Source organism: Glycine max, chromosome 15, assembly GCF_000004515.6.
Source record: "Glycine max cultivar Williams 82 chromosome 15, Glycine_max_v4.0, whole genome shotgun sequence".
NCBI lineage: Eukaryota > Viridiplantae > Streptophyta > Magnoliopsida > Fabales > Fabaceae > Glycine > Glycine max.
In genome coordinates this window covers 18,890,319-18,962,407 of record NC_038251.2, presented here as the reverse complement: position 1 = coordinate 18,962,407, position 72,089 = coordinate 18,890,319, and the positions used below count along the sequence as shown (strand labels likewise).

Sequence of the window (72,089 nt, the reverse complement as noted above, 5' to 3'; positions counted from 1 at the left end):
CCCAAAGCTTACAAATCTGTTTTAAATCCAGGCCCATAAATAAATTAAATTCAAATCTAGATAAGATAAGATAAGATCTAGATTAAATAATATCTAGATGAGAAATTCAAATCTAGATAAGATAAGATCTAGATTAAATAATATCTAGATGAGATCAAATCTAAATAATATCTAGATAAGATAAAGATAAGATAAGATCTAATTTTGTAGAATAAAATAGTCTGCCCTCTTCAAGTCCAAGCTCAATTCTGGATTCAAGCCCAAGCCCAATTCTGGATTCAAACCCAATGCTTCATTAATTCCTGAAATTAGATTAAAAAACATCAAATTAGCTGAATGGGCCCAAATAATAAAACTGCCTAATAAATTTGACAATTAAGACTAATCAGTATTTAAAATGGGGCAAAAAGGGTTAAGAAATAGGAGAAAATGATGGCACATCAAAACCCCCCATACTTAGCCTTTTGCACTCCTGGGCAAAATGAAACAAAGAACAAAATCCAAGGATATCAGAGGGAGACAAACAAAAACATTCACATATTTCTCAATGAACATCAAGGAATAAAAGGAATGGGTAACATCTAACATAAGGAGATCCAAAAAGTCAAGACATTCATGAAAATCATCCAAGCAACCCAATCATGGCAAAATAGTTAATCAGCTCAAGAATGAAAAGTGATAAAGCCTCACAAGATATACACTCTATCTCTCAAGTGTCTAGGCTACTATTTACCCTCAAAGCACCCATGAAAGCAAACACCACATAAACTTGGCAAGATTCTAAAATTGACAATCAACTCATAAACACAAGCACATGAGGATCAAAAGGTCTTTTAAGGTTGTAATGGGGCCAAGGACAAGGTATGGAGAAATATGGAATAAGTGGCTAAATCCCAAAGGAATAGAGGAGCAAAGGGGAATAAGTGCATATTAAAAAAATAAGAAAATAAAAAGAAGTAAAGATAAAAATTAAACATGAAGAGTAGAACCAAGAGTTTCATCATTCTTGTGCCATTTAAGATCTTATTCACTCAACTTTATTGCTTTTTTTTTTTCGAATTTTTTTTTTTTTTTTCGAAATTTTTTTTTTTTTTTTTTGTTTAAACTAGCCTTTGAGAAACAACATTTCATTCAGCATGTCCAACATTTAACCAATATACAATGTACATCAAGTATGGCCCAAAATACATCATGAAGCATAGTCAACAAAACAAGTTGTCCAATGAAACAAAAACCCCCCACACTTATTCCCAAAACAATTCCAAAGCTCCAAAATTCCTTAAGGATATGGTAATATCATGGTTTTTCACTTAAGGCTTGTAGTGAGCTTCAAAACAAGGAAAGGGAAACAAGGCTCAAAAGGGCTATCAAAGGAATTAATTCAAGGTAAGTCCATTTGGCTAGAAGCTTATAAGAACAAAATTGCCTTAATCATTTCCAAATATGCATGTGAATTAGGACGCATCAACAAGAATCAAGCCAAGGCTATTGTGCAAGCAATCAATGGGGCAAAACACACCAAATGATTATAATGATGAATGGCTCAAATTCTCACAAAGGTAAAATCATCACTTTCAAATTGAGCTTTCAAAACTATCATGACATGTAGAGAAGAATCAAGGATTTCAAGTCACAAAATGTCAAGAACTTTTATTTTCAAAACAATTACCCATTTCTTGAACATATCCTATAATTCAAAGAAAAACATGCAAAGTCGTACGTGCACACAAAATTGACCCAAAATATTAAACTGAAAATCCGACGAAACTAACAACATTAACAAATTAACACAACTAACAAATTAACAAAACCAACAAAACTAGCAAAACCAAAGAACACTCCCCCCCCCCCATACTTAAACAACACATTGTCCTCAATGTAGCACAATTAAAAGATTAAAAACAATTAAATCATCAAAGAGAATCGGACAAGTGTAATAAAAGCAAAGAAGGAGATAGGAAAAGAAAAACTCCCTAAGTCATGGTGGAGGAAGAGTAGGGTGGAGTAAGGAAGTCTCTTCCACCACTACGTCCACTAAAGAAGGGTTCGTGAGGAATGGCTTAAGTCGATGTCCGTTGACCTTGAAGCTCTTGTTTGTGGAGTCGCTTTTGATCTCAACTGTACCATAAGGAAAAACATTAGTAACAACAAAAGGACCAATCCACTTAGACCTCAACTTACCACTCATGAGTCCAAGCCTAGAATTATACAATAACACTTTTTGCCCAACCACAAAGTCTTTTTTAACTATCATGCTATCATGGAACTTCTTGGTCTTTTCTTTGTAGAACTTGGCATTCTCGTAGGCGTCTAGGCGGATTTCATCTAACTCACTCAGTTGCAACTTCCTTTCCTCGCCAGCTTGATCCATAGAGAAGTTGCAAGTCTTCACTGCCCAGTATGCTTTGTGCTCAATTTCCACTGGAAGATGACATGCCTTTCCAAAGACAACCCGATAAGGAGACATTCCTATGGGTGCTTTGTAGGCAGTCCGATGTGCCCAGAGAGCATCATCAAGCCTGGTACTCCAATCTTTCCTGCTTGGCTGCACAATCTTCACAGCAAAACACCCAAGACTGAAACAGGGACTTTGTTTGTATTTAGATTAATGCAAACCCAATTTAAAAGCAAGAGATAAGAATTTAAAATAGAAGATAGAAGATAAGGTAAAGAAAAGATAAGATATTTAAAGATAAAATTAGAAGATAAAAGAAAAGATAAGATATTTAAAGATAAAATTCGAAGATAAAAGATTGAAAGATCAAAATAGAAGATAAAGATAATAGATAAGATAAGATAAAAAATTTAAAGATAAGATATGATAAAATATTTAAATTGCGATAAAGATAACTACTTCTAAGAAATTCAAATAAATAAGATCTAAATCTACTAAATCTAAATACTTACTCCTAAAACCCAACAGGAAAAAATAAGGAATAACTACTTCTAAGGAAGACCGACAATGAAAATAAGGACTAAAATCTATATATTAAAATCGCTAAAACCTGACAAGTCTACTTAGCCTAGATATATGGATTCTGGATTTGTCTGTTATCAATACCAGTGAACCAATCAACACTAACACAGATACTAACACAATACTAACAATTAAACATAAAACATGAAAGGATTAAACACACAACAATAGCTAGCTATTATGAACCTTTGGACACTGCTCCCCGGCAACGGCGCCAAATTTGATCGAGGCCGTACCCGAATCAAATAAACATTAAAATGTAGTAACTAGGAAGTGATCCTAGGTCGTTTCCCAACGAGCAGTGACAAGCCAAATGTTCATAATATACTTGCAGTAACAGTAACAGTAACGATGGGGGGGGGGTTGTTTGCTTTTGTAAATTAAACAGCAAATATATGTGAATTAGAAAATATCAGAATTAAAACACGTTGCTTCCCCTTGATTCACAAGCAAGTCTTTTATCCTAGGTTACGAGAGTTTATCCTTTATCAGTTTAACCACTTAATCCAACCCTAAATTAAATTACTAAGCGAAATTCAACATAAGGCATTCATTATGTGATTAAGCATCACATACACCAATTACTCATAAACGATCATTAAGCATGAACGTAAATTAAGCGCAGAGACAATTAATCAAGCACTAAGCATGCGTGAATTAAAAGCAACAAATTCAAAGTAATTAGTGAAGAGGAAAAACTAAACAGAATTTAATAGTAATAATAGAACCTCAAAGAGAACTGTGCTTGATCCTCAAGGGAAAACAACGCTGCGGACTTAGCCTTCCATTAATCAAATAGAGAATGAAATTTTATTGATAAAACTAAAAGTCTGAACTGGAATTGTAAAAAAAACGAAAATAAAAGAGAAAGAGAAGAGAGACTAAAACTAAAAATGAAAAATAGAAGAGAGAGAGGAGAGAGAGAGAGTCTCCCGCGAGGGAGAGAGGGAGCCCCGTAAACTAGAACCTTGGTGCTGTTATATAGTTTTTCAGTCCCAAAGCTTACAAATCTGTTTTAAATCCAGGCCCATAAATAAATTAAATTCAAATCTAGATAAGATAAGATAAGATCTAGATTAAATAATATCTAGATGAGAAATTCAAATCTAGATAAGATAAGATCTAGATTAAATAATATCTAGATGAGATCAAATCTAAATAATATCTAGATAAGATAAAGATAAGATAAGATCTAATTTTGTAGAATAAAATAGTCTGCTCTCTTCAAGTCCAAGCTCAATTCTGGATTCAAGCCCAAGCCCAATTATGGATTCAAACCCAATGCTTCATTAATTCCTGAAATTAGATTAAAAAACATCAAATTAGCTGAATGGGCCCAAATAATAAAACTGCCTAATAAATTTGACAATTAAGACTAATCAGTATTTAAAATGGGGCAAAAAGGGTTAAGAAATAGGAGAAAATGATGGCACATCAGTCCTAAAAAATAAAATGAACCAAAAATAAAAAGAAAAAGAAGCGTTGTGAATAAAAGTCATGTTCATAAAGAAAAGAAAAAGGTTTTTATCTATACATGTGTACAGAAGGATTCCTGTGTGTAAATGATGCGTGGAAAGGAATTCTTGTGCGTGTAAGCAACGAGTGTACTTTTGTGTATAAGTGTGTGTTGGGAAAAATGAAAAAAAATCTTTGAATGTAAATAGACGGTGTGACGTAAAAAGAAGAGTTCTAATGTGTGTACAAAAACAGTTTGTCATATAGATGTACAAAGGAAAGTTTTCCTCATAAAGAACCACAAGTGTATAGTTTTAGTGAACAATGTTTAAAGATAAAGCAAAAAAAAGGGGGTAAAAAGAAAGAAAGACCGCGAAGGTCGACATGTTATAATTGAGAAGTATAAATCATTCGTAAAGAGCAAACGCATCTTCTGGAAACAAGGGACTGATGCTGAGAGTTCATTTTCCGGAATGAACCGAGATAAGGATGGATGAATTCGTTGAACTAACGAAAGAACATAATTGGGAAACGTTGGGTCTGTCTGTGTAAATTCCCAACCGTAGTATCACAATGCCATAAACGGGATGCTTGAGTGCCCACCTGGCTGTAGCCATGACTGATTTTGCACGTTGTTTTCAAATCATCATTGTCACGCGTGCCTTGTGGAGTAATATGGAAGTTCGGCCCGAGACCGACACCTCGACACCCAAATTTGTCTCGCCCCAGATATCAAGATTGGGGTTCCCACGATAAAAGCTCCCATTGAGACACAACCTTAGACCTCTTTGAACCTTGACCTATCAAAAGAATCCTCCTCCTTTCCCCGAAGCAAAGGGCAGTGGAATCTCCTCAAGGGAGAGCAAATAGAATGCTAAAACCCGATTTCCCATAGAAAGGGATGGGGAAGAAAAAAGTGAAAAGAAAGAGAAGGAAGAAATGGAAAGAAAGAAAGAAAAAGAGAAGAATGAAGATCAAGAAAAGAACAAAAGAAAGGAAAGAAGGATTCCCGATCAAAGATCGAAAGGAAGTGAAAAAGGAAAAGAAGCAACTCTCGATCAACGAAAGGAAGAGAATAGAAAGTCTCCAAAGCCAGACTACCACTCAGAATCATGCTTGATTAGCAATATCCCACCCCACCTGAACAAAGAGGAAAAGACCGAAACACCCAGCTTCCTCTCCAAAAACTCTGACCTCGAGAAAATCCTATTGGTCCGTGGTCATACGTTTGATCTATGATTCGATAGGAAGTCGCGTGCAAAATAGAGTCATGGTGCAGTTATTGGTTGGGAATAGGTTAAGACACTTGCCTTGTGAGTTTTATACACCATGAGTGATTTATTTTCAGCTAAGCCCGGTGTTTCCCCTGCGTGTTCATTTGAAAGCTAGAAGTTGACGCCCTACTCTTCATTCTCGGTTACAAGGAAGATTACCCTTGGCACGAGTATATTGTTTCTCTAAGATGTGGTGCTCTCGCGAATGATTTATTTTTCTTTACAAAAAGCATGTTTGCCTTTCAATTGGAAGAACCCGGTAGACCGTTTGGTCCTGCCAGTCATCCTTTTCCGGAGCCACGTGAGTGAATTGCGTTGTCGTTCACGTGTCCTCCATTTTCGAGTCTGGAGCTGTATTCCATGATTGCCTAAGAGAGGACCCTCAAGGCAATCCTTCATTCTCGTCCTTTTCCGGAGCCACATGAATGTTATTGCTTAGGGATGTTCATACGTTCTCCATTTTTTAGTCTGGAGCTGTATTCCATGATTGCCTAAGAGAGGAACCTCAAGGCAATCCTCCATTCTCATCCTTTTCCGGAGCCACATGAATGTTATTGCTTAGGGCTGTTCATGCGTTCTCCATTTTTGAGTCTGGAGCTGTGTTCCATGATTGTCTAAGAGAGGACCCTCAAGGCAATCCTCCATTCTCATCCTTTTCCGGAGCCACGTGAGTGAATTGCGTTGTCGTTCACGTGTTCTCCATTTTTGAGTCTGGAGTTGTGTTCCATGATTGTCTAAGAGAGGACCCTCAAGGCAATCCTCCATTCTCATCCTTTTCCGGAGCCGCGTGAGTGAATTGCGTTGTCGTTCACGTGTCCTCCATTTTCGAGTCTGGAGTTGTATTCCATGATTGCCTAAGAGAGGAACCTCAAGGCAATCCTCCATTCTCGTCCTTTTCCGGAGCCACATGAATGTTATTGCTTAGGGCTGTTCATGCGTTCTCCACTTTCGAGTCTGGAGTTGTATTCCATGATTGCCTAAGAGAGGAACCTCAAGGAAATCCTCCATTCTCGTTCTTTTCCGGAGCCACATGAATGTTATTGCTTAGGGCTGTTCATGCGTTCTCCATTTTTGAGTCTGGAGCTGTGTTCCATGATTGTCTAAGAGAGGACCCTCAAGGCAATCCTCCATTCTCATCCTTTTCCGGAGCCGCGTGAGTGAATTGCGTTGTCGTTCACGTGTCCTCCATTTTCGAGTCTGGAGTTGTATTCCATGATTGCCTAAGAGAGGAACCTCAAGGCAATCCTCCATTCTCGTCCTTTTTCGGAGCCACATGAATGTTATTGCTTAGGGCTGTTCATGCGTTCTCCACTTTTGAGTCTGGAGCTGTGTTCCATGATTGTCTAAGAGAGGACCCTCAAGGCAATCCTCCATTCTCATCCTTTTCCGGAGCCGCGTGAGTGAATTGTGTTGTCGTTCAGGTGTCCTCCATTTTCGAGTTTGGAGTTGTATTCCATGATTGCCTAAGAGAGGACCCTCAAGGCAATCCTTCATTCTCGTCCTTTTTCGGAGCCACATGAATGTTATTGCTTAGTGTTGTTCATGCGTTCTCCACTTTTGAGTCTGGAGCTGTATTCCATGATTGCCTAAGAGAGGAACCTCAAGGCAATCCTCCATTCTCGTCCTTTTCCGGAGCCACATGAATGTTATTGCTTAGGGCTGTTCATGTGTTCTCCACTTTCGAGTTTGGAGCTAAGTTTCATGATTGCCTAAGTGCGGACCCTCAAGGCAATCCTCCATACTCCACCTTTGTTCGGAGCACCATGAATGTCATTGCCTAGCGCTGTTCATGTGGCTCCATTATCAAGGGCGAAGCTTCTGGTGACTGGGAAGCACGTTATTCTGTTGTTTTCCAGATCGGTTTCTTCGCCAAGTATGTGTATATGTGTGTATATCTGTATTATATTCGTTGTTCTGGTTGTTGTTTGTATTTTTGTTTTGTGCAGAAGAAAGAAGAAGAAGTAGAAATGAGAGTCGTCATCGCGAAAAGGGCAGGACGGACGAAATCAGTGTCCTATCTTTGCTTTCCTCTTATCTCCGATGAGAGGTAAGTAAAGAGGGGCAACTGTCATACCCTAATTTCGTCCGGGGATTATTACTTGAGGACATGCAATAAATGAAGTCTCGAGACGTCTCAGAAATCGAAAGGAAGCGGGCTTGCGCGTTCCGTGAGATTCCGTAATGTGGCGGAAATCAAAAAGAGGTGTTTTTGCGCAATCCGTAAGTTTCCGTGATTTCTTCAAAAAGTAAAAAAGGAGTAAATACATAGTCCGCAAGGATTCATAACCTTACGGAAGGGAAATAAGTATCGTTACGAAATTCGTAAAGTTTCGTAACGTTACGGAAAAAGAATTACAAAAAAATAGAAAAGGGGGGTGCATATAGTAAAAAGGGGGGTGTAAATAGCAATCTGGCCCACTTGGGCCTTCTAGAAGGTTCCTCCAGAAAGCCGTTGCTTCTGGAGGAAGCAACCTGGCTCGCCTGGGCGAGCTGAGCTCGCTTGGGCGAGCTGGGCGGCAAGCATCTCCCCTATTTTGCTATAAATAGGGGAGGAAGTGAGAAGGAAAAGGGTTCAGCCCCTTAGGCACTTCTCTTTCTTTCGAATTTGCTTGGAAAAATTGTTTCCGTGAAGAAAATCTAAGCCGAGGCACTTCCGAAATGTTTCCGTAATGTTTCTGTGAAGAATTTCGTAAAAGGTTTCAATCGTTCTTCGACGTTCTTCGTTCGTTCTTCATTGTTCTTCGATCTTCAACGGGTAAGTACCTCGAACCAAGCTTTTCAATTCATTCTATGAACCCATGGTGGTCCACATTTTGTTTCATGTATTTTTATTCTCATTTTCATTTACTTTTTATACCCCCTTTTGACGTGCTTAAGCCATTTATTTAAGTCATTTCTCGCTTAATGTAAAAGTAAAATAAATTTCCACCGATCATTTGAATTGTATCATCCGTTACTTTCGTTTGAAATGAATTCCGACCGTTCGGTCGTGCCGTAACCACGTTGGAAATCAAAAAAGAGGTAAAATAATAATATAATAATCAAAAAATATCTTTTAGTAAAATAAAAGCGTAAGATCAATCGGACGTTTTTCTCTTTGGGACTTCTCATTCTTAATTGAATTGACCAATAACTAAAGTGAAACTAAGGCTAAAATCAACTCGCCTAGTCAAGCTCGTCCACAAAAATAGGTTTTTTGAAAGTTTATCATATCAGTTTCTTACTAAGTAAAAAAGGATCATTTTAAGGTCCAACGCCTTAAAATGGTCACCCTTCAAAGTAAAAGAACCACTTGTTTCACGCATAAGGAAGAACTACGTAGGTCTGATTTCCTCTCCAAAGGAGGGTACGTAGGAGCAAAAGCCCCGCTTTTGTCGACCTCAAAAAATAAAAAGAAATAAAAAGTTAAGATAACACAATTCCACAATTCTAAAAAATAGGTTGTTGTCTTTCGAGACAAACGTAAGAGGTGCTAATACCTTCCTCAAGCGTAAATACAACTCCCGAACTTAGAATTTTCATTTTTAACCGGTTTCCTTCGGTTTTTCCGACGTTTTCCACAAATAAACGTTGGTGGCGACTCCGCACACCTTTCCTCCTTTGGGAAGCGCACCCGTGAGCCCCGCCCTCGCTCGCCCGCGAAGGGCACGTTGCGACACTGTCAAGTTAGATGAGCTGGAAAACGAGGCTGCCACTATATTGTGTCAGTTGGAGATGTATTTTCCTCATTCGCGTTTCGACATCATGGTTCACTTAATTATTCATCTAGTAAGGGAAATCAAATGTTGTGGTCCCATTTATTTGCGGTGGATGTACCCGGTTGAGCAATACATGAAGATCTTAAAAGGGTATACAAAGAATCTACAATGTCTTGAAGCACCTATTGTTGAAAGGTACATAGCAGAAGAAGTTACTGAATTTTGTTCATAGTATATTGAAAAGGAAAAACCTATTGGGCTTCTCGAGTGTCGGCATGACGAAAAGGTGGAAGGAAAGGGTTATAGAGGATTGCATTGTATCACTCCAAGTTTAGACGATTTGCAACAAGCTTATTTGTATATATTGAATAAAAGTAATGAAGTTTTGCCATACATAGTTCGTCACGATGGTTTAGTGAAGGAAAGTAATCCAAAAATGTCGAAGAATACGGTGTTGAAAGAGCATAACAAGACTTTCCTAAATTGGTTTAAAGATACAATATTTTGTGACCATGATGCTTCTGAAACGTTAAGGAAGTTAGCAGATGGACCTAAAGGAAATGTTATATTCTAGCAAGGATATGATATCAACAAGTATTCATTTTACACCAAATCACAAGACAAAAGTACAATTCAAAATAGTGGGCTTAGTCTAAGGGCTGACTCTCAGCACTAGTGTACATAATGACAATCCCCGCCTAGCTTCCATGTCTTACTTTGGAGTCATTGAAAAAATTTAGGAGCTTAATTATGTCAAATTCAATGTCTGTGTTTTCAAATCTAAGTGGGTTGATAGCAATATCGGTGTTCGAACCGATGATTTTAGATTTACGTTGGTAGATCTAAAGAAGTTCGCTTATCAGAATGAGTCTTTCATCATGGCAGAACAAGCTAAACAAGTATTTTATGTTCAAGATCCTTGTAATGAAAGGTTGTTGGTGGTTTTACACAGAATAACAATCGGTGTTAATGTTGAAGATGACGATTCAATCGTTGATACTTGTGTTAGTCCTTTTTCCACACAGGTAATAAGTTAGGCTAATGTCAACCAGTGTTAGTCCTTTATACTTCTGATTATTGTCAAAGGTAATAAGTTAGGCTAATGTGTAATTGTCATAAGAGGTTCGAAAGAAGGCGTAGACCATTCAGAAACAAAATATTGTCCCTCACGTGTTATTTCATGGGGGTTATGAATATCTCAAAGAAAAGTTCATTGAGAACAAGAAAAAGATATAATTGGAGGAAACAGCCCAATCAGGGAGCAGTGAGACAATCGTTGATCCTCCATCTCCCATTAGACGACACGTGAAGTGGAAGATGGCCCACACAAAAAAATTTGGTCAAATGACGTCTGAGGCAACAAAGGAAATTACAGATAGGATTGTAAGCCACTTTCATTTGTGATTGTTCATTTTTTATAATAATTGTTGGATGAATAAACCAAACTTTTTTCATCTATTGACTACTGGATTACTTGGAAGAGCAGGCCTCACGAGGAAGCTTTATCGCCCATGGACGTCAGGATGTACTGACTGCTGCCATTGGGTGACTAGAACACCCTGGTCATGTCCGTGTTGCTGGAGCAAGTGTCGCAATCAAACAATACTTTGGACCGGCTTCAAGGACCTCCTACACATCTTCGTCCATGGCTCCTGAAGACCTGGAGTAGCTGACACAAAAAATTAGGGACCAGCTGGAGGAGTTGATCACATAAAAAGTGACTCGACAACTAATGATATCCTTCAATCAGATGCAGTCCCAGTTTCAATCGTAGATGCAATCACAAGGACTTGCACTGTCTCCTGAAGTTGAGGTTGGTCCTTCTGCTGCTCATGTCAGCACAAAGAAAAGTTTTGTTGATCCCTCAAGGCATGAACCAGAAATGGGTGACTCAGATAAATGTGGGCTGTATGTCAATGAAAATACTTCCCGTCTGGTTGTCCTTGGAAGACTTTATGAAGGGTTGACACCCGTTCACAACATCACTTTGGGAAATGATCAAGTAAAGGTCAACATTGAGGAAACTCGAGATGTTGATGCTCACATTCTTGTACCCACTCAAGAGGTTCAGTTAGTGGCGCAAGCACTTAACACCTTCATTGCTTGGCTGACACATCTTGTAAAGCGTTTGTGAGACCATGCATTTCATTTTGTTGCTTTTAAGAATTATTAAAAAGGGATTTGTTACAATTAAAGTGTTCCATTGTCATTCACTTATGTTTATCAACTGTGCAGGATAAACAGAGCTGAGGGACCAGCGAAACCTGTAGATAGGCTGGATCTAGATGTTGATCCCCTATACCTGATGACATTGTCCATCCCGCAGCTTTTTCTCAAGCCATTGCAGGTGTCGTGGGATGCTACCATGTTTGGGGTGTATAATGATAACTTCCCTTTATACATAAAGCATGAAGATCTTTCTGAAATAACACACGGTGGTCAATGTCTCGACATCTCTGTTATACAATTGTGGATTCTGTAAATCACTTTACATTATTGTATATTAGCTAACAGATTGTTTTAAATTCATACATAATTTACTTTATTTTAACAACAATAGGCATATGACTGAGACAAGTATACGAGCGAGAAATGCCTCTGTGTATGGATTCCTTGAGCCACAGTCCATACAGAGATCTGGGCAATCACAATTTGAATCAAAAAATTATATTAAGAACTGGATGCTTAATTCACATAGGTATGTCTACCTAGGAGCTTACTTGAATGGGTAAGTTAAATCGAATAAATGAATGTAATTAATGTAATTACTATAATAACTTAATATTCTCCACTGTAGTGCACATTGGCAAATGGTCCTTATATGTCCTAAGGACAATGTTGCCATCTGATTTTGTTCCTTGCACAATAGGCCCGACAACTACTTGAAAGGAATTATTAACATATCAGTCGTATTTTCTAATACATTTACAATATCATTAGTTGGGAACATCAATATTTTAATTGTACAATACATATGAATGTTTCTCTTGAATAGTGCTTTGAAAGGATTCGACGATAGTCAACAAAGTAAATCCAAGCCTGTTGCTAGATGGATTCTAATTAAAGTAAGTGATTTAAACAATGTTTGTTGACTTAAAAATTAAATTTTATTACTTTGTACACTACTTTTTGGTTAACTTTGAATATCTAAATATCCTATTCAATCTAGTGTAATAAGAAAAAAGGAAGCACTGAGTGCGAGTACTACGTAATGCATTGGATGTCAACGATAGTCTTAGGAAATTTCAAGGATAATTGGAAAATGGTAATTTTTTACTTCAAAATTAATTCAATTTGTTATAATTATTATTATTTATACTTATTAGCTTATGTTTTAATATATCATGCAGTATTTTACGAATTCAAGACCATTGGAACAAGAGAGAATGAAGGCACTTCGCATTCAGTGAGTAAAATATTATCTAAAAGCTAAAAATGAAACACTAGGTGTTTAAGTAATTTAAGAATTGTAGAGTTTTCTTAATTTAGATTTGCTACAACTCATTTTATGCATTGACTTTAATTACTTGAAATATTATTTTAATTCATAGTAAATATTCAATTTTTATGGACTTTCTACTAAGAAATGTCTGAAAACTGTCTGGATTGGTTCTGATTTTCAATTTGCAGGTTAATTTGGGGCAATTAAAAAAACAAACAGCATATTAAAAAAAAATCCAAAAAACAACATCGGTTATCATAAAAACCAACAACATCAGTTTTTCTAAAAATCGATGTTGTTTTTCCTCAACAACAACATCAGCTTTTCCAAAAACCGATGTTGGTGAAAAAAAACAATATCAGTTTTTTTTTCGAAAAATCGATGTTATTTTGTTTATATTTGACATTTTTTTGTTATTTCTTACTATATGACATCAATTTTTTATAAAACCGATGTTGTGTGATTTATCTTAACATCGTTGTTAATGTTATTACTTTTAACATCGGTTATTAACTAATGTTGAAAGCCCTTAATAACTGATGTTAAAAGTCTATTTTCTAGTAGTGACAACATTTCTAAATGTATGGTTATGGTTAATAACTAATAACCGCATTTTACATTTATCTTTTTTATATATATAAGTGCAATTATTTAAATCCTTGTTTTTATCTTCTTTTAGTTCAAAAAGATTTAATTTTTAAGCATTTACTTTGTTGTCTAAATTTGAAATTTAGTCTCATGTTTTTAATCTTTTGACATTTAGAAATTAGAGTTGGACTTTGGAGCATCCCATAATTAAGACGTCAAAGTAGAATGTTATCATTGGCCCAACTGAACAAAGAATCTAGACACAAGTCAAAGGCAACATTTCATTGGAAGAAATTCTAGCCCAGCTAAGAGACTAATTTTAAGTAATGAAGTTTTGTAGGCCCAACTAGTCAAACAGTGCGCCTATCTATAATCCTTCCAATAATGACACTTTTTGGACAAAAAAAAACAAAGCATTAAAATGGGCTTTTGCAATTGAACATGACATTCTTCTCAAACCTAGGTTTTTGGCACAAGTAGGGTAGCTTGGAGCTCTCATTCCTCTATTTTCCACCTTCATCTCTTCTCCACAATTTTTGTTGTTCCTTTCACTCAAGAGTGGTTGAGCTCTCTTTGATTGGGGTTTGTTAGTCACCATTACACGTTTTTCTTCCTTAGCTTAATGCTTACTTTGGCTTGATCATCCTTTGTTTGATAGGAAATTGTATTTGAGCTATGAATCGGATAAGAGCACTTATTAGCCACCTTTGACTCTCTTTCTTAAGACAAGTAACTTGGCTATGCTATGCAAGGGATTGGTAGTTTAGTCATGAGACTTGGACTCTTCTTGTAAGGAATTAGGGATTGAGCATTTTTATGAGTTGGTGACAATAATGGAATGATAAAAATTGATTAATAGCTTATGTATGCATGTGGGAGTGGTTTAATGAAGTTGAACCCGAGCGTTCACTATCATTGTTTCTTGTCACTAATTTCCAAAATATAGATCTTTGAGAATCAAAAACACCTGTTAAAAATTTATTTTCAAGTTTCCATCTTTATTTTTGGTTCTTAATCATTGCTATTTCAAGTTCGCTTTATATTTTTTCTAGTAAATAAAAAGTATGTAAATTGCCAAAAATTGAACAATCCCTTGGGAAAATGATACTTGAACTTTCCATTTTATAGTACTTATATATATATATATATATATATATATATATATATATATATATATATATATATATATATATATATATATATATATGCACCGAAGATGCAGTAGTAGGAATTACAATTGAAAACAAAATCACTGCATGGCCTTATAACCCACCCTACTTTCTGAGAAATAACTCGATTATGCATAATCCCCATAGAGCCAACCAAAAACTTACCATCTAATAGCTTTGCCTAAACATTATCCACTTAGAGAAAAAACTAGGCTAAAGCTAGAGATCAAACTCTACAAATGAAGCATCATCAACTTTGGATGAAGGGACCAATCGTATAACGAGAAAGAAAAGTTTTGCAGTTTAGCTTTCCCCCACATCCACGATCTCAATTTCACCAACTCCAAAATATTATCTGAATTCATTGTAGTACCATTGAAAATAATGCCATTGTGTTGTAGCTAAATTGACCATATACCCACAAACCACACTCCCCACCAGCCAACCCTTGCTTTTTTTCCCAAACAACAATTCATCGTGTTGCCAAATGATCTACCACATAGCATGGTAGAATTGATTCCACACCGAACCAAGGATAAGTTAATTTCCAAACATTAGATGCAAAAGGACATGTAAAGAACAAATGAGAGGTTGTTTCTACACAATTCTGATAGAACACACAAAGAGTATTGTCATTAGAATTCAAGGCATTTATTTTCAATAGATTTTCCTTAGAAGGAATTATGTCTAAAGCTATTTTCCACACCAAGGCAGTGATCTTAGATGGAATGTGAAGATTCCATAAGAATTTTAAAAAGTCTGCATTAGTGGATTAATCACATACCAGTAGATACATGTATGTTTCCTTAACTGAAAAAACATTCGCCCCCCCCCCCCCCCTCATCCTCCCACCTCCTACTACCTGAAGCTCAGAGTTGAGCTGAACATTGCTTATTACCTCCACTAATCTCCCCTAACACATGCCGTTCCCATTCAAGCGTGTCTCTCATTCAAGAAAACTTCCATTGCCACCCCTTTTCATTAAAACTACCCATTTGGATAACGATAATATTTTGTTCAAGAGATATGAAAATAATCTATTATATTTATCCCTCAAAGCCACGTTTCCCATCCAATCATCCTCCCAAAAACTAAAATTCGTCGCCATTCCTCACTACTCTTTATGCTCAACTCTAAAACCAATCCTCCTCACCCTCACTCTTGCACATTGAACTTATTACCTTCCACCACCCCGAATACCTGGGATTGTGCAGCAAGTTCTCACTATCTTTTGCCCTTGCTTTGATAACTCTTACCCACAAAGCCTTCCTCTAGTTCATAAACGTCCACATCCACATAGACAAGAAAGCTTTGTTAAAAAACTCTAAGTTCTTGATCCCTAATCCTCCACTCTCCTTTACTGCACAAACCTTCTTCCACACCACCCAACAAACTCTCATTTCCTCTTATTTTGCCCCCCAAAGGAACCTTCTTTGGATGTTGTTGATTTTATCAATGACTCACAAAGGATCTTTAGAAACAGAAAAAAAAAAAAAAAGAGGTATAGAAGACAAAATAGATTTTATAAGGCATATCTGACCACCGAAGGAAAGGTGTTTATATTTCCAAGTGGCTAGTTTGCATTCTACTCTACCATCGGATTCCATATTGGCACCTTGCGAAGGTTTACACCAACAGACATCTCCAAATACACAAAAGGAATCTGCATAACCTTGTAGTTTAAGATTTCCTCCATCTACCTAAAGCAAAGATCAGAGATACCAATCCTTGCAACTTTACTCTTATGGAAATTTACTTTTAAACCAAATGCTAACTCGAAGCACCTTAAGACATCTTTGAGTACCACCATATTCCCTGCCTTTGGTTCACTGAAAAACACCACATTATCTGTGAATTAAAGAAGTGATATGCACAAGTCCTTACCACCCACTTTTGAGCCTACAAACAAGGTTTTGGCTACAACTATCCTCGTCAAGCCCACAAGACCTTCTGCAATGACAAGAAAGAGGAAAAATGCCATTGGATCTGCTTGCCTTAGGCTTTTCTGATTACAAAATTCCTCTATCGGGCTACCATTTACCAATACTGACATAGTAGATGATTCCATATAGCCCTTAATCCATGAAATCCATCCAGTGCAAAATCCTAACCTCCCAAGCATAGTGCATAGAAAAGACCACTTAACAAAATCGTAAGCTTTTTTGATATCCTCTTTGAAGATCACACAAGGCCTTTTTCTCAGTTTTGCATCTTGAATTACTACGTTCACAATCACCACAGAATCCAAAAGATTCCTCCCCACTAGAAATGCCAACTATGAGTCATCAATGATCTTATGAAGCACCCTTTTCATTCTTTGAGACAAAAGTTTTCCAATTACCTTGTACATGCACCCAGCCAAAGAGATAGGTCTATAGTCCCTCAGCTCCCGTGCTTTTTACTTTTTTTGGAATAAGTGCAATAAAAGCTGCATTTGAGCCCTTTGGAAGAAATCCATTCCTGTGAAAATTAGTCAGGACATGCACAATATCCCCCTTAAGAAATATCCTAGCAAGCTTTTATGAAATTGAAATTGTAGCCATCTGGCCCAAGGCTTTTATTACCATCACACTCACATTGCATTTTTAATCTCTTCTTTAGTGAATGCCTCCACTAGCATTGAATTATTAGCCTCACATATAGATTCAATTGAATTCCTTCCAAGTTAACCCATTGATCTCTTTCTTCCCAGAGCCTATTGCAAAAAAATTGCTTCCCTTCTCCTTCACTTTCTCTGGCTCCTTCACCCAACATCCATTTATGGGCAATCCTTTCGCAGTTTGTTCTTCTTCTCCAATTCACCACAACATGGAAAAAATGGTATTTGCATCACCATCAGGAATCCATTTAATACGACATTTTTTATATAACATGGATTTGTACCTCTTTGATATCCTTTAAAACTCTTTCACCGGATGGCTTCTCACTGCCACTTCCTGAATAGATAAATTTCCTTCTTCCTCCCTTTTATCCAGGTCACCTATTTGCTGGATTAGAAAACTCTTTTTTCCTTCTAAATCCCTATATTTTTCCATGCTCCATGCCTTAAGCTCCTTTTTCAAAAGCTTAAGTTTTTCTTTATAAACATAGGCTCCACCCTTGAATTCTGAACCTATTGTAAGAGTCTTGTACAAATTTGAGGAAAGATTTATGGGATATCCAATCATTGATCACCTTGAAAGGCTTAAGACCCCAGTCCTAATGAGAATGTTTCAGCAGCAAAGGGCAATGATTAGAGAATCTACAATTGAGAACATATTGGCTCGAATGGGGCCACTATTTTAACCACTCTAAATTCACCAAGAATCTGTCTAATCAATTGACCGCCAAGCCATTTGAACTAAACCATGTAAACTTCTTCCCTAGCAAGGGCACATGTAAGATTTGGTACACTTTCCAAAGATGTAACGATAATATGTATTAATATGGTTAATTGTATTTTGTAAGTGGTTAAGAGTAAAAGATAATTATGAGTGATTAATATTAATTAATTGTAAGGAAAAATAATAATATTTTACATTTCAATAAATAGAAAATATGAGATAAAGAGATGAACATGTTGTCTTTATATCATAGTTCACCCAACTATATATATTAGAACATGTTTATTTGACTCTCTAATAAGATTTTCCAATCGCAATATAATATCGTACAAAAAGAATATGTAAGGTTATCAAATTTAAGAGTTTACATAGATTTGTGGGAGTTCTATAGACTTAACTCATAGACTAATGAAATTTTACTTCATATAAAAAATAATAAAATACCTATAAATAATATACTAGCTAATTCAACATTTGGGGACCTTAATCTTTTACCACAATCCAACCAGACAAAAGAATGTGTTGGATCAAGTGGCCTCAGAATAATTAAGAAGGGGGGGTTGAATTAATTATTAATGTGTCTTGACTAATTAAAAATTTATCCTTCTTAATATTACTAGATTCAATTATGCTTTACTACTAAGTTATGAGAAAGTAAAGAACAGAAACAATAACTTAGACAAAAGTAAAGCATAAATTAAAAGTACATAGTGGAAAAGTAAAGAGTGTAGGGAAGAAGAAAGCAAACACAAGATTTATATTGGTTCGGCCACAACCCGTGCCTACGTCCAGTCCCCAAGCAACCACCGGTTCTTGAGATTTCCAATAACCTTGTAAAATCCTTTACAAGCAAAGATCCACAAGGGATGTACCCTCCCTTGTTCTCTTTGAACAACCAAGTGGATGTACGCTCCACTTGAACTGATCCACAAGAGATGTACTCTCTCTTGTTCTCAGTATTACAACTCAAGTAGATGTACGCTCTACTTGTACCACAAAGGATGTACGCTCCAATGTGTTAAGACCAAGAATTCTTAGGCGGTTAGTCCCTTGAATCTTTGTAAGGGGAAACAAAAGATATCTCAAGCGATTAGTCCTTTGAATCTTTTGGCAAGAGGAAGAAAGAAGAATCAAAAGAATTCTCGGACGGTTAGTTCTTTGAATTCTTTTGGCAAGAGGGAGAAGGAAAGAAGAAGAAGAGTAGCACAAGTTTTTGGCCAATGAACTTTTCTTTACAAAGAAAGTATTGAACAAAAACTCTTAGAAAGATGAATGAATGAATGAAATAAATCTTTTATGCATCCTTTGAAATTTGTGCCATGGTCACATATTTATAGCCATTTTATGGCTCTTGAAAAAAAATTGTGACTTTCGGCAATTTCTTCAAAACTAGTCACTTTAAGAGTTGTGACTCTTTTGAAAACTAGTCACTTAAAAGTTGTGACTCTTTTTGAAAACTAGTCACTTTAAAAGTTGTGACTTTTAAAAAATCTTCAGAAACTAGTCACTTTAAGAATTGTGACTTTTGGTAATTTATTTTTCAAAATAAGTCACTGGTAATCGATTACCATCATAGTGTAATCGATTACATATCAACAAATGTGACTCTTCATGTTTAAATTTAAAAATCAAAACGTTTAGAAACACTGGTAATCGATTACAAGTATTGTGTAATCGATTACACAAGTTTGAAATGATTTGAAAATGTTTTATCACAAGATGTGACTCTTGAAATTTGAAATCTAACATTTTAAAACATTGGTAATCGATTACATGATTATGGTAATCGATTACAGCTTTGTAAATCAGTTTGAAAAGAAATTTGGCTACTGGTAATCAATTACTACCTTTTGGTAATCGATTACCAAAGACTAAAACTCTTGGTAAAAGATTTTTCTTTGAAAAATTCTCTTGAACAAATTGTGCTATTCAATCTTTTCTTTTGAAAAAATATTTTTATACTTATCTTGATGTTTTTCTTGAAGTTCTTGTATATCTTCAGTCTTCTCTTTAATCTTGAATTTTAATTGAACGACTCTTTGATTCTTGATACTTGCTTGACTCTTGATTCTTGACTTGAGTCTTTGGCATCATCAAAATAAACTTGGAAAGCATTGCTACCACAAAATGTTGAATTAGTGAAAAGCAAAATGCTTAATTGCTGTAAAAATGACATTTGGGGAGCAACAACACATAACAATCATCAACATGTACAAACAAGACAACAAGGAAGAGAATGAATGGAATGAACTCACAAAGCTTACCTTCAACAAAGGAAGGTTTGAAACTTCTGATCATTTCTAATTTCTACGACCCAAAAATGACCCCTACAGGTGTTGTTTCGTTAAATTTTTTTTGGTCCAACTAAACTCGTTGACTCAATGATAAACTTGCAAATCTACCAAGTTTGCACTTAGTACTAAAATATGACTAGTAAACTTCTTTGAGTTAGCGAGTTAACTCGAGAGTTTGACAACCATGAAATGCATAGCCTTTTTCACCTTTTTTTTCTTTTATAAATAGATTTGATGCTTTTCTCCCTTTCTTTCCTTTTTCTTTTCACTCTCAATTTCTCTCCCTTTCAATTCCTTTCTCTGTTTCTCTCTCAACTTATTTCGATTCTCCCATATCTCCCGTGGAGATAAAGGTGCAAGATGATCTTGTGCTCTTTGCGTGTAAAAGAGAACTTGTTGGAGTGTCCATCATGGTTGGCCTTTTTGTCAAATTGACAAGGCTTACCAAGAAGTAAGTGACAAGCCTCCATAGGCACCACATCACATAAAACAACATCTTCATATTTCTCAATGGAAAACCTCACTTCAACTTGCTTTTTCACGGTCATGTAACCATCTTCATTAAGCCATTGAAGTTTGTAAGGCCTAGGGTGTGGTTTAGTCTCAAAATCCAGTTTTTAAACCAACCTTGCACTAGCTACATTAGTACAGCTCCCACCATCAATAATCAAAGAACATACCTTTCCTTGGATGACACACCTTGTGTGAAAAATATTTTCTCTTTGGCTTCATCCAAGTCCTTTGCTTGGCTACCTGACAACCTTCGCACCATGAACAAATCTCCTTCTACTCCTTTTCCCTCTTCATCACTAGATGGAACAAAATTTGAAGAAGAATCACTTATAATCTCTTCAACCTTCTTAAGTAACATAGTCATATTACTTGGACATAGAGAAGCAATGTGACCTTTCCACAAGTACTTGAAACATTTTATCTCACTACTCCTTGTCTTTTGAGTGGACTCATTGGATTAAAACTGAGTCCTTTGAGGTGCAGGATTGTAATTGCTTGAAGAAGTACCTCCTTTATTCTTATTTTTGTCATTCCAACTTGGAGAATTAAAGTTAGAAGAGCTTTTTCTCATGGTACCCTTTCTCTTGAGTTGTTGTTCTACCTTGGCAACTTGATGTACTAAGTCCTCAAACTCCACATAATTCTACAACCCCACAACATCTCTTATATCACTATTAAGCTCATGTAAGAAACATGTTGATGGATTGGCAAGTGCACCAATTTGTCCCAAGTAGTAAAGTTAAAACGAAAGTTCAAGTATCGCATCCACAGAGACTTTGTTTATACTTAGGTAGATAAATATTTAATTAAAAAAAGATTTGGAAAAGGTAGTAGAAAACAGTAAATTAAATTGCTAAAAATTAAATCAAACAAGAAAAATAATTAAACATGAATTTAAATTAATTAATTAAAGACAAAAAAGATGAGAAAATCCAATAATATTATAGAAGGAAATTCAGAAGATGAGAATGTTGGAAACTTAGCCTAACAGAAATACTTTTTTATGTAATGTTAATGATTTTTCTCTATTTATAATTATTCCAATTTACACTTGTATCTACTAGTGTATTCTAACTTTGGTCCCCGTACGAAAGAGTCTAATTTATCTATTTTCTCTCCCAAATCCTTTTGCAGAGCTAAAATAGTAAATTGCATTAAGAATAGAGATGTATAATAGGCTAAACAAATATCAACATATCCCTAATAATGACTTTATTTAGATACTCTTTCCCAATTCTATTAGAAAATAATGTTTCCCAGTGCTACCCCTAAAACTTACCATGCAAATGGGTGATCAAGCCACAAACAATAATATTAAGTACAAGAAAGGATAATGCAAAAGTAATATTCATAAATAGGTAGGAAGAGAAATTTCATCAAAAGTAGTTGGTTGCCAAGTTCCCAACAAAGGGGGTTTAGTCTCTCTTCTCCTTCTTCTAGCCTTTGTCTTCTATAAGGAATTATATTTTGTTAGAATTTATGTGTGTATTCTCCTTCTTCTCTCTTCTTCTTTTATAGGTGCAGATTAATGGACTTCTGAATTAGTTTGATTTCCTTAATTAGTCTTTTTTTTCCTTAATTATTTCATTTTCCTTAATTATTCCGTTTTCCTTCTTTCCTCAATTAGCTTGCTTTCCTTAATTATTCTTGTATTTTTTAGCTTTATTTTACTCACCAAGCTTCATAAATCCATCACTTTTAATATTCTCTACACTAAAACTTAAATAATATTAATTTAACAATTATTTGCTCAAAAGGGAAAAATTAAAAGAGAAAAATTACAAAATCATCTATAATTTAACCTCAAAATAGACTCATAATTAGCAGTTATCAAAACACACCATAGTAGCTTCTCAATCTTCACTAAGATTAGCTCTAATCAAGGAAACCTCCATCTCTTTGTAATATTCATCTACATTTTTGTTTCCTTGTGTGAGCCTTTGAAGCTTGTTGTGAAGGTCTCTATGATAATGAGAAGAAACAAACCTTCTTCTCATTAATCTTTTCATCTCCTCCCAACTATTCATCAAGGGTTCTCTAAATCTTGACCTCTCTTTTTATAGTTGGTCCCACCAAATAAGAGGATAGTTAGTGAACTCCATGGCTGCCACCTTCATCTTTTTATCTTTTATATAGTTGTGACAAGCAATCAGTTCCTCAATCTTCATCTCGCACTCCAAATAAGCTTTTGGATCACTTTTCCCCATGGAAAATGGGTATGTTCAACTTCACTCCTTCAATTTTGTCCTCTCTAGCATCACCACCATCATTATCTCTTCTCTTCCTCCTCCTCCTTCTACCCCCATCATCTTCACGATTCTCTTGATTTTCTAACTGTTCAATTCTCCCATATAACTCCTTTATATGCTCCCTCATCATCCTTTCCATTTGAGCTACAATTGCATCAATTAGTAAACTGTTGTCTCCCCCAAGTAGAGGGTACCATCACTAGCACCTACCATAATTCAAGCAAAAAGAAACAAAAGTGATAAGACCTCATCACTCTTCTCATGTGTTTACACTCTTAGAAATATATCACTAGTGTTTAATGCTTTCAATTAGGCTTTTGTGTAATGTGCTCACTTGTCTTTTACCACTCAATTTGCTCTCTTTGAGTTCTTAAAAGAAGTCATCCTCCAATCTTTGTAATAAACGAAACCAAGTGATTAGCAATCAACTTATTAGACTAAAGAAGAAAAAAGGACAACTCAAATAGAGATCTAAGACAATTTGAAGACTCAACAATAAGAGAGACCCAAAATAATAAGAGACAGTCAATTCAAGAGAGACAAAATGACAAACTGTATGATAATTAAAGAACTGAGCAAGGGGTGTAGAAGGACTTGTATTGGGAAGATTTTCCTTCTTTTTTTTAATGTATATATATTTTAATTTTCTTTTGGCCCAATATCTTTTTCGTTTTTTTATTTACTTTTCAGTCCTTTTCTATTGCTAATACTCAACCTTCAACATTTGCAAAACACTCAAATTTGCTTAAACAATTTTTCCAACGATCAAACACAAGGGTTTATCTAAAATCCCTCAAGAACAAACATGAACACTTATGAACATAAGTGTTGAAATTAAACACCACACAACCAAAGCTGGACAATAACACAGATCCCAAAGGAAATGCACAAAACTGGAAGCAAATAGGAATGCATAATTGACAAAAGCAAATGAGAATTGATGGAATTCAACTCAGAATTAGGTGCAGAGCATCACGCTATTAATTGACACACAAACAACTAACACAACACTATAAAGAGATGCACCTAGAAGCCAACATACTTCACGCAACAAATAAGCGCCAATCAGGACAAAAAGTGAGGTACCAATAGGAATAAATACCAGGTAATATGTATAAAAAAAGATGATGCAATTAGCATATGAGAAGCAATTTGGAATTGACGTGCCTGATCTGGGAAAAAAACTAAGATTTCAATATCCAAGATTCTGTCTTTCATTCATAAAATTTAAAATACATTTAGCTGGCCATAGGATACCAAAAGTCTCTAATCATAATATACTACTAATGGTGGTAATTATGTCAAGTTAGTGACTTTATTAATTAACATGTAATCCAGTCAAAAGACTCAACACAGCAACAACCCAAGCATCTAATTACATCTTTGTTTAATATAAAACAAAACTAGATATTATATCTTCATGGGTCATCATCCAAATCAGTCCATCATCTTCATTCCTCTAGTTGCTTTATGTAGTTGATTGACTTAATCCTTCTAGATGTGAATCTGCTTCAGTGACAATTGCCACCATTTCGTTCAAGGCTTCCTTTGTTTTCTTATCACGCACCCTTGTCATTGGCCCACCAAATCCTTTTATTGCTTCAATATCATTGTTTCTTATTTGATTCTCATCAGAATATCATATTAAACTATTGTTTATGAGGATGAACTGAAAGTTTAAGAATTGTTGTATTCCATTTTTTGAGTTATAAAATAGCAGCTGTTGTATATCTTCAATTAATGTTACTTTTGCCAAGAAATTGTTTGATAGACATGGAAATCCAGACAGTGCAAATTAAATAAATTATATATCCTTACTTCTATAAAAGAAGACTTAAAACAACCAAATACCAAACCGCAGCAAGATGACAAACATAGATGAGCATATATATGCAGTGAATTACTAAAGTAGAGTTAAACTTATTTGGTGTTTTGAATTATTGGAGTAGAGTTACATGCAGTGATTACATACATATGCTTACTTGAGTTACTTCTATAAAATTTATCCACTGAATTACTGTCACCATAGATAACCAACACCACTCAGAAAATGCAACCCACCATAAATCAGTTTAACTCTACTTCATTGATCAAAATGCAGAAAAGAATTGAGCAAGGAAAGCATTATGACTGACAAAATACTTAAGTGGGGAAGTTGCTTACAAATTCCAACTTCCATCATAGTCTTCAATCCATCCAATTTTTCACGTCTTACAATTAAGAAAGGCTAAGTTAAGGTAATTCCAACTAATACTGACATTGAACCAGAGGCCGTTTTAGGCCAAAGAAGTGTCACAAAATGGGTGCTACAGCCTGACAAGGCTTGATCAAGTGGAAGGAAAGTCTAGTTGAGAATGTGACTTGGAAAAATGATATTTTCATCCAAAGCCAATTCCCAAATTTCAACCTTGAGGACAAGGTTGTTGTTATATGGGTGGTATTGATAGAAATCGAGCAGAAGACTTGGTCCAGCAGATACAAAATTTGGAAAATAGTCCCAAGGTTTGGCAAGTATACTATAGGAAACATAAGCAACAAAATAAGGCAAAGAATGACATAGTGAGTTTAATATATATAATAAGGGGGAGGCAAGAGAGGATCATCAATTATAGAGAGTGTGAGATCACTGTGAGTCTTCAGTAACGAGGGGAGTCATTTGGCTTGCCTGATAGATGTCCTTCTATCAAATTATCTTTCAATTTCCTGTTATTTCCTTGTTCATCAATAGAATCTACACTATTTCTTTAATCATTTATAGTTGGTAACATATATCAGGATATGAAAATTTTTAGAAATTATATATAAGACATGACATGGCTATATTTATGCTTGAAATCATCTATCAGATTTCAATATCAAGTATCTAATAGCTGAAGAGGGAATACATAACTGAGTAAGAAAATCTTATATAGAATCGATGTAACCATAGCTAGATATCCAAAATGGGAAAAAAATATTTGAAAATGGGGAAATAAGTCATTGAATAAAAAAAGGGGCACAAAGTAAATAAATCATTGTTTGGTTTTTCATATTATATAAGAAACTAAGAAAAAAATAAAATAAGCTTCTCCAAAATTAAAATTAGCTTAAGCATAAGCTAACTCTAGTTGAAGTTATCTTGCATTAGCTTTTTTTAAAAAAAAAAACTTATTTTTAACTTCTGCATTTATTAATTTTAACTTTTGGAGAATATTATTATCTCTTTTCTTCTTATTTTCTTCTTTTATAAATAGTTATAGAGAAATTTTTCATAACAGAACCTAAATATAGGGAAAGAGCATAAGATTAAATTAAGTAACTCCTTCAATTGAATTTTTCTTAGTGAATCATTGTCCCTTTTACCATCAGAAAATATAGTTCTCATTTCATTCCTCTGTGTCGTGCTGCCTCTGCCTCTACATATGCTCCTTGACTCCTGTTAATCAGATTAATACTGTGAGTGTGGGCTACAAGTTTTGATTAATACTGATGAATATATTTCTAAATTTTAGTAATTCTTTTATTATTTTTTTGAACTTATATGTGTCCGGTATAAATTAGTCACATGTCGAATCCATTATGTTTAGTGTATTTGCAACCCCCATTATCCTGCTTACACATTGTACCAGTTTTGAGGTCATCTACTCCCCTACTGTCGGGATTGACTACTCTGAAGCTAATTTAGCCAAAATTATTGTTAGAAGTCTAAATATATATTACCAAAAAATTAGCAATAAAACTTTTGGCCTTTAGAAAAGGTTATATTCAAAAAGGGTATTAGCCTATTAGGTGGCACACAAGAGTGTATGGACAGCTACTCCACACATAACACACAAAAGAGGAGTCAGTCACACAAGATATAATTAAAAAATGGTTTTTAATTAAGGAAAAATAAAGAAAGAGGTATATTTTAAAAGAACATAATAATAAATAAATAAATAATATAAAACAAGTGCTCAACTTTAATATCAGCATCCTTGGTTGCTTAGAAATATGAAGACGTTAGATATATTGCTCACAACTCTATAAAATAGGAGATTTTTTATTTATTTTAGTTCCTTAAAAAATTTTGTTTTGATTTTAGTCCTTTAAAGATTTTCATTCTGTTGGGTTTAGTTTGTATTGTCAAGTAATAACATTAAGTAATGATGTCATAACAACGTTGGTTGTCATTGATTTGTCATATGTAACTTTCTTTTTGGTAAATTATGTTTTTAAATTTTTATTTGTTCAAAATAGTTGATAATATCATACTAGTTGATGAGAGATTTAAAAATAAAGTTTACTAAAAAAAAGTAGACATGACTACTTTGTTAGACTCCTTGATATGATGACAAGTCAATAGACTGTGATCAACATCATTATTATGTCATCAGTTAACGTTATTATTTGATAACATGCAGTCACTAAATCAAAAAATTAAAATCTTTAAAGGATTACAAAAAAACTATAAATGATTAAAATAAAAATAAATAAAAATGTCCTATTTTATAAGAACTAAAAGGTTATTTAAGCTTGATTAAGTAAAAGGTTATTTATCTTTTGGTAACCACATTAATTAGGGCATTTAGCTCCTTGATGGAATCTTGAGGTATCTCCACAAGCTTTGCTTTTTTGGGCTGGTTGTGGAACTATTTTTAGCCAAGTAGAGAGTTTACAATAAATTACATATTCTACTCAATCAACTAAGATAAAACCCTTGACATGTATTGTGAATTTAGATATACTCATTAAATGTTAAAGCTTATTTATGAAACATAGAAAAGTTGTAAGAGGTGGAATTAGTTGATGTGACCAACAAAGGGTCCGGTCATTATTTAATAGTCTTAACAACAAGGATTAATATTGTGAATGAAAACAAAATTAAGGAACCAATAAGTTTTAAAACAATATAGGGAGATTAAATATAAAAAAGTGTGAAATATTAAGTAGCTAAAACTTAGTTAAGTAAAAAATATAAGTTAAAATACTCTTTAAGTTTTGTGTGTTTTGATTATTTTATTTTGGTATTTTTATTTTTATAAAATTTAATTTAATCTTTTATGTTTTTAAAATGAGTTAAATGATTCTTTTGTTTTCAACTTTGGGATACCATCTTGAACCCTATTATCCTAATTTGTGACTTGAAATTTTGTCACATTAGATTAATTTATATGAAAACTATGCAACTGATGTTCATAAAAAAAAATGGACATAAACATAATAATAATTACATAAAAAAAATAAATCTAACAATAAAACTTGAAATATATTTTCTTCATCCTAAAACAAGTATCACATTTTGAAAAAAAAATTGTCCCTAGATAAAGGTCATGTTAACTTTTCAATATAATATTTTTTTTACTAATACTCTTAATAAATTTTACTTTAGTTTTTTAATATAATAGTAATATTATTCTCTTTCGTCTATTTAAAAGGATGATTTTATAAAATTAATGTATTTTCTTTCATTTGTTTGTTACTTTCTCTGTTCGAAAACAATGACCGTTCTAGGATTTTGGCTTTTTTTTTTTCCAAAATTATACTACTCCTTTTAACTTTTAAAATTATTTTTTCCAATATTACTCCTAGAGATAATTAATAAGATCAATTAGTATTTGCATTAAAAATAAACATTTGTCATACGTTGGTAATACTAAAATGTATGTATTGTTATTAGTGGTTAGTGAGATAATTTATGATAAAAGTAATTGAAAAGTTAAGGGTGTATTAATCTAAATTTGTATCAAATTTCTTAATCACTTCCCTCTTATCTCAAATTTAAGAAAAAAATATTTTCTTTTATTAAATATAAATATTTTTAACTAATTTTAGTTCATTTAATGTTATTATTTCTAAAATATTATTCATTTAATTGAGGACTTATTTCTAATGACTCATTTTTATTTCTATTACCAAACTTCGATGAAGGATTAGTTAAAAAAATTTAATTTTTAATTGAAATTGAAATAATTAAATATGATTAAGTAACTTTTTTTTAATATAAATTAATTTTTTTTAATATTTGAGACTGGAATAACTATGCTATAATCTTAAAAATATCATTATTTTGGAACAAATGAAGTAACTTTTATTCACGTGTAAAATAATTTAGGAAGATTATGACGTAAATAATATGTAATTTGATAGCAGCAGAAGTTGACATAGTCGTAAACTATATCAAATTGTCAACGTTATCTCAAACGCATTTTCTGTCTTCGCGCCCTTTCAGCTTCAACAGATTTCCAATGCCCACAAAAATGGCCGCCACTTCACGTGCTCCGTTCTCCGTTCGTGTCAGTATCCTAACCACGTCGACGCCGCTCGCCGGCGACACAATTCCGGCACCAGTAATCTCAGAACAGCAGACACCCAATTTGCAGTCGCTGGTCGCGGCAGCTCCGCCCACTACGGTGGCCAGAAATCTAGGGTTCCGCCCCTCCCCTGAATTGGGGCTTCTCTCTCATTTGTTCGTTCTCTCCATGGTACTGTTATAAATAATAAATAATTACCTATTTGCTCACCAAACGAGGATGAAAATTTTCATCTTTAAGCATTTTTGGCTTCTGGGTAATTAAGTTGGTATTCTTTTCACAATTAAGTAGACTGAACCTGTTTTTTTCGGGTTGGCAGGCTTTTGGTGCGTTTTTCTCAGTAGCCGTGTTTTCCATTGCAACGTTAATTGTAGGTTAAGGTTTATCTCATGCTAGTTTAAGGTTTTAAATTGTGGTTGCGGTTATAGTTTAAGGTTTTAAATTGCAGTTGCGGTTTTGATACCCCAAAAATTGGGGATTAATGCTACTGATTTGATTGGAATTGTGGTCGCATTGTGGTAGCAGATACCCAAAATCATTGACGTTGCAACCACAATTGCAGTGGCAGGACGTATTTTAAAACCTTCGCAGGCAATATTTTAAGAGCGTTTTAACAAATTTAACTTGTTAAATTATTTCTTTCAATCCCGGATGTATGTAGTGATGTGTTGAATGGCTAGTATTCAAACAGTTGATGTTCTTTTCGAGGTTTTAAATTGCTGTGGTGGTTGTGGTTTTATCAAAATTTTCTATATTGTGGAAAATTGAGGATAAATTCGACTGATACAGCTGCAACTGCGGTTGTGTTAACCTAAAATTCTTGATGTCGAGGCCACAATTGTGGTTGCAGATGAATTTTTAAAACATTTGCATGCCATACTTTAAGAATATTTTGACAAAGTTAACTCGTTATTTCCTTTAATCCTGTTTGTATGTAGTGATTTGTTGAATGGCTAATTGATACAGCTGAATACACAGAGCAACAAAATACAGAAGAAACAAGCACAATCAGAGAACAATCAAACGCAGAAAAGGAACCAAATTCAAAAGCAATCCAGGAAGCAGAATTAGCAGAAGCAGGATAAAACACAGGGGCAAGCACAGAGGAAGCACAGAGGCCAAAAAGGACCATTACCAAACCATGTTACCTGCAGGATTTCGTGGAATGAGCTGGCAGAAAAAGGTGCCCAGCAACGTAGCAATCCACCTTTATTTCATCTTGTCGGCTGAGGTGGCACAATTCTGTTAGGATTAGATTCCATTTGCGTTTTGTCTTTTCTTCCAAGGCTACATGCCAGAAAAATGAATCGTTAGAGCTCGTAGTAGAAAACTCTATATAAACAGAAGAGCAATGTATCTAAGGATTCAAGCAATAATACAGATTTCCTTTCCTCATCTTGTTTCTGGAGGTGCCTAGGCCTCTAAAGCTAAGAATTCTCTCTTTGCTCCTAACACTAATGTTCAAGCAGTTGCTGTTTGTTTCTTGCACAGGCTTTTGGAAGATTAGGATCTTCAGTGAAGAAATTGTCAAAGGTTGTTTCGGAAGAGGTGCCTGGAACTTTATATTCTCTGAAACTTTCTAGCGTGGAGCTGAGCGACTTACCCAACAACTTAGTAATATCAGGTACTAGCTTAGTTTTTGCTATTCTATTTGGTGGCTGCTGGAATTTGCTCTTGTTCATAGTCTATCTCTAATCATGTTATGTTTGTTAATGTTTTTTAGGCATAAAATTGCAGGCATTCATAAGGAAATGAAGGACAGGAGCACTGCCAGATCAAGATCCTTTCGCAAAAAGAATGCAACCTCAGGTTGCCAACATTGCTTCGGTGAGCAAGCTTATATGTTTCTGGAAATGAGCTTGGTTGGTTGGTTGAATGGAAATCACTGAATAGATGTAAAGTGATTTCTGTCATATGGTTTCAGTTGAAAATTGAAATTACAAGCTGTATATTGAAATATGATCACAAGGAACTGTTGGGATTCTAAGTTTGAAGCTGATGTTGCAAAATAATGAGAACAGCAGCTCAATGAGGGTTTCTATGTTGATCCTGAGACTAGTAAATTACCGACATTGACTCAATCAATGTTGGCTAATTTGGGGTTGGCGGGTATCGAGTTTGTCTGTGGTGGATGATGTGAACAATTTTGTAAGAGCTGCAATGTCTATCACGGTCTACATTTTGAAGCGTTGAACAATTTTGTAAGAGCCACAATGACTATCGTGGTCTACGTCTTGAAGCATTAGAAAATTGATCCGAATGCATTTGGATCCTTGGTTTGATATAATTACATTCAAGCTAAATTTGAATTTCACTTAAGAACAAATGACATGAATATTTACAGTTTTGCAAAGTTCTTTAGCGGTTTGGCAGCATCTTTTGCATGATCTGGGACGGGCATGTTGGATAGTAGAGTTACCCTAGAAGATGAAACCAAGGATCTGTTTTGTGAATTTGAAGCATCAATCTTCCAGAGTCTCACCTCCCACACCTGCTACAGAAAAAAACTGTTATGACATGCTTTTCTCATTTGTAAGCTTCAGCAATAACAAAGTTCATATTTATTGAACAGTCTTTTTTTAAAATGACTTTTATTGTTGGTTATCTAACCAACAAATATTTAGTCATTACTAAGATAGTAAATTGGGGAATTCCCTTGTCAAGCAGAATGAAGCTAGTAATGTCCACAAGCCCATGGAAAAACTTATTGTACGAATATTATTGTCCTCTCATTTCATTCCAATCAAACATTTGTGGTGATTATAGGAATTTTGCTTAATGCGGTTTGCCATCAATTGTGAAGTTTTGTATTATGTTAAGATGGATGAATATGTGATTAGCAATTCATATTTCATGCATGAGATACGGGTTTCTGACTAGTATGATAAGAATTATACGGTAAGTTGTTCATACTTTCATGTTGCGTTAGTTTAGTAAATGCGCATTAGAAGTCTTTCCATCACCGGTTATAGTAACTATAACCTTGGTTTTAAGGAAGGGGCAGTGAGGGAGAAACAGAGACTAATAAAGAGGATATAATTTTTTTTTCCTTTTAATCATAGGAAACTTTTCAGGGAACCCGTTTTGGTGCGCTTGGAATTTCCACGCATTTACGCAATTAGAGGATTATAACCATTGGATGAATACTAGACAACTCCGATTTTGAATACGTGTTTTAAATTTTGATTTATTGAAATAAAATGAGTAATTATCTAATCTTTATCCAACAGTTCTGATTTACTCATTGGATGAATATATGAAAAATAAAATGTTGGATGTTACTATAGATAAGCTAATATCTATCTGCGCAAGCTGGCAATAATTGGATTCACTCATTTATATTCCAACCAAATCACTCCATTTAATTATAGTCAAGTCATAAACTATGGCCATAAATTATATAGAACGAGTGAATTGTGGTGATAGATGAAAGTTTTAAATTCCAACCAATAAATATCTATTGAAAACACAACTCCTTTTCATCACAGTCAAGTTAATTATAGTCAAGTCATAAACTATAGCCATAAATTATATAGAACGAGTGAATTGTGGTGATAGATGAAAGTTTTAAATTCCAATCAATAAATATCTATTCAAAACACAACACTTTTTCATCATAGTCAAGTTAATTATAGTCAAGTCATAAACTATAACCATAAGTTATATGGACAAGGACAAGGAAGAAACAAACTGTGCAAGTTTCATCATTCTAAGATAAAGAGAGCTTTTCAACCTAAATTGCAGCATCAATTTTCCTAATGGCACACTCAATAACAGAGCAATATGATCCAAGCGCGGCCAGAAATGTGTGAATTTCTTTTATAAAAAAAAATTATGTGTAAAATGATAAACGTATATACTTTTTGGTCATAAAAAATGTTTATATTTTCATTTAAAAACATAATATTGAATGTTTTTAATTTTTAAAAATGTACTTGAGTATTTGAATGATTGAGATTGTATAAAGTTTTTAAAAGTTCGTAGACGATGTCAGTCAGTCCACCAACCACTGCATTAGGTACATCAAGGGAGTTGGTGTGAGATCAAATCCATTTTGCCACTCGGAGTGTCTTTATCTGAGAGAATAAAGGGGAACAAGGGAATATACAATTGTTTTTTTTTTTATGAAAAATACAAATGATCTTTATCCTTGACAAAATAGAGAAATAACAAGGAAATGGGAGAAAAAGCTATGGATGTAAAAGGTAACGTTGAGAGAGAGATGCAATACAAGTGTATAAATAATAATAATAATAATAATAAAGATTTTAATTAAGATTGGATAAGAGAATATGTAAAAATAAAAATAAATATTGGGCAAGATAGAGATAGTGGGCAAACAAGTGAACCAGAGAGGGAGGACATATGGGTGAATTACATGCCCACCCATGTTATACATTAAAATATAGTAATAAAAAATGGATTATGTTTTAATACTTTTTGGGTTCTTATTTATTTTCCTTCAATGACAACCTTAAATGAGAAATCATCACACATTAAATGTGGACATCAACTTTTTACAACATACTAAATGTCTGAATTAAAGAGGAAGGACAAGTTGGTGAATTTAAAAGTCGCATTTATATCTTTAAAATAGATTGATAAATGGATGATGTTTTCATAACATTTTAAAAAATACTAAATGGACTAAAGATTTTTATCCATAAACTGTAATTAACAATTCATTCGATCCATACACTTGTCACCGCAAAGTGCGAAGTCAAATTCGGTCTTGTTCCATTGTCATCATCATCATCTCAATTCTACATCATTGGCCAAGTAAGACACGCTTCTCCTTCATATCTCATATAGTAATGATTTTTTTTTTTTCAAGAAACATATAGTTATGATAATTGCAGATAAATTGTATTCGTACTATAGTATGCTTACTATGGTTCAGTTTTATCTTATATGAATTAGAGATAAATGGCAATAAACATGACCTGAATGGTTTTGCCGACATTTAAAGGTGTAGCTTCCGCGTAGACCAAGTCACCAATCTCTGCTCTTTTCAAATGGTTGATGCTTAGTTGAATTCCAGCCACTCTTTTGTAACCAGAAGCCATGTGTGCTCCCATGCTTGCCAAAGACTCTGCTATCAATGCTGATACCCCTCCATGAAGCACCTTGAATGGCTGCCCCATGCAAAAATCAAACTACCCATAATTTCAATTCTAGTCATAAACATAATTTAAAAAAGAAAAAAAAAACAATTAAATGAAACTTTCCATAACATTCAGAAACTAACTCATGTTTATTTTTCTGTAGCCTGTATTCTAATGCAAATCCAACGGATGTATAAGTAGTAAGAGGGAGATGCGTTGGCTAAAGTCCGTTGGTGCTCCACCAAAGGGATTGGCAAACATGCACTACCAAAGATAAAATACTTTTTATTGAGAGGAAAAAAAAAGAAATTGGGTTGACCTGGCAGCATTTCTGGGTGACAGGGAGACGACCAGAGATTTTTTGTGGTGACAAGTCTTCAATTTCAAACCCAATTGAATGAAGGGTTTGATCCAAAGCAGCAGTCTTTGATTTTGATGATAATGGTTGGTCCTCCATGAAGAAATTAGATCAAATTAAAGCTATGTGTGTGGTTTCCCTTGTTCACAGATTATTGATGGTGCTTTTTTTTCTTTTTTGTAAGTGGAGGCTTTGTAAATGAGGAAAGTTGTTTAGAATGGATTGAATTGAATAAAGTTGTGGTGGTGGTTGATTTGAAGGGTAGTTTAGGCCATTCATAGAAGATGATGGAGATATTGGTTGGTGCTTGGTGGTGATTTGGTGAGTGGGGATTTCCAATTTTGTACAACATGGAATGAATTTAAAAATAAAAAAGGACTTTATGACGTTGGCAAGCAAGGTCCTTATGGTCATGCGACATGCCCCTAGCCCTAAACGAAAAGAAAAATGTTTCTTAAATACCCATGATATGGTAATATTACTAATATACGCCTAGAGAACGAGAAATAATAGGAAAAAAAAAATGGAATTCACCGCCTCTCCGGTAATGGAAATTGGAAACATCCAGTAGGAGAGTCCGAGAGTCTTGTGTCTTTCTCTATCTTACTAAGCTTTCGGTAATTGGAGAGAATCTTAATTAAAAAAGATGATAAATATAATAATATTTGATGTGATAAAAAATAATTAACACTTATGAAGGGTTTTATTGGGGTGTCTCAAATCTTGGGATGCTCTACTATCAAACCTCAACTGAAAAGTATTATTCCATTTGAACTAAAAAAAATACTTCTATATTGATTAAAAAGTTAATTAAAATTATTTATATTTAAGTTGAAGATATAAAATAACTTTTATATATATATATATTATGATATTAGTATGGAATATTGAGGTTATTTTTAATGAAGTCTTCTCTTATAATCATATTTTTTTATTTAAAATTTAAACTTAAATTTTTACTTAAAATAATTAAGTTCATTATCAATGCAATCAATGATTTGTTGATCTTTATTTATTTATATATTAGTTGGAAAGGAATAATGTTTTGAGAGGATATCACAATTCGAGATGGAGGCCGTCCTCATTCTTGACCCTTTGCCTGAGATTCGTTGAGAGAAAAAATAAAATATAAAAACAAAAGCAGGGTCAGTTTTGCAAATTTATGATGGAACTAGAGTTAGGCAATTTAATTATAGTTTAATGGACTCTTCCGTGTCCGAGAAAACGACATCGTTATTTTTACACCTTTTTTTTTTTTTGTCAAGATCACACTTTTACTATTTTTTTTTTCTGGACAAATATACACTTGGAAGAAACACATTTTTAATATGATTAATACATAACAAAAATTTATTTTCATTGTGTTATAAACAAAAATGGGTGCGAATTTACTATATATAATGAAAATGCATTACTGTTATGTATCATGACAAGATTTTGACAAAATGTGAATTTTTTTGTGTATTTTGAAAAGAAATATGTTCAAATACACATCGAAAACAATATTTTTTTTATTTTGATAAAATTTATCGAAATATATAATAAAAATATATTTTCATCAAAGAGTATTTTTATAAAAATAAATTAATTATATTTTATCTCTGAACATTTTCGATTTGCACTTGAAAAATTGATCGGTCTCAATCTTTTAGTTTTTAATCCGTTTTTTTTTAGTTCGTGCCTTGTTTGTTTTTTCTGTTATGTGCATACGTGGACAGAAGACCATGTAATATATGTCAGGTTGAATTAGTAAAAAAAAACTAAGACTTATTAAGTTCAACCCGGTTAATCGTGTTTAAACCTTTTATTTTGCAAATCTCTATATATTCTCTAAAATTTTAAATATTAAAAATATTCAATTTTAATTATTTATTCATAATTAATTAAAATTGATTTCGCATGCTATTCCAACATAAAACTTGGTTGGGTCAACAAATTAATTATTAACATTATTTTCTATTCCTATTGTTGTGCATAACCCACAAAATATAAGTGGTATCTTTCATGGTATGATACTTTACTATACTGTTAACCCTCTAAATCAGTCCTCTTACAGGAATGTGGACGTTCGGTTCTTAACCATCGGACTCTCCGACCAACAGGTTATCTCTAACCTACTCATATCTAGATGTATTTGAATATCTTATCTATTGACATATAATTAATTATCTATAAGGCAACACACATTATCTATAAGATACAATTATCTTCTACTTTTTATCTATAAGCTCTTGTTATTGTTATCTGCAAAGGCTACAACAACCCTTACAAACAAGGACCAAGAGTCATGTTCAACTAACATAAATACAAGTTCCACCAAATCCTCTACACAATCCCATCACACACTTAGTGTGTGTCCCTCTCTCTTTCTCGCTCATTCGAGCTTGAGCTTTACTTAAGCATATACTTGTCTTATTTTCCTTAATCATATTCTTACTTGAGCATCAGTGTCTTTTGTTTTGCAGGCCTCCCTTCTGTTAAAGGTACTTTTTCAAGCCAATGTGCGAAGTTTGGAACCCTACTCAATCACGTCACCCTAATGTGTCACAATTCCAGATTTTGGTAAAAACACCTATAAATAAAAAAATAAAATTACCATAGCCTAACCTGATATATATCAAAGTTAAATGCAAATTGAAATCTGTCTGCTACATAAAAAAAAGTAACAAACACCTACCTCAGTGACTACTATATGATTGAATCTCATTGATCACTTTCTCCTCACTTCAAGATCCTACTTTGATGTCAAAGTCTCATTTTTTTTCTTTTGATGGGCATATCAAAGTCTCATATTCCTTTAACAATATTATAAACTATTAAATGTCGGCACTGATTAAATTACACTCCACTTGTTGATGTTCACCTGAATTTATTTATGTTTTCTTTTTCTTGTCCAATTCTTTGTTTCTAGTAAATCGAGATTAACTAAAAATATTTATTTGTTTGGATTAATTCACAGACCCCACCACACACATTAGCCTTTTGCATAAAGGCCCAGATGGTCCAATAGTCCCTCTGATGTCAGTACGAATTAAGGTTTTTCCTATTTCCACTCTTTTAGAAAAGCCAGATTAGACTTGGACCAGTTTAAGCCCTTTGGATATGAGGACCTGGCGATTTCCACAAAAAGCCTATTAGATTATGGATGTTTGGAATCAATCCTGATTCCTCCATTTGATAGATTCGAGGGACTCAACCCCTCAATCAATGAGGCTATAAACCTGATACAGGTAGAAATGATGGACTACATTGCCATCAAAATAACAACTTGCCTGGGCAACTTTGGTGCTCAGAATTACCCATCTCATGTTATGAAACTCTTACCAGAGGATCATAAAAACTATCCCTGTCTGTTCAATGATGAATACGAAAGATATACAAGGTAATACACAGTATCAATACAGCATCATGAGGGCACAAATACAAGGGTATCAATGGTTCTTTTCAGAATTAGACAAACGAGAGTTTGACTTAATAAGAGAAACTCATGATACAAAGCTTTTCCAGCCATCATACAATGGGAAGTTCTTTATTGCTTTCCCGGTTGATCACAACAATAAATTGGTTCAATTTTTTCCAAAAAGAAAAGAAAGACAAAGAAATTTACAAAGCCAGTGGATGTCATGGACAACAAACCCCTCCTTTACCATCCACCGACCTCTCAATGGAAGACTCATCATACATCTTCTGTTCCGAAAATATCCTAGACGAAGAAGATGTTACTATCACAAAATCAACCAAGAATTGAAGACAGAAGCATCCTGCCAAAACACAGCCATCAAGGCGGGAATCTTTACTGTTGCATAGACTATGACATTGGGTCTATCCATAAAACTTTATTTGTAAAAGACAACCCTGTGATAAAGTAAATGAACAATAACTTTATTGTTCTTGACTGAAGGGGCTTTTGTATTTTTCTATCAGTTTTCTTTATATAAAGGGTTTTTGGGTTCAGTTGGGGACACGCTGAAAAATACTAGACCCACTAGTGAGAGAAACTAAAAGAAGAAAGTTTGTAATAGTAGTCTGTGTAATAATGCCAAGTTTCTTTTTGGATCCTCCCCCTCTTCCCCTTGTTGATTCCTCTGATAAACTGTAAGTATGAGTTCTACTATGTCTGGCTAATCTTTTCGAAGGCACCCTAAAGGGACCTTAGTTATCTTTTTTTTAGAAAATGCAAATATGATTTAGAACCCAGTTATTTTATTGTAAATAGTTTTTCTTTATTTCTTTCTGCTTGTTTTTGGAAAACCTGGGATTGGTAAGCTTGCAAAGGTGTGCCCTTGATAGCTGTTTTTGGAAAACGATAAAAGTCCTTTATGGTTAGGCTGGTGCTTGGAGGAAAATAAGATCAACGTAAGACCCAAAGAAGTCTGGGCTGGTAAGGATCTTCAGTACTCAGCTTAATATCTAGAGAACTGATAAGGATCTTGTATATTTTTTTTTTTAAAAAGAGTCTGGGTTCATCATATTTTATATTTTTCTTAAATGAGATAACTTACCGTGTCCACTTGAGGAGTGCCCTCTATCCATCTAATTTGATCCTTTTCTTCTGCATAGTGCTTACTCTTAATTGGTATACTTATAACTGTTTCTTTATTTACCCAAAAACCCTTTATATAAAGAAAATTGATAGAAAAAGACAAAAGCCCCTTCAGTTAAGAACAGTAAAGTTACTGTTCATTTATTTTATCACAGAGCTGTCTTTTACAAATAAATTTTTATGGATAGACCCAATGTCATAGTATATGCAACAGTAAAGATTCCCGACTTGAATTTTGGCTATGTTTTGGCAGGATGCTTCTGTCTTCAATTCTTGGTTGATTTTGTGATAGTAACATCTTCTTCGTCTAGGATATTTTCGGAACAGAAGATGTCTGATGAGTCTTCCATTGAGAGGTCGGTGGATGGGAAAGGATGGGTTTGTTGTCCATGACATCCACTGACTTCGTAAATTTCTTTATCTTTCTTTTCTTTTTGGAAGAATTGAACCAATTTATTGTTGTGATCAACCAGGAAAGGAATAAAGAACTTTCCATTGTATGATGGCTGGAAGAGCTTTGTATCATGAGTTTCTCTTATTAAGTCAAACTCTCGTTTGTCTGATTCTGAAAAAAACCATTGGTACCCTTGTATTTGTGCCCTCATGAGGCTGTATTGGTACTGTGTATTACCCTGTACATCCCAACTTTCGTACTCATCACTGAACATACAGGGATAGTTTCTATGATTCTCTGGTAAAAGTTTCATAACATGACATGGGTAATTCTGAGCACCAAAGTTGCTCGGGCAAGTTGTTATTTTGATGGCAATGTAGTCCATTATTTCTGCCTTTATCAGGTTTATAGCCTCATTGATTGAGGGGTTGAATCCCTCGAATCTATCAGATGGAGGAATCGAGATTGATTCCAAACATCCATAATCTAACAGGCTTTTTGCAGAAATCGCTAGGTCCTCATATCCAAAGGACTTAGACTGGTTCAAGTCTAATATGGCTTTTCTAAAGAGGAATTTTATCTTGTAGGGACAGTTGGTATTGTCTTAGCAATAGGGAGTTTTGTTGGTGCATACAAATTTTTGGTTGAAGTAAGCATGCACGCCTATGTAGAGACCTGAAATTTGTGTTTGGCTATTGTGCACCTTAAACAATAGGCTTTGTATCTTCTTGAAATTCTCTAGGTTCAGGCCATTTATTGGTTCAGGGATACTTGGACTTACTGTATCTTTGTAGGTTTTGTGGCTGACCTTGGTTTGGTCGGTATTTATGAATATGGTAGTGTTTTGTGGTTCGAGGGCCTTTTTTATTTTATTTATGTCTGTGGTGTTTAGCTCAAGAGCTTTTCTGGCTTCTTCTTTCTAATAGAATCCTTTGTAGATTGGGCTTTGAATACCCTCCTTTGCAAGGAAAAGGTCTTTAAAGTTGGTATAAACACCTTTGTGAGGTCTTGATAATAGGACAAAAGCTGTGTAACCTTTCCCAGAAAGAGAAGCTTTTATAAGGAGGGGGACTCCTTGGTTATCTGCTATGCAGAAATTGTATAGGGTGCAAATTATACCCTTCTTAACTAAACAAACAAATTGTTCATTATTGTTTGTATTTTTTGGAATATTCCAAATGTTATCAATGAGACAGTTAAATTTGTCATTAACAGCTTCCTTACCAGGGTAGTGAGACTCGTTTGTGAGTACGGATAATTCTTGATTCCCAAACTTCATTTTGTGTGCTATATTCTGGTCAGAAACCTTACATGGCTTCATTTCGTTGTATTCCTTCAAAACGAGAAAGAATATCAGCAGCAATATTCTTAACTCCTTTTATGTGTTCAAAATTTGTTATGATAAACATATTCTTGGAATAAAAGCCATCTTTTATGAGGCCTTTTACCAGTATTTATTTTTTGACTACCATAAGCCACTATTGCTTCACAATCAGTTCTTATGGTAATTTCGCTTTTGTTAATCAAGAAGAGTCTAAATCCTTCTAAAGCATTTATCACAACGTATACTTCATAATCCGTGGAGGTTGAATATACTTGTGGTTTGGTGTGGTATTTTCCTGAAGCATACCTACAGATTTCTTCATCGTTAATTTTTTCATATTTATTTTTCTTTTTCTTTAGGACAGCTCCCCATCCTCGTTCACAACCATCACATTCTATGACTAAATAGTTGGAATCTAGAGGTAGTGATAGATATGACAAATTATTAACCATTTCTTTTATTTTCTAAACTAATTTTATATCATCTTTATTAAATTTTCTTTGTCCTGTTAAAGAGGTTTTGTTGTAAAGAGGAGTTGTGTATTTTCCCAGGTCTTTAATAAAATTTCTTGCATAATTAAGTAGGCCTAGAAAAGCTCTTAGAGTTTTTATGTCTTCCATTTTATTTGGAAACCCAAGGATTTTCTGGGAGATATGGGGCTAAAGCCTTATTTTCCCGTTTCCTATTTCTGTTCCTAAGAAAGAGATATGGGTCTTACAAATCTCCATTTTTGATTTTGAAATTATTAGGCCAAATTTTTCAAACAAATGAAGAACTTGCTTGAGATGTAAATAATGTTCTTCCTTGGTTTTTGAAAAGACGAGTACATCATCTATGTATGTACAAGTAAATTCTTTATAATTTCCAAAAATATTATCCATCTTTCTTTGGAAAATTTGTGGTGCGTTTTTCAATCCGAAAGGCATTACTTTTCATTTGAATAGTCCTTCTGAATAAGAAAAGGTAGTCCACTTTATATAATCAGGATGCATCTTAACTTGGTGAAATAGTGATTTTAAATCAAATTTAGAAAACCATTTAGCTTTTTGTATCCTATTTATCAATACATCTTTAGAGGGAATAGTATATCCATCTATGTGAGTATTATCATTGAACCTTTTAAAATTATAAACCATTCTAGTCTTCCCTATTTTTTGCTCTGAATGTTTATTGACAATGAAGGCAGGGCTTCTATGGGGACTAGTGCTAGGTGCTATAACTTTCAGATTCAAGAGGGTTTTTATGTGGTCTTTACATTCCTCTTGTTTAAAGTTCCCATACTGAATATCTTTAGTTTTGATTATCAGATCTGGGTTAATAATTTCTAATTTACACGTAACAGGATCTTTTTCCCAATATTTTGTGGGGTCTTCTCCTATTATTCTTATTTTATTTAGTTTGTCTATAATTTGTTGTATATTATCGAAAGTTATAATTTTATTGATTTTAATAGAATTGTAATCAGATTCTGCTACAAATAATTTGTAGTGTAACTCAGTTTCTGTTTTTATGCTTTCTAAGATATTTCCTTGGTAATAATTATATGATTTATCTAGGGTGTCTATCCTCCCATAGTTTTGTGATTCTTTTATTTTACAGCTGCCAGGTGTGTCACAAAGGCATTTATTATTTTTATTATTAACAGAAATAGGGGTATCACCACGCTTTATTCGCAACTTTGATGTGAGTTCGTCTATTATCGGTGACATTTGTAAATTTGTAGAGATTAATAAATAATCCTTAGTAATAGTAACTGTTATATTATCATGTACAATAAAATCGAGTCCTAAAATCATTTTTTCTTTGGCTGGTTGTAAATCTACAACATCTGCTTTATTTATAAAGATTTTGTTACCAAAGATATCACAGTTTGTAGATAATTGGATGGTAAAATTTCTTGTTTCTGTGTCATTAGTTATTATGTCTCCATACATAGTTTTGGTTTTAGTTATTATGTTACTTCAAAAACAATTATGTTGGGGCACAACACTTTTGCATATGGAAGTAAAAGAACAACCAGTATCTACCAAAGCTTGTAAAATTACTTTGGTTTTGTCAAAATTATTTATTTTAGGAAAATTTATTTTTACCAAAATGTGTAGGCTCTTATTATTATTTTTATTACAAATTATAGGGATGTAATCTTTGTTTTTGTTGGAACCCGGCAAGTGCACCGGATCGCGCAAGTAGTATAAAACGATAAGAACTGAGTATCGAACTCTCGGGGAACTTGTGTTACTTGGTAAAACTATATTCAGTGAATAGGTGTCTAGTATGAAAAGAGATGTGTGGACTATGAACAGGTATGTAAACTAACTATTAAAAGGAAAATCACGTGAGTAATGATGTGTAAAGACAAGTAGACAACACGTTGGTCTTCCAAATAGGTGCCTGATGTTAAAAGGATATTCTCTACTTAACAATGCTCATGTGTTCAATGGTGTCTCCTGAAATGCTAAACCCCAATTCCTCATGATAGTCTAGCCTAATCTCGATCAAGCATCGTCCTCAGATTCCTCTTGTTGGACTACACTCAACCAGAACCGCATTAAGACAAACATACAAACAACTAGGTTACCGTACCCCAATCTCTCGTGATAATATGATAAACTAGCCCTGTCCTATCATGTTCTAAGAATCAGACCAGTTTCCACTGTTGAATGATCCTAACAAAGCATGCATCTACGTGATCAAGGCAAAAACACACTGAAATGACGTACCGATAGCATAGAGAACACATAAAACATCATTAAATAGATATACAGATATTTACATCAAGTACCTACAAGGAAGAACCAACTGAGGATTTAGCTCTTCATGACTGGGAAGCTTCCTTTACAACAAAGAGAAGAGAAAAATGAAGGATTGAAGAAATACATGCGGTAAGGATGTCTGCTCCACCTCTAGAACCTCATAGTCACTCACAAACTCATCTCAAGCTCTCAGGACGGCTTCCTCTTCTCACTCAGTTCTCTGCAGGTCTTCGCACAACAAAATCTCTCAAAACTCTTTGGATTCAGACCCTTCTCTCTCTAGAATCTCTCACATGCAGCAGCTCTTTGAGAAAATGGCCAAAATCCATGGAACTTGGACCTCTCTCTCTCTAGAAATCTCTAAAAACGCAGAAGCTCAAGGAAAAGCCCAAACTCCCTTCCAAAATCTGATTTCAGGCTTAAATAGGTGGCTTTGTTTGTGCTAGCGCGCTTAGCGCGACTATGAATCACTTAGCGCACATTAGTGAATTTCAGCTTAGCGCATGCTTTTCTCGCTCAGCGGATGGACTCAAGCGGTGCGCTTAGCGGGATGACCCTTCACTCAACGCAAATGCACATCTCATCCTTCTTTCAGATTCTTCCTCGTGCTCAGCCGAAGGAGTGTTGTGCTCAGTGGATGGCTCGCTAAGCCAAACGATTGGCTTAGGGAGAGGATGAAAATCAGCACTTCACAACTTGCCTAATTAACCTGAAATTGAGAGGAAATGATTATTAAACACACCAAATGGAAGTACTAAGTAATTATTACCCATCTTTAACAAAAAGTAATTACAACACTACAAAATAACCATAAATTGGAGGAGTTTGATACAATTTACATAGGTTTTATACACAAAAGTTAGTCGTATTCATCGACTAACAACTCCCCCAAATTTACAGTTTTGTTTGTCCTCAAGCAAATAAAGAACAACTCACTGGTCTCCCAAGTGACAAAAACATGCAGTGACTATATACAAAGGTGTATGCAACAAAAATTATTGATTGCATGATAAAATAATGAAGCAAAATGCCCTCATCACTTGTCTTTCATAAAGCACACAGTTATTCAAAGAGAAGAATAAAATGTAACCTGTACAATTAGATGAAGTTAGGCATAAGACAGATATCAAGGAAAGCAGCTAAAACCACAGTCTCACGGCTTCTGTTTCACTCATGCACAAGTGTTTAAGCTATTCATCAATAACAACTAGCAAGAGGTCCAACCTTTGAACTTCATCTCATGTCATCAAGTCAAAAATGCATTAATAAAATTAGAAGGACTTTTATAGGCTTGTAGTGAGGCTTGGCTACAAAAAATCATTGGTTTTTCTAGAATTCAAAGGCTTAGATTCTAAGAGAGCACAAATCCTAGATTTATCCAAATATTTCTTTCAATACAATTAGCTTTCTCACCAATTTTTCACTTTAATTTGCATTTCACCTTATTACAACATCACACATTTTCTTTGATTTTTTTTTTATATTTTTTTTAACACAACTTATTTGTTATGTGTGCTGATGCTTTACCTTTTACTTTACATCCCAATCAACTCCCCCAATTTTGGGGTAATTTGCCTTGAACTATCTGCTCTCCTAGAATCTAAACAAGGTATCTGGGGATAATCATTTAAGTTCAGGGTTCAATTTTGAAAATGTAATTCCGCTTATAAAGGGTGCAAATGATACAATTATAATTCAAGGTAAGCTTTTTGGTCAATTGGCTTGTATATACACAATCATGGCCCTCATCATGTCCTTATTCATACATTTCATTCTAAATTTCAGAGATTGATGCAAAGACTATTACTCAGAGCTAGTCGTTCACTCACAGTTTAAGATCACACTCTCATCGGTTATGGTTCAAGCTTTTCTTTCTCAAACAACCTGTCTATTGCCTAACAATTCTAATTGCAAGTTCACATTCTTCTTTCTTTGTCTAACATACATACTTGCTCAAACTTATGAAAAGAAACACAAACTTCATCACAATCATGCATTCAATCCAAAATCAAATCATAACACCAATTTTCACAAAAAGATAAAAGTGTTTCACTACATAATCATCAAAGTCAAGTCAAACTGTTCTATGCTTCAAAACAAGAATACTAGCTATCCACAAACAAAACAACAGTGAATATAAACATTAAACAAAATAACTAAAAACCAATGTACTGAAACTATAATCATTATAATAATAATCCAAAAAAAAACAAAATCATCAGGAATTTAAAACTCCTGTGACTGGTCCTGAGTGTCTTGTGTCTGAACATCCTCCTCATCTGTCAGATGAAGTGCTGGAGTAGCTGGAGGAGAAGTGTTCAGAGTCAGGACTGGAGTGGTCGGGTCCTCTGGTATCTCGAGTATAGGAGTGGAGGGGTCTTCTACATGCTGAGGTGAGGATAGGTCCACCACTGGTGTGACCTCTCGTGACCTCTCAGGAGTAGCACTAGCTTCCTGTCTAACCTGTGTCTCACCTGCCTCCTCCTTTACAATGAATGGCTCTAGAATGGTGGCCTTAGATGATGCATCCTCTACATGTTGTGGTACCTGGGCTGTGGGACCTTCATCTTCCCTGTGAAGAGAAGGTTGGGCCCCAGGCTAGGCTACCTTCTCCAGAAACTGCTCAACAGAAGGAATGGATCCTAGAGGTGCCACCACCTGTAAACTCTGAAGTAAAATGATCTGTCCCTGATGAATGCTCTGAAGTATGGCTTCAAAGCACTGAGAATCAGTCTGAGCTGGAACTGAAGGAGCTATTGAAGTGGATGCTGGAGTAGGAGCTGTAGATGTGGAAGGAAGCTCAACTGGCCTCGCGCTCGCCCTTCTAGCCCCTCGGATAAAAACTGTCAGATCATAAGGATTCCAGCAGTTCTTCCTGATGTAGGCCAAGTTAATGATCGGGCACAGGCGCTCAAAAGTGAGGCTGTCAGAGACAACCCCTCTGGCTCTACATAGGGCGATAATCAGAGTAGGAAACCCAAGTCTAGAAGAGTTAGATTGGGCTATAGAAGTCATCTGGCCAGAAATGAGAGCTCCTATGTTCATGTCCATATGAGAGACTAGACAAAAGATCAACCTAGCTCTGTCCACTGTCAGGTCAGATGTGTAAGATGTGGGGGCCAGGTTGGAGTATGAGAGAACACTCCACACCTGGGCTAAAGTTGTCAGGTCCTTCCTCAGGATCCTCCCAGGATGGCCCTTAGCATTCAAGATGAACCCTCGGCCTGGTATGCATAGGGCAGCCTCAATCTCCCTAGGATCTGAAGGCAGCCTGCAGTATCTGAAGTATGTGGGCAAAGTCTCACCCTCTACCAACACCACAGGTGTCTCTAGGAATGTGTTGAAGCCATCAGCGTCGATCTTCACTAGATGGCCTCTGACCCTGGCTTGCTTTGGTGAAGGTCCATTAGAGAAGTATAGGTTTTCATAGAACTCTTTCACCAAAGCCAAATCTATGCTCCCATCAACCAAATTGGTGAGGCGTTTATGGAGATTACGCCTCTCCAACTCAGTCTTAAAATCATCAAACTCAGTATGGTAGAGCTCCACCTTCCTCTCTGGCTGGATGTTTCTCCCCAGGACATTATCTGTGTACCGGTTTCATGCATCTAAGGAGTGAAATCTCCTTGTATCATATTGAGTTGTGGGTCTTGAACCGATACTCTTGCGTTTCCTAGAGGCCATCGGCAAATAAAGGGACCAAACAGTTAATCAGGACATAAGTTATTCAAATTCAAAAACTGAAAAATAAAACTGAAAAAGGCATTGGTGGCTTAGCGAGACACGGTCCGCTTAGCTTGCCTTCACAAACTATACACTACCGCTTAGGGACACGTGGGGCCGCTTAGTGGATGTTTCAGAAAATTCTACTTCTGCATAATCAGCTTAGCTGGCATCTGCCCGCTAAGCCTAATGTTTGCCGCAACAGATATGTGCTAAGCTGAGCAAGGTTGGGCTTAGCGGCCATACAATTTTAGAAAATTCACTAAGTATGGGGGCTTAGCGAGAAATTCTCGATTAGCCCAATGGCTACCACAATGAAATGCGCTTAGCTCAGGTACGCTAGGCTTAGCGCGCGACTTTCAACAAAAAATTTGACTAAGTTACTTGGGCTTAGCGATTCTGCCTCGCTTAGCCACAGGCATTTCAGCAAGAGGATGAGCGTGCATCCTCAAAAGATGAATTCGCTTAGCGCGGTAAGCGCGCTTAGCTATTTCGTCTGGAAATGCATAAATTCAAGCAATTTTGATGAACTCGCTTAGCGCAGCATGCTCGCTTAGCGAGTTCATCGCATTTTCCAGAAAAAACACAGAAAACGAACTTCGTTTTCTTCTCTTTTTGAGCCTCTAAAAGGCATTGTCAAACATGCAAGACAATCAAAAATATCTACACAACACAATCATATATAAAGTCCTAATTTTTACCTAATCTAATATCATGAAAACCCTAAATATTGAAAGCTAAAATCTATGGTTTTATACCCTATGGTTCAACAAAATAAAAGAATAAAGGAAGTAAGGAACTTACTTATATCATTGATGCTTTGATGCGTGAAGATGTAGAAGAAAGCGAAAATGTAGGAAATTGGGTGTTAGAGAGAAGATGCAGGCAGTTCTGAAAATTTTGGCAAATGTGAGTGTAACTGACATTACACTCACTTAAGCAATTTTCGAGCCTCTCGCTTAGCGAGCCGAAGCGCTAAGCGAGCCCGAGAGACGTTTGGTTTCTCAAAGAGGGTCGCTTAGTGGAACCGTGCGCTTAGCCAAAAGTTGAAATTCAAATTTCAATATTTTATTATTTATTTATTTATATATATTTTTTGAACAGAGGAAGAGCTTGGCTTAGCGCGCAGATAGGGTCGCTTAGCGAGTTCTGCAGATCAAAATACCTGCAACTCTCGCTAAGCCTGGTTCTAGACCGACTTAGCTAAAATAATGCATCTTGATTATAGTGGGGTAGGCGCTTAGCGAATTATGGATCGCTTAGCGCTGCTATGGCTGCAAGGAATTGGGCTTAGTTGGCATGAGTTTCGCTTAGCTCAATGAAACCCCATTCTGGCCGCAAGGAAATGAGCTTATAGGCGACATGTCACGCTTAGCCAGTGAATGCAATGCGCTTAGCGAGAAGGCCATCACTTAGCCCAATTTAAACCGAATTGAAATGGGATTAGCTCAGCCTTGGCCAGCTTAGCGGACCAAGTCAGCTTGAGATGCAAGGGTTGAGCGCTAAGCGCGAGAGACTCTCGGCTTAGCGCATGACCAAAGATGCGCTTAGCGGGAAGCTTGCGCTTAGCGAAAGGACATTTTTCAGAAAGAATTTTCTAAGTTATTTTTCAGTCCCTTCCTCAAGAAATTGAAACCCTTATATCTATCATTTAGAAACAAGCTGATATATCCCAATGTAATAATTATGAAGCAAGTTCCACATGATACAATGCATAAAATAAAACAAACTAACATAAATTAGAACTGGGTTGCCTCCCAAGAAGCGCTTCTTTAACGTCATTAGCTTGATGCTTTTACCTCAATGGGCAAATTTTTTTTGGTTCTTACTTCCAGAACCTCCTTACCCACTTCCATTACCTATAAACAGACATTTTGTTCTGGAGCAGGCTTGTCTTCGACAAACAAATCAAAATCAATATTCTGATCTTCAAAGCCCAGCTCCAGGAATGTCATTACAGGAATGTCATTATCTTCACAGATATCCATTACCACAAAGTCTGTTGGGAAGATAAAATGTTTTACTTGTTGGATCAAGTGGCCTCGGAATAATTAAGAAGGGGGGTTGAATTAATTATTAATGATGTTGGATCGAGTGGCCTCAGAATAATTAAGAAGGGGGGGTTGAATTAATTATTCCTAAACCTTTACCAATTAAAAAATTACTCTTTTAAGGCTTTTACTAAATTGTTAAGAGAATGAGGAGTAGAAGAGAAACTTAACAGAAAGTAAAAGCGGAAATTAAATGCATAGCGGAAAGTAAAAGAGTAGGGAAGAAGGAAACAAACACACAAGAGTTTTTATACTGGTTCGGCAACAACCCGTGCCTACTTCCAGTCCCCAAGCGACCTGCGGTCCTTGAGATTTCTTTCAACCTTGTAAAAATCCTTTTACAAGCAAAGATCCACAAGGGATGTACCCTCCTTTGTTCTCTTTGAACCTAGTGGATGTACCCTCCACTAGAACTGATCCACAAGAGATGTACCCTCTCTTGTTCTCAGTCAAACCCAAGTAGATATACCCTCTACTTGTACCACAAAGGATGTACCCTCCAATGTGTTAAGACAAAGATCTTAGGCTGTTAAACCTTTGATACTTTGTGAATGGGGATACAAAAGAATTCTCAGGCAGTTAGTCCTTTGAACACTTTTGTATTAGGGAAAGGGAAGAATCAAAAGAATTCTCAGACTGTGTCGTTTTGAATTCTTTGAGAAGGGAGAAGGGAGACACAAAAGAATTCAGGCGGTTAGTCCTTTGTTCTTTTGGAAAAGGGAGAAGAGAGACACAAAAAGAATTCAGGCGGTTAGTCCTTGGCGAATTCTTTTTGGCAAAGGCAGAAGAGAATGAAAAGATGAATAACACAAGTTTTCAAGGTTTGGAAAACCAGAAAACTTCAAAAAGCTTTTGGTACAAAGAAGAAGAAGAAGTTCAAAGAGATTCAAGGCTTGTAAAGGATTGATTGGAAAAGTAAAAGTATTGAATGAAATTAATTTTTGTTTGCAAAACAAAGCCTTGCTTTTATAGACTCTTCATGTCTGGTCAAGAAGACCATTTAGAAGAGTTATAACATTTTAGAAAAACTTAAAACCAATTTGAAAAACTCAAAACCTTTTTGAAGAGTTACATCTTTTGATTTATCAGAAACAGTCACTAGTAATCGATTACCAAATTAGTGTAATCGATTACACAATGCTTTTAAGTGAAAGGATGTGACTCTTCACATTTGAATTTGAATTTCAACGTTCAAGGGCACTGGTGATCGATTACCAAAACATTGTAATCGATTACAACTTTTTGAAAATAATTGGAATGTTGTAAATTTAGTTTGAAAACTTTTTCAAACTCATTTTGCTACTGGTAATCGATTACAACAATATGGTAATCGATTACCAGAGAGTAAAAACTCTTTGGTAAAAGGTTTTGTCAAAAACTCATGTGCTATTCAAAGTTTTGAAAAACTTTTTAATACTTATCTTGATTGAGTCTTTTCTTTATTCTTGAATCTTGATCTTGATTCTTGAGATCTTGAACCTTGAATCTTGATTCTTGATTCTAGGCTTTCTTCTTGAGTCTTGAATTCTTCTTGATTCTTTTCTTGAACTCTTGACTTGTTCTTGATTCACTTGAGTTGTTCTTTGATCTTTGAGCTTTTTGTTCATCACCTTTGTCATCATCTTTTGTTGTCATCATTGTTATCATCAAAACACCTTTGAATCACATTCACCATGAAGCCTTGCTTCTACAAATGAACCCTTACTAATTAAAAAACTATCCTTCTTAGGCTTTTACTATAATGTTAAGAAAGTAAAGAACTGAAATAGAAACTTAACCAAAAGTAAAAGCGATAATTAAAATACACAGCGGAAATTAAAGAGTGTAGGGAAGAAGAAGACAAACACAAGAGTTTTATACTGGTTCGGCAACAACCAGTGCCTACATCCAGTCCCCAAGCGACCTGCGGTCCTTGAGATTTCTTTTCAACCTTGTAAAAATCCATTTACAAGCAAAGATCCACAAGGGATGTACCCTCCCTTGTTCTCTTTGAACAACCTAGTGGATGTACCCTCCACTAGAACTGATCCACAAGAGATGTACCCTCTCTTGTTCTCAGTCACAACAACCCAAGTAGATGTACCCTCTACTTGTACCACAAAGGATGTACCCTCTAATGTGTTAAGACAAAGTTCTCAGGCGGTTAGTCCTTTGAAACTTTGTGAAGGGGGAAACAAAAGAATTCTCAGGCGGTTAGTCCTTTGAAATCTTTTTGTTTATGGGAAAGGGAAGAATCAAAAGAATTCTCAGACTATGTCGTTTTGAATTCTTTGACAAGGGAGAAGGGAGACACAAAAGAATTCAGGCGGTTAGTCCTTTGTTCTTTTGGAAAAGGGAGAAGAAAGACACAAAACAAATTTAGGCGGTTAGTCCTTGGCGAATTCTTTTTGGCAATGGGAGAAGGGAATGAAAAAGATGAATAACACAAGTTTTGTTTTCAAGGTTTGGAAAACCAGAAAACTTAAGAAAGCTTTTGCAAAGGAAGAAGAAGAAGAAATTCAAGAGGATGTTTAAAGAGATTCAAAGGATGTAAAAGATTGTAATCAAAAGTGTGTAAAATGCAAGTTAAGGTCTTGCTTTTATAGACTCTTCATGTCTGGTCAAGAGAACCATTAGAAAAGTTATAACCTTTAGAAAAACTTGAAAACCATTGGTGGAAAAGTTATAACTTTTAGAAAAACTTGAAAATCATTGGAAGAGTTACATCTTTTGATTTTTGTTCAGAACTTATCACTGGTAATCGATTACCAAATCATTGTAATCGATTACACAAAGCATTTTTGTGAAAGGATGTGACTCTTCACATTTAAACTTGAATTTCAACGTTCAAACACACTGGTAATCGATTACCAAATCATTGTAATCGATTATACCATTTTGAAATCAATTGGAACGTTCTAAATTTAGTTGAAAGCTTTTTGAAAACAATCTTTGCTACTGGTAATCGATTACAATAAACTGGTAATCGATTACCAGAGAGTAAAAACTCTTTGGTAAAAGGTTTTGTGAAAAATTCATGTGCTACTCAATGTTTTGAAAAAAAATTTAGTACTTATCTTGATTGAGTCTTTTCTTGATTCTTGAATCTTCAACTTGATTATTCTTGATTCTTGATTCTTGAAACTTAAATCTTGAAACTTGATTCTTGAATCTTGAAATCAAATTTCCTCTTGATTCTTGAAGTGTTCTTGACTCAATCTTGAACTCATTCTCTTGGACTTTTTGTCATCATCTTTGTTATCATCAAAACTCCTTGAATCAATCTTGATTCAACATCATGAAGCTTGCTTCTACAATCTCCCCCTTTTTGATGATGACAACTCTGAAATCAAGAAACACATACACACACTTTTTCCTAGTCGATCACTCACTTAATTTTTCGTTCTCCCCCTTTGTTCTTGAATTTATGCTTCTCTTGAAATTAAGTTAATTACTTATGTGAGTTCCTGATTTAATCCCTATTTCTCTCCCCCTTTGGCATCAACAAAAATCCAAAGTGCGTAACAAGTATAAAACATTCATATACTATTAATCATTCACAAGACATTCATTGAAGAATATAAACCAATCATGAAGCAAGAAACATGAATAGATCAAATATATAAAAACCGCATAGTCATATAACATAATTCATTATTGTTCAATCATACCATGCAAATAAAGAAATACTAAATTGTTCAAATGTCATAATATAGCCAAATACACGACTAGAAAACAAAGTACTAGTAATATTAAAAATAATAGAAAACTAAGATGATGGTGGTGGCGGTGGTGGTAAATCAAAGCTTGTACGAATATAAGAAACATCTTCTTCGACCTTGGTGATTCTTGACTCCATCTCATTGAAGCGCATGTCCACTTGTAACTCCAAAGTATCAAACCTTTCACCAACAAAGGTTTGAAGACCATCGAACCTATCCAAAATCTTTTGAAGAAGAGAGGAATCTTCTCCACCATGTCCTTCTTCATCAACAGGTCGAGCACCCTTTTTCACCCAAGAGCCATCATGCTCTTTACGGTAACCAAAGGATGCAATCACTGCAACACCTCTTAGAAATGATCTCTTGATTGGAACATAAGGTTCAGGATCAAGAGGGTAGTTAACTCTTGATGTGAAATCACTTGTGTTGTAAGCTATGAATCTAAATGTGACACCCTCTACCCCGACATATATATAAATAAATAAAATAGATTGGTAAACAAAAATCAAATGGGTAAAAGGTTCACATTCATTTCAATTAACAAATAAACTCATTAAAAATATATTCGGCTCAAAATAAGACCGTCAAATTTACAAAAATATTTTGTTAAATCAGTGAGGTGAAATAAAATAGACTAACATCATAAAATTAACATAAAAACTTATATCCCAATGTCACATCTTATCAGAGCGTTGTGTCCCGACGTCCTTCAGCACAATATTCCTTAAAGCAGTTCACCTAGTCATCTGCTCCCCCGAACACAAAGTTCAAGATCATCACAGGATCCAAACACAAACAGCAAACTGGGAGTGAGTTATCACATTCCTAACTAATAGAGAACAAGACAACTAGATATACATATCATATAAACCAAATAAAACTTACTTACATGTAATTCACGTAATTCCACCACTTTTTCATTCAAAGTTCACTTTTCATCCATCAATCACACTTTTCAATCATCAATCACATTACACAAGAATCACACGCTCTGATCAAGACATAATAATACCTCAATTTCATAATAAACAATTAGCAAGCGCATGAGAAAATTATGCTAGGACTCAAGCCTACATGCAATGTGGTACCATGTCAGTGAAAAACCACCCTGGGGCGCTTAGGAGTACATAACAAGACACACCACACAATGGGTTTGCCAGGTCACTCTCACTAAGTAAAATCATAGGGAGACCAGTCAGGGTCACGATGTTTTGCGAGAATGCTCCAACCATATGGGATCAGCATAGGCTTAAAGGAGCACTCAAACCCGATGACCCCCAAGGCCTACACTCCGAAGAGTCCGTCAGGGCCTCTCCCTCCTGATTCAGGTCCAACCCCTAAAATCATTTTAGCACACAGACACTGCTAGTGAATTATACAATACCCACGACCTCACACTCGTGTCTTAAACACGTACAACATATTGCGCTACAATTTAACACTGGTTCTTAAATAGGAACCTACACTTTCTCTTTAACACTGGTTCCTAAATAGGAAACCTACACTTTCTCTTTAACACTGCGCATTTACACTTTTCTCAAGATAACACTGGTCGGGTTATTGTACAATTCATAGCTTACAACACAAATAATGTCACATCAAGAATTAATCACACATTTATTCACAACCAAAACTCATTCACAATTTCACATCTCATAATGTCACAATCTACCATCACATGCTTTCACATATCTCACAATTCAACATCTGTTCTACTTTACACTTTTACTCAATCTCAATAATAATATTATAATCTCAAGGCAACATATTATTCCACAATTCATCACATATTTCATTTATAAGCACTGCTCATGAATTATACAATACCACGACCTCACACTCATGTTTCAAACATGTTTAACACAATTGCGCTACAATTTAACATTGGTTCCTAACTAGAAACATACACTTTCTCTTTAACACTACGCATAAACACTGGTCGGGTTATTGTATAATTCATAGCTCACGATATAATTAATGTAACATCAAGTGTTAAACACATTCACTTATTTACAATTGAATATCACGTCCACACTTTAACATCTCATAACATCACATCAACCATCTCATAACATTCCTAATGATATTCATAAGGTACAACATACACCTGTTCATCAAATTTAACCATAATATTCTCAAACTCCAACACTTAATAATTTTTGGAATCATACTATAACACTCTACAATATTATTTACATAAATTATTAATATAAATAACAACCTCTCTATATATATAAGCTAGCATACATCATATTGAATCACAAATTACAAAGTAAGCTTTCAATGCACAAATTCTAAATAATTATATGAACACTTTGGTCAATTTCAATTATGATATTAACTTTTTAAATTATATATAAAAACCTAAACAGCAAGAAAAAGAGAAAATACAAAATCAATATCTCTCTCTAAATTTCTCCTTTATTTCAACAATTCATATTAATTAGAAAAAGTATCGATTTATAGGGTTCACGCTCAACACAATAGCATATTAATTCCACAACAATTGGTCTGTCAAACATATATAATTCACTGTAATAATTATAAGGATAAAATGAAAATTGCAAAAACACCCCAAAACTCATTCCAATTGATATCTCTAAGGATCCCTACACATGTTCTCACTAATTCCCAATTGTGAATAACTCATCCCTTACCTCTAAGCGGACTCACGTGTCTTCAGCCAGCGATAGCAGCATCTCTAGCGGTTCTCTGAGATTTCTCCAATTTTTTTCATTTAGCTGCTCCGATAGAATTCCTAAACGTCAAAGAGACAGAGAAGGGATTGAAGCCTCCACTTGTACTGTCACCATGCGATTTATTTTTCTCCCTCCACAAATAACATCTCGCAAATCCCAACGGTGAAAGAGTGCGAAATTGAATTTCGAACAACATATCCAAATTTCATAAAAATCCAACGGTTAACGAAACCGAGATAGTAGTTTTACCGAGACAGCTATGGGTTTCTGCGGGAAAGGAAAATGGTACAATGCGAGGGGTATTTCTCTTAGCTCAGACATAATATCGAAATTCCCAACGGTGAGAATTCTCGTATTTGGGTTTCAAACGTGGTGCTTAAATTTCACAACGATCCAACGGTGAAAGAGTCCGAGATCGTCGTTTTTCTGAGACAGGTTAGGTGGCCTGCGGGAAAAAGAGAGGGTTTTGGAAGAAGAGAGAAGAAGCAACATTGTGAGACAGAGGAAGCTGAGGAGTCCGTCTGAAAACTGACCTAGCATGTTGTTATTTATAGCTAGGGGCATTTACGACCTATTGTTTACTCTATTTATTTATTTATTATTTTATAAAAACAAACTTTATTTTATTCTCTATCAAACAAATAAATAAAATACCCTTTTCATTTTCTCTCAAATCATTATTTTAATTAATAGTTATATCTCCTTATTTATTTATTTATAAAATCTCATCATTTATTTTAAACTCTATTTATTTATAAATAACAATCCTTTTTAGTCTAGTTTACGAAAATTGGGATGTTACATTGAAGTGTTGAAGAAAGAGGGTGACTAGGTGTGGATATGGCATTGGAGCATTTAATCGCAATGCCTTATGCATGCGATATCGGACTAAGTGTGCCCAATCAATTTGTCGGCCTTTATGAAAATCCCACATAACAATAAGATCTTCTTCAGAAACCTGTGCATGGTTTGAAGATCTTGGAAGCAAGATACGAACAATGAGATAATGAAGGATGCGGCTCTCAAAAGCCAATGAACCGGCAAGAAGCCTTCCGGTCATATCCGCTTGGCTGGTGCAAACCAACCGACGAGCATCATGCACAGAGAATTCATATTTCCAATCATCAATTAGTGTACCTTCAAATGGTACACCTTCACTGGATAATTGGGTTAAATCATAGAATAGGGATTGGTCAATGACCATTTTAATCCCATAAACTTCAGAAATTAAAGTGCCTTCTTGGATTTCAAGGTTTGAATAGAAGGCTTTGACTAAATCAGAGTAAACAGGCAATTTTAAAGACATGAAAGGAATAAGATTGGAGTTTTCAAATGCCTGAATGCATTCAAAACTCTCATTTGAAAAGAAATCCATATCAATGAATTTTGGATCAATAATGGAATGAGAAGAAAAGAGATTTGTGCACTGTCTCCGCTGTTCTTCGGATGAAAACAATGAGGCAGAGGGAATAGAGGAAGGAATCGGCGTTTCCTGAGTCTCGGAATGTCGTTGACTCCGACTCAAAGAACCCTTTCGCTTCTTTGATGGTTTCGCCATTAGAAGAGATTTTTTGAAATTTCAATTGGTTCAAATGAAAGAGAATGAAAAAAAGATGAAGTTTGGTCTTTGTGGGGAGTGATTTGGACAAGAAATGAGTGAGATATGGCAGAAGGAAGTTTTGGGAATGAGGGTTTTCGAGAAAATGAAGGGTTTCAGTTTTCAGATTTTGAAATTTGAATATATAAGAGCAGGGACGTGTTGTAATCGATTACACTAATATGGTAATCGATTACGAGAGAGTAATATAGCCAGAAATAACTGCCTGTAATCAATTACACTAATATGGTAATCGATTACCAGAGAGCATTTTAGCCAAAACTAAAAGTTGTCTGACTTTTAAGAAAGAAAAGGGTTTGAATGAATATCAAAATACTTTCTTAAAGAAAATATATATATTAAAAATACTTTATGAATGAGTCTTAATCAAGTAATTCACATTCAAAATCATGCATAATTAAAAAAAATCATGTAGACATGAAATTATATCAAAATAATCAACACAAGTATTGAAGAATAATAATCATAGACATTATCAAAATACTTAAAACTAGACTTCATGCTTTGAAAAAAAAAATAACTCAATCAAGAACATTTAACCATATACTCACAATTTCAATCAATCAAAACAAATAAAAACAAGCTGATATATCCCAATGTAATAATTATGAAGCAAGTTCCACGTGATACAATGCATAAAATAAAACAAACTAACATAAATTAGAACTGGGTTGCCTCCCAAGAAGCGCTTCTTTAACGTCATTAGCTTGACACTTTTACCTCAATGGGCAAAATTCATTTTCGTTCTTACTTCCAGAACCTCCTTACCCACTTCCATTACCTGTAAACAGACATTTTGTTCTGGAGCAGGCTTGTCTTCGACAAACAAATCAAAATCAATTTTCTGATCTTCAAAGCCCAGCTCCAGGAATGTCATTATCTTCACAGATATCCATTACCACAAAGTCTGTCGGGAAGATAAAATGTTTTAGTCTGACCAACACATCTTCAATTACTCCATATGGTCTAGTAATGGAGCGGTCAGCAAGTTGTAAAGTCATCCTAGTGGGCATGATCTCCAACTCTCCCAACCTTTTGCACATGGAGAGTGGCATTAAGTTAATACTGGCTCCCAGATCAATAAGAGCCTTTCCCACAGTGACTTCTCTAATCGAACAAGGAATGGTTACACTCCCAGGGTCTTTATGCTTGGGTGGAAGGATCTTTTGAATCACAGCACTACAATTTCCTTCCACAACAATGTTTTCCTGGTGAATATACTTGTGTTTCCTTGTTAACATATCCTTTAAAAACTTGGAGTAGAGTGGCATTTGCGGTAAAGCTTCTCCGAAGGGCATGGTTATTTCCAGTTTCCTGAAAATATCTAAGAGTGTATTTTCCTCGTTCACAACTTTTTCTCTTTTCTTCTCTCTAGCTTGTTCACTTCTACTCCTCTCTTCATTCTTATTTTTTTAATCTTTTTCAATTTTTTCATTTTCTTTTTCTTTTTCTACTTCTTTTTCTTTTTCTTGGTCATTTTATTCTTTTTTCTTGACCATTATTTGCTTTTCTTTTTCTAGATTGCTTCCACTTCTCACATCATTTTTCTCATGATATTCAAGTCTAATTCCGATCAAGCATCGTCCTTAGATTCCTCTTGTTGAACTACACTCAACCAGAACTCCATTAAGACAAACATACAAACGACTAGGTTACCATACCCCGATCCCTTGTGATAATACGATAAACTAGCCCTATCCTATCAAGTTCTAACAAAGCATGCATCTACGTGAATCAAGACAAAAGCATACTGAAATGGCGTACTGATAGCATAGAGAACACATAAAGCATCATTAAATAGATATACAAATATTTACATCAAGTACCTACAAGGAAGAACCAATAGAGGATTTAGCTCTCCATAACTGGGAAGCTTCCCTTACAACAAAGAGAAGAGAAAAATGAAGGATTGAAGAAATACAAGCGGTGAGGATGTCTACTCCACCTCTAGAACCTCACAATCACTCACAAACTCATCTCAAGCTCTCAAGATGGCTTCCTCTACTCGTTCGGTTCTCTGCAAGTCTTCGCACAACAAAATCTCTTAAAACTCTCTGGATTTAGACCCTTCTCTCTCTAGAATCTCTCACATGCAGCAGCTCTTCGAGAAAATGGCCAAAATCCCTGGAACTGGGACCTCTCTCTCTCTAGAAATCTCTAAAAACGCAGAAGCTCAAGCAAAAGCCCAAACTCCCTTCCAAAATCTGATTTTAGGCTTAAATAGGTGGCTTTGTTTGTGCTAGCATGCTTAGTGCGACTATGAACCGCTTAGCGCGCATTAGTGAATTTCGGCTTAACGCACGTTTTTCTCGCTCAGCGGATAGACTAAAGCGATGCGCTTAGTAGGATGACCCTTTGCTCAACGCAAATGCACAGCTCATCCTTCTTCCAGATTCTTCCTCGCGCTCAACCGATGGAGTGTTGCGCTCAACGGATGGCTCACTAAGCCAGACGATTGGCTTAGCGAGAGGATGAAAATCAACACTTCACAACTTGCCTAATTAACCTGAAATTAAGAGGAAATGATTATTAAACACACCAAATGGAAGTACAAAGTATTTATTATCTATCTTTAACAAAAAGTCATTACAACACTACAAAATAACCATAAATTGGAGGAGTTTGATACAATTTACACAGGTTTTATACACAAAAGTTCGTCGTATTCATCGACTAATAATTTTGTAAAGCCATAAGTCCACTCGTATGTTCTTCAGTTAATTTTGGAGTTATGCCTTTTTCAAATTTTTTGTAAAGAAAATCTACAGTTTTTTCTATTTGGTTCAATCTGATTTCCAAAGTGGAAATCCTATTGTTTATAATTTTATTTCCAGAATCATTTTCTTTCTTAAACTCTGGAAATTCTATTTTCAAAATATTTTGTACACAAGTTTTGCAAAAATTCTTGTAGCATAAACTACAATGAGCTCTTAATGTTTTGTGGGGATATCTTTTACAGAAATAACATTCTTTATGATTTGGTCCTATGTGGAATTGTATTTCATGTTCACAGTCATTTATTTCTCTTTTGAACATTAAGTTGTATCCCAAATCATCAAGGATTTCTCCATAATGGTTATATTTGTCATCCACTAGGTATAGATTTGTATATTCATTTCTAGTGAATTTGTTTAATATTTTATAGTCTTTGTTAGTCTCTTCTTCTTCAGAAGTATAATCGGACCAACTAACTATTGAATATATTTCGGAATCAATAGAAATTGTTTCATCTATAGGAATGAGGTTCATCCTACAGCTTTTAATCAATTCTGCTTCTCTTGTAAACAGATTGGTTTTATTTGGACAATCTCTCGAGTAATGTCCTGGTTGGTGGCAAGCATAACATTCTAATTGCTTTGCATATGTTTTATTATCTTTGAGTTTTCTAACATGTCTTTCTTTATTCAGAGTAGGTTTTCTAGAGTTGGAGGCTCTAATTGAATACCTACGAGTGGGATTCTTTTTCTTGGGAGGTTGTTTATTAAGAGGTCTATATTGAGGTCTTTTTCTCCTAATTTCTTTATGGTATTGTTGGGGAGTGTAAATTTGTTTACATATTTCAGAATCAGCCATTTTTATTTGTTTGTTAATGCCTATGTTGGTACATGTATCTTCCATTACCTTCATTATGTGTTGGATTCTAATGGTTAAATTATTCATAATTGGATCAATTTGGTCATCATTCCAACTATCTCTAATATTTTGTCCTAACTTACCCGGAAGTTTTAAAAATATTTTTTCTCCTAGAGATTTATCTGTAAATCCTCCTGCTATAGAGGCATACATTAAATAATCTTGGGTAAATTCTTTAATTTTTCCAAAATAACTTATGGAGAGTCTTTCTAGATTGCCTAGGTAAATTTTTTGTCTAATGGTGTTCCCATCATTTACAGACTGGGCTGTAAAAATTCTTTGTACTAAGCTATAGAAATTGTAGATGTTTGGTCCAAGGTCTACTAGGATTGTTTTGATTTGTTCTGGGAAAGTTTGCTTAAACGATTCCCAACAGGCTCTACCTATGTCTCCTAGATACGTTTCTGCTCTAGCTATCATGTCTTGACTATTGGATACATGACTTTCATGATTTACTCTATAGTCCCTTATCACAACAGAGGTCCATTGTTCTATGTAGTTTGGAAGCAATTGGGGATCAATACTTCCTATGTTTAACAAAAGAGATGGAATATTGAATGTTGGTTCTATAGGAAGCCTTTTCCCTTTTGATTTTATACTATCTCCTAGAGTTAAATCTACTGGAGTAATAATATTTTCAAGGGGGGGGGGGGGGGGGAGGGGGAATCCCATGTTGTAATCTTCCATAACATAATCAAATTTGGGGGTAAAATTTGAGCTGGAAGCATCATTCATAAAACCTTTATGAGTTTCAGGAAACAAGAGTAGTGATTCGGTTTCATCAATTCTAGAATTTGTGTCTATCATTTTTTTGAAGTTTATTTCATTTTCACAAAATTCATGTAAATTAATTTTTTTTCTTGTCAATCCTCAATATTTTCTGTGTCATAATTTTCTTTATCTATTGTTGAGAATAATCTTTGTCTAAAGACATATTCGTCTTCTTCATCAGTGTCATCAGAATCTATTTCGTTATTTACAAAACTTTGTTTTTGTCACTTCTTTTCTTCTACCCATAAATAAACTTTTTTTAGGAGTTTTTGGGAAAGGCAACTTTTATGTAAAAAAGTTTCAGTTTGTTCATCTTTCTCATCAGGGAAATATGATTCAAAATATGAACAGTGCCATAAGTTCATCATAGACATCCTGGAGGGTTCCATCTTCTCTTCTGGGTTGTATGTCTTCATAATCAGTAAATCTTACTGAAAGACTATTTCTTCTATTTATTATTATGGCTGATCCAGGAGTAGTTATTGCACTCCTAGAGGATCCAGCTTCAATATGGGTTTGTCATTGGTTGTTTTGGTTTCTGGAGGAATCAAAGACTTCAGGTGGCAAAAATTGGATTCCATCAGATGATAAGGCTCTTACTAAAGGATTAGTATTTATCCTGTATTTGGGGGATATTTGGTCACTTATCCTTCCAATGAAAGTAATATCTTAGTGTAAATTATGTCCCTCAAAATTTCTTCCAAATCCTATTGTTTGACTTTCTAGGTTTATGTTTTGTATGAAATCACTAAGATTCATTGTGTAATTGGGGGCAATATACATTAGGGAGACTGTTTGGTTTAAATCTACTTCTATAATCCCTATTATGGCTTGGGAATTGTTATCTCTAAACCTTTGATCAAAGAGTACTACAAAGGCTTTGGCTCCTACGAATGATCTTGTTAGAGATCTTTCGCCTATGGAAATTAGCCCTAGGCGTACATATCTTCTATTTGTATTCAGGAGTTGTCGTCCGATTTGTTCTGAGATTAATATGATAATCTCGTGTCTTTCATCGGGGAGATGAAAATCATCAATCCTTCTGTATTTGTATAAACTAGTTCTATCTGAAGCAAACCAGTTTAGGTTGTATAATTGTCTAGGATTAAGAGTATTTATCCTAGAGTTTGATCCAATGTCAATATTAGATTCTATATCTACTATTTGTTCCAGTTGTCTGGTCCTGGAGTTTGTTCTTCTAAAAATTCTATATAAGAGTCCAAGATGTTGGTTTATAGATTCAGTAACAGGATTATGTCCTGAAACTATTTGTGATGTTCTTGTAAAAGGTATGGTCCTCATTTTCTGGGTTTTGCCAAAATTAGTTGAGGTCTGGCTTGTTGTCTTTCCTAAATCAAGTTTAGAAAGTTGTGTTGTAATTTTATCTAGTTCGTTTGTAGAAAAATGAATTTGTTGTTCTTTTGATTTAAGAATATTAAAAATGTCGTTAACTTTATTTTCCAAATTTTGTATTTTGTTAAACAACAAATTTTGTGTTTTTGCTAGACTATCTAGAGTTTCAGATATGTCCTCAAAAGATTTTATAGAGACTTTGTTAGTAGTACTATTATTATTAGTTATATCGCGATGTCTATCCAGAGCTAATATAAGCTCTGATACCAGTATAGTATGGTAAAACAAAGAAAGTATAATCAAATAGAAGTATATAATATATATAATATAGACCAGCAAAAGTGGCATAAAAAAAGTAACAAACACCTACCCTAGTGACTGCTATATGATTGAATCTCATTGATCACTTTCTCCTCACTTCAAGATCCTACTTTGATGTCAAAGTCTCATTTTTTTTCTTTTGATGGGCATATCGAAGTCTCATATTCCTTTAACAATATTATAAACTATTAAATGTCGGCACTGATTAAATTACACTCCACTTGTTGATGTTCACCTGAATTTATTTATGTTTTCCTTTTCTTGTCCAATTCTTTGGTTCTAGTAAATCGAGATTAACTAAAAATATTTATTTGTTTGGATTAATTCACAGACCCCAACACACACATTAGCCTTTCGCATAAAGGCCCAAATGGTCCAATAGTTCCTCTGATGTCAGTACGAATTAAGGTTTTTCCTATTTCCACTCTTTTATATCTAAAACACTTTCCTTTCAATTTCTTTTCCAAAATTACCCCAGAAAATACACTCTCCTTCACAGACACATATGCCTCTTCCATTTTCGAAATTACTCACCTCCATATTTGGGAATAGTAGCCGGTCAATAAATTCCAAAAATTTGTCAAGAAATTATAACAATATCTCAATTCCCCGAATACTTTGTATCTCTCGCAATTTCAAATTGTTCTTGTTTAACTAAAAAAATCTCTCTATTCCCCGAATACTTTGTATTTCTAGCAAATTTTCAAATTGCTCTTATTTTTATTTGCATTCCAATAACTAACAATCTCTCTGTTCCCCGAATACTTTATGGCTTCCATTTGTATTTTTCCCAGCACTAGCATCCATGATTTCATGGGCACATTCGCCACATAAAACATCATCACAATTTTTCTTTTTGTTTATAGGTTGTGAACATCAGTGGCTTCTAATATGAAGCTGTAAATTTATTTCCTCACCGGCGAGGGAGGAAAGTTACCTAAAATAATAGGTTTATTAGTGAAAAAAAATGAAAAATAAATTATATAAAAAATATTTTTATGCCCTCTTACTTTCTTTCGTTCCCTCTTTATTTTTTTTTCTTTTTCAGACCAGACGCTTCACTCACCACCACTCTCTGACAACCTTCCATCTGGGTTTATTTTTTTCAGATCATCTCTTCTGTTGCATCTCTGCCATCTCTGACTAGTCTTCTCGGCAAAGCCCATTCTCCTCGTCATCGTTGTCGCCGTAGCGTGACCTGTAGGAAAAAAGGTGTTCAAAGACACACATTGCGGAATAAAAGGATCTATTTTGTATTTAAATTATATTATAAACAGATGACATATTAAAAGGTGTACCTTTTGATGAGCTCTTGAAGCATAAAAATTCTTCAATAGTGTGAAGACTCTACGTGTATCCACAAGACTGATCTCTATCCGTCAACAACTTTGGCAAGTGGAAAAAAATAAGAATAAAGAAGTGATATTGGGATGAGTTCAACTGCAGCCTATGGCTCTATTTATAGCACGCTAAGGATACCAAATTTCTGATCAAATAAAAATCATTATTGATAGTATACTTTTTTAAGCTATATTATTTCTTGTTACCTTTTATTGCTAACCATTTAGCAATTAAAATTGAAATAATAATTGACCAAGTCAAACTTATATCTAGCCGCCTTTTCAACCCAAATTCCAAATACAAAATCTTACATGTTTGTTTCTCTTCTTTCACCAAATATTTCATATTATTTATATTTTCAGTGCTAGCAAAAATATAATAATATTCCACCTTTTTTAAATCAATTAATCATTTAATCATATTAAATTCTCTAATTTAATTAATCATTAAATATTAAAATAATTTCTTTAACGGAGATTAAAACACTCGTTTGTGTGTGACCCCGTAGGTTCAATACTAAGCCGGTAATATATTAATCAAATTAATATACTAATCAAGGTAGGCGTCTAGCAACACTCCTTAACTTTTGAATAACATGAAGTAGTATTTTACTTTCAAGAACCATTAGAAGAGTAGTGTAATAATTTCTTCCATCTTTACAGCTTTAGGTTAACTCTAGAGTATGGTATTATTGTCAAACCCTTTTCGGTTAACTCATAATGACTTCAGAAACTCATTTCTTCTTGCATTTAATTTTCCTCGTCAAGATATAATTTTATTCATAGAGCTCAAACTCATTACCAATAGTTGATGGATTCCTTCTTGATTAATCATTAATTCTACAGGCATTTAATCATATCCAATATCCATTCAACAAGTTCTCTAAAGCATTAGGTGTCCGGAATCAAAATACAACAAATAACCTATTAATTACTATGACAATCTCAAGTCAAAGAAAGCTATTATACCTCTTCTTGAGAATTTTCTATTGACAGTTTATGGTAAATTTTAACCATTAGAAAATTTCAATTGAGCCAGTTCAATGATCACATCAACATGCGACTCATCTATATATGAAAATTAATAAATGAGATCTATTAATATTTATCCAATAAATACTATCACATATATATTAATCTATTCGAATTATTAATATCTTATTTACAATAATCCTATGATCAAGAACGATTTAGATTGAAATTAGAACAAACTTGTTTCTCATTATCATAATCTCTATTATAATAACAAGTCTTTAATTTTAATCAAGGACATTATCAAATGGACCATTTGACAATGAAAATAAAATAATACTTTATTATTAAAATTAGAATTTATTACATGATGACTTGGATCATGGGCATACAAATTTATTCCCAACAATCTCCCACTTGCCTAGAGCCAATCGTTCATGAACTTTATTCCTAATTCCCATTTGTGCTTGTCAAACTCTTTTATGCCAAGCGCCTTGGTGAAGGGATCTACTGCATTCTCCTTTCCATCTACCTTTTCAATCTTAACGTCACCACGTTCTATTATCTCTTTAATCAAGTGATACCTTCGCAAAATATGTTTGGACTTCTGGTGTGATCTTGGTTCCTTTGCTTGAGTAATAGCCCCATTATTGTCGCACAATAATGGGACTGACTCTTCTATTGAAGGAACCACACCAAGTTCAAATATGAACTTTTTCATCCAAACAACTTCTTTAGTGGCTTCACTTGCCGCTATATATTCTACTTCAGTAGTTGAATCTGCTACCGTAGCTTGCTTGGAACTTTTCCAACTTACTGCACCACCATTTAAAGTGAAAACATATCCTGAAATGGATTTTGTATCATCTTTGTCTGATGCAAAGCTTGCATCAGTATAACCTTTCAGTTTTAATTCAGAGTCTCCATAAATGAGGAATTGGTCTTTAGTTCTTCTTAAGTACTTAAGTATGGTCTTAACCACTTTCCAATGTTCCTCACCAGGGTTTGCTTGATATCGACTAGTTACACCTAGTGCATAAGCGACATCAGGACGTGTACAAGTCATGGTGTACATGATAGCTCCCACTGCACTAGCATATGGTACTCTAGTCATGCGTTCTCTTTCTTCAGGAGTTGTTGGACAATTCTCCCTACTAAGAGTAATTCCAACACCTACAGGCAAATAGCCTCGTTTGGAATTATCCAAGGAGAATTGTTCTGATAGCCAAATCTTTGTGCCTTGCAAAGTTGGTATGTCATTTCCAATTAGTAATATGTCATCTATATATAACACTAAGAAAATAATTGCACTCCCACTGACCTTTTTGTAAACACATGGCTCTTCCTCACATTTAACAAACTCGAACTTTTCAATTGTCTTATTAAAATGAATGTTTCAACTTCTAGAAGCTTGTTTCAATCCATATATAGATCATTGCAACTTACAAACTTCATTACAACCAGCCAATGATGTGAATCCTTCAGGTTGTGTCATGTACACTTCCTCTTTCAACTCACCATTAAGGAAAGCTATTTTCACATCCATTTGCCATATCTCATAATCATAGTATGCTGCTATGGCAAGTAGAATTTGAATTGATTTGAGCATTTTCGCAGGAGAAAATGTTTTTTCATAATCTATTCCTTCATGTTGATGATATCCTTTAGCAACAAGGCGAGCTTTATAAGTCTTGACCTTTGTATCTGCTCCAATCTTTTTCTTGTAAACCCATTTACAACTAATTGGTTTTATATCCTTTGAAGATTAAACTAAAGTCCATACTTTGTTGATCTTCATTGGTTCTATTTCAGATTCCATGGCTTTTTGCCATTTGTTGCAATCCGAGCTTCTCATGGCCTCTTCATAGCTTTTAGGGTCATCATCATTTTGATAAACCTCATTTGACATGTCATCTTGCACCATTAAGTTTAATTTATTAGGTGCACGATGCATTCGAGTAGATCTTCTAAGAGGTTCTTATGTTAGGTTCAAAGGTTGTTGCAATTGTTCTAAGATTCGTTCATTAACTTCTTCTTGAACAACGACTTGTTCTTGAACAATAGCTGGTTCTTGAGCCATAATTGTTTGAGTTGAAGAGCTTTTTCCTAATTTCAAAACATCAAAGAAAGGCCTCTCAGTTTCCATCTCATGTTCTTGAGTTATGTTATCATTGGTGACTTGAGTCTCATCAAGTTCAATTTCTTTACCATGGTTTCCTTCTACAAGAAACTCTCTTTCCAAAATGGTTGCTCCTCTTGCCACAAACACTTTATGGTTAGAAGGTTGGTAGAAATAATATCCCATTGTTTCTTTAGGATAACCAATGAATACTATCACATATATATTAATCTATCCGGATTATTGATATCCTATTTACAATAATCCTATGATCAAGAATGGTTTAGATTAAAATTAGAACAAATTTGTTTCTCATTATCATAATCTCTATTATAATAACAAGTCTTTAATTTTAATCATGGACATTATCAAATGGGCCATTTGACAATAAAAATAAAATAATACTTTATTATTAAAATTAGAATTGATTACATGATGACTTGGATCGTGGGCATACAAATTTATTCCCAACAAGAGCTGCTACCACTGTCGTGATATCTGCTCCAAGGCTTCTCTCTTTCATTTTTTTGATGCTTTTTTTTCTTCTAGATATGAGATATGTGCCTCCTCTTTCGCCTCAAGGACGACAACCCCACCACACCGAGTTCACATAGAGGGAGGAAGATCGGGGGTGCTAGAGTGAAGGAAAAAAAGGAGTCTGGGGTACTAATAGTATACAATTGGCAATTACAACACCACAACACCACCCTCTCTTTCAATCACCCAGAGTTTCATGAGGAATTGGAGGTTGGGAGTTCTTGCACAATTCAATTGGATTTTATCCTTTAAATTAGATTAATAATACTTAGAAATCATATTTTATAAGAATTTAAAATTATCACAAAATAATTTTAAACTTACATAAAATACATATTTTTAATATTATCAATTTAATTTAGATGAAAAGATTAAATTAAATTAATTTTAAAAATTAAAAGATGAAATTAAATTTAAATAATAAATTTGAGAACAAACAACTAGTGAAATTAAATAAAAAGAAAAGAAAACTGCACTAAGCAACAAGGGAGAAAGAATATTACAATTACCCGATTTAATAATTAATTTAAAGACGAAAAATTCTTGTCAAGGTAGGCTGTCTTAAAGGACGACCCAAAAAGCAAATGTATTAAAGTAAAAATTTTTAAGGTTAATTAAAATATTTAGTTAAAATTATTGTAAATTTTTAAAAGTTTGTTTTTAATTCTTTTGAGATATAAAAATTATTTAGTGCTAAATTATTGTTATTAATTCCTTTTAATAATTTTAATTAATAATGACGATAATGTGTTTAATCTTTATTAATATATTATTAATCTTAGGTAAGAAAATAACAATTCAAAATTTTGATTATATTGAATTTAAAAGAACGAGAGTAAATTACAATTTTATATAATTTTTTTTAATGAAAGAATTTGATTTATATTGAAAAAAATAGAAAACAAATTTGGAATTAACATAAAGTTAGTTAAAATTTATTAAGTAATCAATATTTTAATATGTTTTAGGAATTTTGATATATTCTAATGTCTATAATTTTAAATAATTATATATGTGAATTTTAATTAGGATTAATAGCTTCTTATTAAAGACATATCTGATCTAGTCCACATTAGAACTAAATTATAATAAACCTATTTATTAAAAAGGTTAAGACTTGTTTAAAAGCTTACTTTCATATAGAAAGGTCAGGATTTAAGTCATTTAAAAAAAAATAGATCTAATAAACTAACCTAACAATACCACCACCAAAAATAATAAGGTATTGACTTTTACTCTAAGGATTTGTATTAAATACACAATTTGAAGGGTTAATTTTAATATAATGATGGAAATTAAGTATTCTCACCTAATACACTCCCAAATAAAAAGGTATATACTCTCCCTAGTCACTTAGATTTGGTTGGCTCCATTTTCTTTAAAGAGAGGCAATCACGGGTACACTACTACAATTTTTACATAAAACATCGGACCTTTAACATCGGTTATTCACATAACCGATGTTAACAAAAGCGCGGTGACATTTTTGTAAATAAGTAGACTTAGTTAACATCGGTTTTGGAAAAACCAATGTTAGTATGCCGTTGTTAACATCGGTTTTGTAAAAACCGATGTTATGGAGTCGATGTTAACATCGATTTTATTATAACCGATGTTACGTAGTTGATGTTAACATCGGTTATTTTTAAAAAACCGATGTTGTTATCATTATATATTAAACTTCTGAAATTGTACAACCCGCGCGCTTGAACCCTATCGTTCTTCTTCTTTCTCCTTCTGCCTGAGATCGTCTTTGTGTCAAAGTCGCCTGCGCTTCTGTGACTGCAACCACATTGTGGAGATCGTGTTTGTGGAGATCGTCTTTGCCACTTATCCATTGAGGTACGTCCTTTTGTTTTAACATTAGGCGTTCATCGTTTTAACATTTGCTCACTTTCGCAGGTCGAAGAAAAGTAGGAAAGGAAAGAGTCCCGGAAAGGGTAATCCCAGGGCGTTATTGTTGTTTCTCCTTCTGCCTGAGTTCGTGTTTGTCGCAAACTGGGCTGCGCTTCCGTGACTGCAACCACATTGTCGATTTCGCGTTTGTGGAGTTCGTGTTTGCGCTTCCATCGAAGGTATGTCTCTGTTGTATGTTAATGATGAAAATCCATTGTTGAATGGTCTATCTCTGTTGTGATGTTTCGAAACCCTAGTTAGGCACAAAGGGTTAATCGTAGCTGAATGTGTAGTGATTTAGGACCTTATGTAACTGCCTAAAGCAGTTATTGCAGAATAAATTATGGAGTAACAGCAGGGGGGTTAGGCAGTTTTTAGTGGGTTTTTAGGAAGGGAGAGACGAGGCTGTCAAATTTACATAGAGGGTTTCAGGGACAAAGCTTTGATTTACATATTGAATTTCATCCAAATTTTTGACAAGTCATTGTTACTTCCATCAATATTGATATTGTATCATGCTTAATTATATGCATTTGCTTATTCTGATCATTGTGTGTTGTGTGATTATTTCTTCCATGCAGGTACATGATTCCTATTTGTTGTGAGAGTGAAATGATGGGCAGCAGCACCAACTGAGGTGAGTGTATATTTCCTTTTTTTTGTCTTTATCTTTGTTAGTTTGTTATATATTTTTTATTTTATGTGTTTGAGTTTTAAATGTGTAAAAAATAGAAATAGAAAGGTTTGCTATCATTCTTTGAATGCCATCATCTACCTTTAATGATTCATATCTAAATTGGTCCCTGTTTAATTAAATTAATTAGTTATTCCTTTAGTTTGACTGGATAGAAGTATGATATGTTTTTTTTTTGGAAGGCAAATTATATATATGTATTAATATTGTCAAAAACAGTACAAGAGGTATTGAAAAAAGATGTTACAAAGCACCTCTGGTGCTGCCCTCCAAAAACCCAAGCTAACCCAACTAAAAGGCTAACCCACTCGGATTAACCAAAGGAATCTGAGATATTAGAAGACCATTGGTTAAAACTAGTGTTAAAGCCTTTTTCTCTAGCTTTTAACCAAGACCAAGCTAAGAACAAAGCATCTTCCATGACTTTAGATGAGTCAAATGGTTTTTCATGGAAAATGAGGAGATTCCTATGCTGCCATATGGTACAGGTCAGAGCAACCCACCATCCACACCATGAACTATGGTTTATGTGTGCTCCAAATCCACCACAGAATTGTAGAAAATGATCCACTGGAGAAGCTGGGAGAGGTCCAAGAGCCTGTACCCATGTCATCGACTCCCACCACAGGCCTACTATCCTCTTACAGTTAAAAAATAGATGGCCCACCTCCTCCTGTTCTAGGCCACAGAGGGGACAAACAATGTCCTGGATGATTACATTTCCTCTTATGAGATTAGCTCTAGTAGGGAGCCTGTCTTTAAGAAGCCTCCAAGTGAAAACTGCAGGTTTTGGGGGAATTTTCAATTTCCATAGTAATGTTGAGGATCTCAGTTCAGAGGCTGGAGTAGAGGGGATTATCATTAATTTGTAGGCTGACTTTGTGGAATAAACACCACTAGGATCAGCTTTCCAAGTCATGATGTCCTTAA

General features: G+C 34.6%; 3 protein-coding genes and 1 long non-coding RNA gene across 15 annotated transcripts; 2 read left to right on the top strand and 2 right to left on the bottom strand.

Moving 5' to 3' along the window:
* Positions 1-22,315: 22,315 nt before the first annotated feature.
* Positions 22,316-34,904, bottom strand: LOC100527403 (uncharacterized). Of its 10 annotated transcripts, XR_001384803.3 has the most exons (6): positions 34,679-34,816; positions 34,198-34,410; positions 31,597-31,745; positions 30,403-30,541; positions 26,325-26,397; positions 22,316-23,188 (listed from the first exon to the last, which is right to left on the bottom strand). XR_001384803.3 is itself a non-coding variant. In XM_041009416.1 (4 exons), exons 1-4 carry the CDS (start codon positions 34,814-34,816, stop codon positions 30,469-30,471), a joined length of 573 nt encoding a protein of 190 aa, XP_040865350.1. In that variant the 3' UTR covers positions 27,040-30,468. The 10 variants fall into 10 exon arrangements, 4 of the variants coding, with proteins under 4 accessions (XP_040865350.1, NP_001235585.1, XP_006596985.1 ...); XR_001384807.3 differs by lacking the exon at positions 26,325-26,397; XR_001384809.3 differs by having other exon boundaries at positions 22,316-26,397; positions 34,198-34,389.
* Positions 29,189-31,557, top strand: LOC100781058 (uncharacterized). 3 transcript variants are annotated; one of them, XM_026125881.2, is made up of 4 exons: positions 29,189-29,425; positions 29,574-29,624; positions 30,221-30,878; positions 30,978-31,557. In XM_026125881.2, exons 1-3 carry the CDS (start codon positions 29,189-29,191, stop codon positions 30,323-30,325), a joined length of 393 nt encoding a protein of 130 aa, XP_025981666.1. In that variant the 3' UTR covers positions 30,326-30,878; positions 30,978-31,557. The 3 variants fall into 3 exon arrangements, 1 of the variants encoding a protein (XP_025981666.1); XR_003264823.2 differs by lacking the exon at positions 29,574-29,624 and having other exon boundaries at positions 29,287-29,425; positions 30,233-30,878; XR_001385100.3 differs by lacking the exon at positions 29,574-29,624 and having other exon boundaries at positions 29,287-29,425.
* On the top strand, positions 33,705-34,953 carry LOC106796291 (uncharacterized). Its single transcript, XR_001385102.3, has 2 exons — positions 33,705-34,033; positions 34,523-34,953. It is a non-coding gene; the product is annotated as an uncharacterized lncRNA (long non-coding RNA).
* Positions 34,954-71,472: 36,519 nt separating this feature from the next.
* On the bottom strand, positions 71,473-72,078 carry LOC121173535 (uncharacterized). The gene has a single exon (XM_041009581.1). It carries the CDS (start codon positions 72,076-72,078, stop codon positions 71,473-71,475), a length of 606 nt encoding a protein of 201 aa, XP_040865515.1.
* Positions 72,079-72,089: the final 11 nt, after the last annotated feature.

Excerpts from the sequence above, each read along its gene's own strand:
- LOC100781058 (XM_026125881.2), top strand. The coding sequence starts at position 29,189 with ATGCCCACAAAAATGGCCGCCACTTCACGTGCTCCGTTCTCCGTTCGT. Across the intron at positions 29,426-29,573 it reads ATTTGTTCGTTCTCTCCATG|GCTTTTGGTGCGTTTTTCTC; the intron begins GTACTGTTATAA and ends TCGGGTTGGCAG. Across the intron at positions 29,625-30,220 it reads TTTCCATTGCAACGTTAATT|CTGAATACACAGAGCAACAA; the intron begins GTAGGTTAAGGT and ends TAATTGATACAG.
- LOC100527403 (XM_041009416.1), bottom strand. The coding sequence starts at position 34,816 with ATGGAGGACCAACCATTATCATCAAAATCAAAGACTGCTGCTTTGGAT. Across the intron at positions 34,411-34,678 it reads TCACCCAGAAATGCTGCCAG|TTTGATTTTTGCATGGGGCA; the intron begins GTCAACCCAATT and ends AATTATGGGTAG. Across the intron at positions 31,746-34,197 it reads ATGTCGGCAAAACCATTCAG|GTGTGGGAGGTGAGACTCTG; the intron begins GTCATGTTTATT and ends TTTCTGTAGCAG.
- LOC121173535 (XM_041009581.1), bottom strand. The coding sequence starts at position 72,078 with ATGACTTGGAAAGCTGATCCTAGTGGTGTTTATTCCACAAAGTCAGCC.